Raw genomic sequence first — 72,089 nt, 5'->3', positions numbered from 1 at the left:
CCACAAGCATCAGGCATCAGGCATTAGACATCAAACATCAGGCATCAGATATCAGACATCAGGCATCAGACATCCACAAGCATCAGGCATCAGACACCCACAAGCATCAGACATCAGGAATCAAACATCCACAAGCATCAGACATCCACAAGCATCAGGCAACAGACATCAAACATCGGGCATCAGACATCAGGCATCAGACTTCCACAAGCATCAAGCATAAGACATCAGGCATCAGACACCCACAAACATCAGACATCAGGAATCAAACATCCACAAGCATCAGACATCCACAAGCATCAGACATCATGCATCAGACATCAGGCAACACACATCCACAAGCATCAGGCATCAGACATCAAACATCGGGCATCAGATATCAGGCATCAGACTTCCACAAGCATCATGCATCAGACATCAGGCAACACACATCCACAAGCATCAGGCATCAGACATCAAACATCGGGCATCAGATATCAGGCATCAGACTTCCACAAGCATCAGGCATCAGACATCAGGCATCAGACATCAGGCATCAGACATCATGCATCAGACATCAGGCAACACACATCCACAAGCATCAGGCATCAGACATCCACAAGCATCAGACATCAGGCATCAGACATCCACAAGCATCAGACATCAGGAATCAGATATCAGGAATCAGACATCAGGCATCAGGCATCAGACACCAGACATCCACAAGCATCAGACATCCACGAGCATCAGGCATCAGACATCAGACATCATGCATCAGACATCAGGCATCAGACATTCACAAATATCAGGCATCAGACATCAGACATCCACAAGCATCAGACATCAGGCATCAGACATCCACAAGCATCAGACATCATGCATCAGACATCATGCATCAGACATCATGCATCAGACATCAGGTGTCAGACATCAGGCATCAGACATCAGGCATCAGACATCAGACATCAGGCATCAGACATCAGGCAACACACATCCACAAGCATCAGACATCAGGAATCAGACATCAGGAATCAGACATCAGGCATCAGACATCAGACATCAGGCACCAGACATCCACAAGCATCAGACATCCACAAGCATCAGGCATCAGGCATCAGACATCAGACATCATGCATCAGACATCAGACATTCACAAATATCAGGCATCAGGCATCAGGCATCAGACTTCCACAAGCATCAGACATCATGCATCAGACATCAGGTGTCAGACATCAGGTGTCAGACATCATGCATCAGACATCCACAAGCATCAGACATCAGGCATCAGACAGCCACAAGCATCAGACATCCACAAGCATCAGACATCAGGAATCAAACATCCACAAGCATCAGACATCCATAAGCATCAGATATCATGCCTCAGACATCAGGCAATGCACATCCACAAGCATCAGGCATCAGACATCAAACATCGGGCATCAGACATCCACAAGCATCAAGCATCAGACATCAGGCATCAGACATCCACAAGCATCAGACATCAGGTATCAGACATCATGCATCAGACATCAGGCAACACACATCCACAAGCATCAGGCATCAAACATCCACAAGCATCAGACATCAGGCATCAGACATCCACAAGCATCAGACATCAGGAATCAGACATCAGGAATCAGACTTCAGGCATCAGACATCAGACATCAGGCACCAGACATCCACAAGCATCAGACATCCACGAGCATCAGACATCCACAAGCATCAGGCTTCAGACATCAAACATCGGGCATCAGATATCAGGCATCAGACTTCCACAAGCATCAGACATCATGCATCAGACATCAGGCAACACACATCCACAAGCATCAGGCATCAGACATCCACAAGCATCAAGCATCAGACATCAGGCATCAGTCATCCACAAGCATCAGACATCAGGAATCAGATATCAGGAATCAGACATCAGGCATCAGACATCAGACATCAGGCACCAGACATCCACAAGCATCAGGCATCAGACATCAGCCATCATGCATCAGACATCAGGCATCAGACATTCACAAATATCAGGCATCAGACATCAGACATCCACAAGCATCAGACATCAGGCATCAGACATCCACAAGCATCAGACATCAGACATCATGCATCAGACATCATTTGTCAGACATCAGGTGTCAGACATCATGCATCAGACATCCACAAGCATTATACATCAGGCATCAGACAGCCACAAGCATCAGACATCAGGAATCAAACATCCACAAGCATCAGACATCCACAAGCATCAGACATCATGCATCAGACATCAGGCAACACACATCCACAAGCATCAGGCATCAGACATCAAACATCAGACATCATGCATCAGACATCCACAAGCATCAGACATCAGGCATCAGACAGCTACAAGCATCACACACCCACAAGCATCAGACATCAGGAATCAAACATCCACAAGAATCAGACATCCACAAGCATCAGGCAACAGACATCAAACATCGGGCATCAGACATCAGGCATCAGACTTCCACAAGCATCAAGCATAAGATATCAGGCTCAGACATCCACAAGCATCAGACATCAGGCAACACACATCCACAAGCATCAGGCATCAGACATCAAACATCGGGCATCAGACATCAGGCACCAGACATCCACAAGCATCAAGCATCAGACATCAGGCATCAGACATCTGCAAGCATCAGACATCAGGCATCAGACATCAGGAATCAGACATCAGGCATCAGACATCAGGCATCAGGCACCAGACATCCACAAGCACCAGACATCCACAAGCATCAGACATCAGGCATCAGACATGCATCAGGCATCAGACATCCGGCATCAGACATTCACAAACATCAGGCATCAGACATCAGGCATCAGACATCAGGCATCAGACATCCACAAGCATCAAACATCAGAAATTAGACATCAGGTATCAGGCATAAGATATCAGGCATCAGGCATCAGGCATCAGGCATCAGACATCAGACATCAGGCATAAGACATCATGCATCAGACATCATGCATCAGACATCCACAAGCATCAGGCATCAGACATCCACACGCATCAGACATCCACAAGCATCAGACATCATGCATCAGACATCATGCATCAGACATCAGGCAACATACATCCACACGCATCAGGCATCAGACATCAAACATCAGGCATCAGATATCAGACATCAGGCATCAGACATCCACAAGCATCAGGCATCAGACATCGACAAGCATCAGGCATCAGACATCAGGCATCCACAAGCATCAGACATCCACAAGCTTCAGACATCATGCATCAGACATCAGGCAACACACATCCACAAACATCAGGCATCAGACATCAAATATCGGGCATCAGACATCAGGCATCAGACTCCCACAAGCATCAAGCATCAGACATCCACAAGCATCAGACATCATGCACCAGACATCATGCATCAGACATCAGGTGTCAGACATCAGGCATCAGACATCAGGCATCAGACATCAGGCACCAGACATCAGGCACCAGACATCCACAAGCATCAGACATCCACAAGCATCAGAACTCCACAAGCATCAAACATCAGGCATCAGACATCCACAAGCATCAGACATCAGGTATCAGACATCAGGCATCAGACATCAGGCAACACACATCCACAAGCATCAGACATCAGGAATCAGACATCAGGAATCAGACATCAGGCATCAGACATCAGACATCAGGCCCCAGACACCCACAAGCATCAGACATCCACAAGCATCAGGCATCAGACATCATGCATCAGACATCAGACATTCACAAATATCAGGCATCAGGCATCAGACTTCCACAAGCATCAGACATCATGCATCAGACATCAGGTGTCAGACATCAGGTATCAGACATCAGGTGTCAGACATCCACAAGCATCAGACATCAGGCATCAGACAGCCACAAGCATCAGACATCCACAAGCATCAGACATCAGGAATCAAACATCCACAAGCATCAGACATCCATAAGCATCAGACACCATGCCTCAGACATCAGGCAATGCACATCCACAAGCATCAGGCATCAGACATCAAACATCGGGCATCAGACATCCACAAGCATCAAGCATCAGACATCAGGCATCAGACATCCACAAGCATCAGACATCAGGTATCAGACATCATGCATCAGACATCAGGCAACACACATCCACAAGCATCAGGCATCAAACATCCACAAGCATCAGACATCAGGCATCAGACATCCACAAGCATCAGACATCAGGCATCAGTCATCCACAAGCATCAGACATCAGGCATCAGACATCAGACATCAGGCACCAGACATCCACAAGCATCAGACATCCACAAGCATCAGGCATCAGACATCAGACATCATGCATCAGACATCAGGCATCAGACATTCACAAATATCAGGCATCAGACATCAGACATCCACAAGCATCAGACATCCACAAGCATCAGACATCAGACATCATGCATCAGACATCATTCGTCAGACATCAGGTGTCAGACATCATGCATCAGACATCCACAAGCATTATACATCAGGCATCAAACAGCCACAAGCATCAGACATCCACAAGCATCAGACATCCGGAATCAAACATCCACAAGCATCAGACATCCACAAGCATCAGATATCATGCATCAGACATCAGGCAACACACATCCACAAGCATCAGGCATCAGACATCAAACATCAGACATCATGCATCAGACATCCACAAGCATCAGACATCAGGCATCAGACAGCCACAAGCATCACACACCCACAAGCATCAGACATCAGGAATCAAACATCCACAAGAATCAGACATCCACAAGCATCAGGCAACAGACATCAAACATCGGGCATCAGACATCAGGCATCAGACTTCCACAAGCATCAAGCATAAGATATCAGGCATCAGACATCCACAAGCATCAGACATCAGGCAACACACATCCACAAGCATCAGGCATCAGACATCAAACATCGGGCATCAGACATCAGGCACCAGACATCCACAAGCATCAGACATCCACAAGCACAAGACATCAGGCATCAGACATCATGCATCAGACATCCGGCATCAGATATCCGGCATCAGACATTCACAAACATCAGGTATCAGACATCAGGCATCAGACATCCACAAGCATCAGACATCATGCATCAGACATCATGCATCAGACATCAGGTGTCAGACATCATGCATCAGACATCCACAAGCATCAGACATCAGGCATCAGACAGCCACAAGCATCAAACATCCACAAGCATCAGACATCAGGAATCAAACATCCACAAGCATCAGACATCCACAAGCATCAGGCATCATGCATCAGACATCAGGCAACACACATCCACAAGCATCAGGCATCAGACATCAAACATCGGGCATCAGACATCAGGCATCAGACTTCCACCAGCATCAAGCATCAGACATCAGGTATCAGACATCATGCATCAGACATCAGGCAACACACATCCACAAGCATCAGGCATCAGACATCCACAAGCATCAAGCATCAGACATCAGGCATCAGACATCCACAAGCATCAGACATCAGGCATCAGACATCAGGCACCAGATATCCACAAGCATCAGACATCCACAAGCATCAGACATCCACAAGCATCAGGCATCAGACATCAGGCATCAGACATCCAGCATCAGACATTCACAAACATCAGGCATCAGACATCAGGCATCAGACATCCACAAGCATCAGACATCATGCATCAGACATCATGCATCAGACATCATGCATCAGACATCAGGTGTCAGACATCATGCATCAGACATCCACAAGCATCAGGCATCAGGCATCAGACAGCCGCACGCATCAGACACCCACAAACATCAGACATCAGGAATCAAACATCCACAAGCATCAGACATCCACAAGCATCAGACATCATGCATCAGACATCAGGCAACACACATCCACAAGCATCAGGCATCAGACATCAAAAATCGGGCATCAGACATCAGGCAACACACATCCACAAGCATCAGGCATCAGACATCCACAAGCATCAAGCATCAGACATCAGGCATCAGACATCCACAAGCATCAGACATCAGGAATCAGACATCAGGCATCAGACATCAGGCATCAGGCACCAGACATCCATAAGCATCAGACATCCACAAGCATCAGACATCCACAAGCATCAGACATCAGGAATCAGACATCAGGAATCAGACATCAGGCATCAGACATCAGACATCAGGCACCAGACATCCACAAGCATCAGACATCCACAAGCATCAGACATCATGCATCAGACATTCACAAATAGCAGGCATCAGACATCAGGCATCAGACTTCCACAAGCATCAGACATCATGCATCAGACATCAAGCATCAGACATCAGGTGTCAGACATCATGCATCAGACATCCACAAGCATCAGACATCAGGCATCAGACAGCCACAAGCATCAGACATCCACCAGCATCAGAGATGCATCAGGAATCAAACATCCACAAGCATCAGACATCCACAAGCATCAGACATGCATCAGACATCAGGCAACACACATCCACAAGCATCAGGCATCAGACATCAGGCATCAGACATCCACAAGCATCAGACATCAGGTATCAGACATCATGCATCAGACATCAGGCAACACACATCCACAAGCATCAGGCATCAAACATCCACAAGCATTAGACATCAGGCATCAGACATCCACAAGCATCAGACATCAGGAATCAGACATCAGGAATCAGACATCAGGCATCAGACATCAGACATCAGGCACCAGACATCCGCAAGCATCAGACATCCACATGCATCAGACATCCACATGCATCAGACATCATGCATCAGACATCAGGCATCAGACATCAGGCATCAGACATCCAGCATCAGACATTCACAAACATCAGGCATCAGACAGCAGGCATCAGACATCATGCATCAGACAGCAGGTGTCAGACATTATGCATCAGACATCCACAAACATCAGACATCAGGCATCAGACAACCACAAGCATCAGACACCCACAAACATCAGACATCAGGAATCAAACATCCACAAGCATCAGACATCCACAAGCATCAGACATCAGGCAACACACATCCACAAGCATCAGGCATCAGACATCAAATATCGGGCATCAGATATCAGGCATCAGACTTCCACAAGCATCAAGCATCCGACATCAGGCATCAGACATCCACAAGCATCAGACATCAGGCATCAGACATCCACAAGCATCAGACATCATGCATCAGACATCATGCATCAGACATCAGGCAACATACATCCACACGCATCAGGCATCAGACATCAAACATCAGGAATCAGATATCAGACATCAGGCTTCAGACATCCACAAGCATCAGGCATCAGACATCCACAAGCATCAGGCATCAGGCATCCACAAGCATCAGGCATCAGGCATTAGACATCAAACATCAGGCATCAGATATCAGACATCAGGCATCAGACATCCACAAGCATCAGGCATCAGACACCCACAAGCATCAGACATCAGGAATCAAACATCCACAAGCATCAGACATCCACAAGCATCAGGCAACAGACATCAAACATCGGGCATCAGACATCAGGCATCAGACTTCCACAAGCATCAAGCATAAGACATCAGGCATCAGACACCCACAAACATCAGACATCAGGAATCAAACATCCACAAGCATCAGACATCTACAAGCATCAGACATCATGCATCAGACATCAGGCAACACACATCCACAAGCATCAGGCATCAGACATCAAACATCGGGCATCAGATATCAGGCATCAGACTTCCACAAGCATCATGCATCAGACATCAGGCAACACACATCCACAAGCATCAGGCATCAGACATCAAACATCGGGCATCAGATATCAGGCATCAGACTTCCACAAGCATCAGGCATCAGACATCAGGCATCAGACATCAGGTATCAGACATCGTGCATCAGACATCAGGCAACACACATCCACAAGCATCAGGCATCAGACATCCACAAGCATCAAGCATCAGACATCAGGCATCAGACATCCACAAGCATCAGACATCAGGAATCAGATATCAGGAATCAGACATCAGGCATCAGGCATCAGACACCAGACATCCACAAGCATCAGACATCCACGAGCATCAGGCATCAGACATCAGACATCATGCATCAGACATCAGGCATCAGACATTCACAAATATCAGGCATCAGACATCAGACATCCACAAGCATCAGACATCAGGCATCAGACATCCACAAGCATCAGACATCATGCATCAGACATCATGCATCAGACATCATGCATCAGACATCAGGTGTCAGACATCAGGCATCAGACATCAGGCATCAGACATCAGACATCAGGCACCAGACATCAGGCACCAGACATCCACAAGCATCAAACATCCACAAGCATCAGAACTCCACAAGCATCAAACATCAGGCATCAGACATCCACAAGCATCAGACATCAGGTATCAGACATCAGGCATCAGACATCAGGCAACACACATCCACAAGCATCAGACATCAGGAATCAGACATCAGGAATCAGACATCAGGCATCAGACATCAGACATCAGGCACCAGACATCCACAAGCATCAGACATCCACAAGCATCAGGCATCAGGCATCAGACATCAGACATCATGCATCAGACATCAGACATTCACAAATATCAGGCATCAGGCATCAGACTTCCACAAGCATCAGACATCATGCATCAGACATCAGGTGTCAGACATCAGGTGTCAGACATCATGCATCAGACATCCACAAGCATCAGACATCAGGCATCAGACAGCCACAAGCATCAGACATCCACAAGCATCAGACATCAGGAATCAAACATCCACAAGCATCAGACATCCATAAGCATCAGATATCATGCCTCAGACATCAGGCAACGCACATCCACAAGCATCAGGCATCAGACATCAAACATCGGGCATCAGACATCCACAAGCATCAAGCATCAGACATCAGGCATCAGACATCCACAAGCATCAGACATCAGGTATCAGACATCATGCATCAGACATCAGGCAACACACATCCACAAGCATCAGGCATCAAACATCCACAAGCATCAGACATCAGGCATCAGACATCCACAAGCATCAGACATCAGGAATCAGACATCAGGAATCAGACATCAGGCATCAGACATCAGACATCAGGCACCAGACATCCACAAGCATCAGACATCCACGAGCATCAGACATCCACAAGCATCAGGCATCAGACATCAAACATCGGGCATCAGATATCAGGCATCAGACTTCCACAAGCATCAGACATCATGCATCAGACATCAGGCAACACACATCCACAAGCATCAGGCATCAGACATCCACAAGCATCAAGCATCAGACATCAGGCATCAGTCATCCACAAGCATCAGACATCAGGAATCAGATATCAGGAATCAGACATCAGGCATCAGACATCAGACATCAGGCACCAGACATCCACAAGCATCAGACATCCACAAGCATCAGGCATCAGACATCAGACATCATGCATCAGACATCAGGCATCAGACATTCACAAATATCAGGCATCAGACATCAGACATCCACAAGCATCAGACATCAGGCATCAGACATCCACAAGCATCAGACATCAGACATCATGCATCAGACATCATTCGTCAGACATCAGGTGTCAGACATCATGCATCAGACATCCACAAGCATTATACATCAGGCATCAGACAGCCACAAGCATCAGACATCCACAAGCATCAGACATCAGGAATCAAACATCCACAAGCATCAGACATCCACAAGCATCAGACATCATGCATCAGACATCAGGCAACACACATCCACAAGCATCAGGCATCAGACATCAAACATCAGACATCATGCATCAGACATCCACAAGCATCAGACATCAGGCATCAGACAGCCACAAGCATCACACACCCACAAGCATCAGACATCAGGAATCAAACATCCACAAGAATCAGACATCCACAAGCATCAGGCAACAGACATCAAACATCGGGCATCAGACATCAGGCATCAGACTTCCACAAGCATCAAGCATAAGATATCAGGCATCAGACATCCACAAGCATCAGACATCAGGCAACACACATCCACAAGCATCAGGCATCAGACATCAAACATCGGGCATCAGACATCAGGCACCAGACATCCACAAGCATCAGACATCAGGCATCAGACATCCGCAAGCATCAGACATCAGGCATCAGACATCAGGAATCAGACATCAGGCATCAGACATCAGGCATCAGGCACCAGACATCCACAAGCATCAGACATCCACAAGCATCAGACATCAGGCATCAGACATGCATCAGGCATCAGACATCAGGCATCAGACATTCACAAACATCAGGCATCAGACATCAGGCATCAGACATCAGGCATCAGACATCCACAAGCATCAAACATCAGGAATCAGACATCAGGTATCAGGCATAAGATATCAGGCATCAGGCATCAGACATCAGGCATCAGACATCAGCCATCAGGCATAAGACATCATGCATCAGACATCATGCATCAGACATCCACAAGCATCAGGCATCAGACATCCACACGCATCAGACATCCACAAGCATCAGACATCATGCATCAGACATCATGCATCAGACATCAGGCAACATACATCCACACGCATCAGGCATCAGACATCAAACATCAGGCATCAGATATCAGACATCAGGCATCAGACATCAGACATCAGGCACCAGACATCCACAAGCATCAGACATCCACAAGCATCAGGCATCAGACATCAGACATCATGCATCAGACATCAGGCATCAGACATTCACAAATATCAGGCATCAGACATCAGACATCCACAAGCATCAGACATCAGGCATCAGACATCCACAAGCATCAGACATCAGACATCATGCATCAGACATCATTCGTCAGACATCAGGTGTCAGACATCATGCATCAGACATCCACAAGCATTATACATCAGGCATCAAATTGCCACAAGCATCAGACATCCACAAGCATCAGACATCCGGAATCAAACATCCACAAGCATCAGACATCCACAAGCATCAGATATCATGCATCAGACATCAGGCAACACACATCCACAAGCATCAGGCATCAGACATCAAACATCAGACATCATGCATCAGACATCCACAAGCATCAGACATCAGGCATCAGACAGCCACAAGCATCACACACCCACAAGCATCAGACATCAGGAATCAAACATCCACAAGAATCAGACATCCACAAGCATCAGGCAACAGACATCAAACATCGGGCATCAGACATCAGGCATCAGACTTCCACAAGCATCAAGCATAAGATATCAGGCATCAGACATCCACAAGCATCAGACATCAGGCAACACACATCCACAAGCATCAGGCATCAGACATCAAACATCGGGCATCAGACATCAGGCACCAGACATCCACAAGCATCAGACATCCACAAGCACAAGACATCAGGCATCAGACATCATGCATCAGACATCCGGCATCAGATATCCGGCATCAGACATTCACAAACATCAGGTATCAGACATCAGGCATCAGACATCCACAAGCATCAGACATCATGCATCAGACATCATGCATCAGACATCAGGTGTCAGACATCATGCATCAGACATCCACAAGCATCAGACATCAGGCATCAGACAGCCACAAGCATCAAACATCCACAAGCATCAGACATCAGGAATCAAACATCCACAAGCATCAGACATCCACAAGCATCAGGCATCATGCATCAGACATCAGGCAACACACATCCACAAGCATCAGGCATCAGACATCAAACATCGGGCATCAGACATCAGGCATCAGACTTCCACCAGCATCAAGCATCAGACATCAGGTATCAGACATCATGCATCAGACATCAGGCAACACACATCCACAAGCATCAGGCATCAGACATCCACAAGCATCAAGCATCAGACATCAGGCATCAGACATCCACAAGCATCAGACATCAGGCATCAGACATCAGGCACCAGATATCCACAAGCATCAGACATCCACAAGCATCAGACATCCACAAGCATCAGACATCAGGCATCAGACATCAGGCATCAGACATCCAGCATCAGACATTCACAAACATCAGGCATCAGACATCAGGCATCAGACATCCACAAGCATCAGACATCATGCATCAGACATCATGCATCAGACATCAGGTGTCAGACATCATGCTTCAGACATCCACAAGCATCAGGCATCAGGCATCAGACAGCCGCACGCATCAGACACCCACAAACATCAGACATCAGGAATCAAACATCCACAAGCATCAGACATCCACAAGCATCAGACATCATGCATCAGACATCAGGCAACACACATCCACAAGCATCAGGCATCAGACATCAAAAATCGGGCATCAGACATCAGGCAACACACATCCACAAGCATCAGGCATCAGACATCCACAAGCATCAAGCATCAGACATCAGGCATCAGACATCCACAAGCATCAGACATCAGGAATCAGACATCAGGAATCAGACATCAGGCATCAGACATCAGGCATCAGGCACCAGACATCCATAAGCATCAGACATCCACAAGCATCAGACATCCACAAGCATCAGACATCAGGAATCAGACATCAGGAATCAGACATCAGGCATCAGACATCAGACATCAGGCACCAGACATCCACAAGCATCAGACATCCACAAGCATCAGACATCATGCATCAGACATTCACAAATATCAGGCATCAGACATCAGGCATCAGACTTCCACAAGCATCAGACATCATGCATCAGACATCAAGCATCAGACATCAGGTGTCAGACATCATGCATCAGACATCTACAAGCATCAGACATCAGGCATCAGACAGCCACAAGCATCAGACATCCACCAGCATCAGAGATGCATCAGGAATCAAACATCCACAAGCATCAGACATCCACAAGCATCAGACATGCATCAGACATCAGGCAACACACATCCACAAGCATCAGGCATCAGACATCAGGCATCAGACATCCACAAGCATCAGACATCAGGTATCAGACATCATGCATCAGACATCAGGCAACACACATCCACAAGCATCAGGCATCAAACATCCACAAGCATTAGACATCAGGCATCAGACATCCACAAGCATCAGACATCAGGAATCAGACATCAGGAATCAGACATCAGGCATCAGACATCAGACATCAGGCACCAGACATCCGCAAGCATCAGACATCCACATGCATCAGACATCCACATGCATCAGACATCATGCATCAGACATCAGGCATCAGACATCAGGCATCAGACATCCAGCATCAGACATTCACAAACATCAGGCATCAGACAGCAGGCATCAGACATCATGCATCAGACAGCAGGTGTCAGACATTATGCATCAGACATCCACAAACATCAGACATCAGGCATCAGACAACCACAAGCATCAGACACCCACAAACATCAGACATCAGGAATCAAACATCCACAAGCATCAGACATCCACAAGCATCAGACATCAGGCAACACACATCCACAAGCATCAGGCATCAGACATCAAATATCGGGCATCAGATATCAGGCATCAGACTTCCACAAGCATCAAGCATCCGACATCAGGCATCAGACATCCACAAGCATCAGACATCAGGCATCAGACATCCACAAGCATCAGACATCATGCATCAGACATCATGCATCAGACATCAGGCAACATACATCCACACGCATCAGGCATCAGACATCAAACATCAGGAATCAGATATCAGACATCAGGCTTCAGACATCCACAAGCATCAGGCATCAGACATCCACAAGCATCAGGCATCAGGCATCCACAAGCATCAGGCATTAGACATCAAACATCAGGCATCAGATATCAGACATCAGGCATCAGACATCCACAAGCATCAGGCATCAGACACCCACAAGCATCAGACATCAGGAATCAAACATCCACAAGCATCAGACATCCACAAGCAGCAGGCAACAGACATCAAACATCGGGCATCAGACATCAGGCATCAGACTTCCACAAGCATCAAGCATCCGACATCAGGCATCAGACATCCACAAGCATCAGACATCAGGCATCAGACATCCACAAGCATCAGACATCATGCATCAGACATCATGCATCAGACATCAGGCAACATACATCCACACACATCAGGCATCAGACATCAAACATCAGGAATCAGATATCAGACATCAGGCTTCAGACATCCACAAGCATCAGGCATCAGACATCCACAAGCATCAGGCATCAGGCATCCACAAGCATCAGGCATCAGACATCAGGCATCAGACATCAGGTATCAGACATCGTGCATCAGACATCAGGCAACACACATCCACAAGCATCAGGCATCAGACATCCACAAGCATCAAGCATCAGACATCAGGCATCAGACATCCACAAGCATCAGACATCAGGAATCAGATATCAGGAATCAGACATCAGGCATCAGGCATCAGACACCAGACATCCACAAGCATCAGACATCCACGAGCATCAGGCATCAGACATCAGACATCATGCATCAGACATCAGGCATCAGACATTCACAAATATCAGGCATCAGACATCAGACATCCACAAGCATCAGACATCAGGCATCAGACATCCACAAGCATCAGACATCATGCATCAGACATCATGCATCAGACATCATGCATCAGACATCAGGTGTCAGACATCAGGCATCAGACATCAGGCATCAGACATCAGACATCAGGCACCAGACATCAGGCACCAGACATCCACAAGCATCAAACATCCACAAGCATCAGAACTCCACAAGCATCAAACATCAGGCATCAGACATCCACAAGCATCAGACATCAGGTATCAGACATCAGGCATCAGACATCAGGCAACACACATCCACAAGCATCAGACATCAGGAATCAGACATCAGGAATCAGACATCAGGCATCAGACATCAGACATCAGGCACCAGACATCCACAAGCATCAGACATCCACAAGCATCAGGCATCAGGCATCAGACATCAGACATCATGCATCAGACATCAGACATTCACAAATATCAGGCATCAGGCATCAGACTTCCACAAGCATCAGACATCATGCATCAGACATCAGGTGTCAGACATCAGGTGTCAGACATCATGCATCAGACATCCACAAGCATCAGACATCAGGCATCAGACAGCCACAAGCATCAGACATCCACAAGCATCAGACATCAGGAATCAAACATCCACAAGCATCAGACATCCATAAGCATCAGATATCATGCCTCAGACATCAGGCAACGCACATCCACAAGCATCAGGCATCAGACATCAAACATCGGGCATCAGACATCCACAAGCATCAAGCATCAGACATCAGGCATCAGACATCCACAAGCATCAGACATCAGGTATCAGACATCATGCATCAGACATCAGGCAACACACATCCACAAGCATCAGGCATCAAACATCCACAAGCATCAGACATCAGGCATCAGACATCCACAAGCATCAGACATCAGGAATCAGACATCAGGAATCAGACATCAGGCATCAGACATCAGACATCAGGCACCAGACATCCACAAGCATCAGACATCCACGAGCATCAGACATCCACAAGCATCAGGCATCAGACATCAAACATCGGGCATCAGATATCAGGCATCAGACTTCCACAAGCATCAGACATCATGCATCAGACATCAGGCAACACACATCCACAAGCATCAGGCATCAGACATCCACAAGCATCAAGCATCAGACATCAGGCATCAGTCATCCACAAGCATCAGACATCAGGAATCAGATATCAGGAATCAGACATCAGGCATCAGACATCAGACATCAGGCACCAGACATCCACAAGCATCAGACATCCACAAGCATCAGGCATCAGACATCAGACATCATGCATCAGACATCAGGCATCAGACATTCACAAATATCAGGCATCAGACATCAGACATCCACAAGCATCAGACATCAGGCATCAGACATCCACAAGCATCAGACATCAGACATCATGCATCAGACATCATTCGTCAGACATCAGGTGTCAGACATCATGCATCAGACATCCACAAGCATTATACATCAGGCATCAGACAGCCACAAGCATCAGACATCCACAAGCATCAGACATCAGGAATCAAACATCCACAAGCATCAGACATCCACAAGCATCAGACATCATGCATCAGACATCAGGCAACACACATCCACAAGCATCAGGCATCAGACATCAAACATCAGACATCATGCATCAGACATCCACAAGCATCAGACATCAGGCATCAGACAGCCACAAGCATCACACACCCACAAGCATCAGACATCAGGAATCAAACATCCACAAGAATCAGACATCCACAAGCATCAGGCAACAGACATCAAACATCGGGCATCAGACATCAGGCATCAGACTTCCACAAGCATCAAGCATAAGATATCAGGCATCAGACATCCACAAGCATCAGACATCAGGCAACACACATCCACAAGCATCAGGCATCAGACATCAAACATCGGGCATCAGACATCAGGCACCAGACATCCACAAGCATCAGACATCCACAAGCACAAGACATCAGGCATCAGACATCATGCATCAGACATCCGGCATCAGACATTCACAAACATCAGGTATCAGACATCAGGCATCAGACATCCACAAGCATCAGACATCATGCATAAGACATCATGCATCAGACATCAGGTGTCAGACATCATGCATCAGACATCCACAAGCATCAGACATCAGGCATCAGACAGCCACAAGCATCAAACATCCACAAGCATCAGACATCAGGAATCAAACATCCACAAGCATCAGACATCCACAAGCATCAGACATCATGCATCAGACATCAGGCAACACACATCCACAAGCATCAGGCATCAGACATCAAAAATTGGGCATCAGACATCAGGCAACACACATCCACAAGCATCAGGCATCAGACATCCACAAGCATCAGACATGAGGCATCAGACATCCACAAGCATCAGACATCAGGAATCAGACATCAGGAATCAGACATCAGGCATCAGACATCAGGCATCAGGCACCAGACATCCATAAGCATCAGACATCCACAAGCATCAGACATCCACAAGCATCAGACATCAGGAATCAGACATCAGGAATCAGACATCAGGCATCAGACATCAGACATCAGGCACCAGACATCCACAAGCATCAGACATCCACAAGCATCAGACATCATGCATCAGACATTCACAAATATCAGGCATCAGACATCAGGCATCAGACTTCCACAAGCATCAGACATCATGCATCAGACATCAAGCATCAGACATCAGGTGTCAGACATCATGCATCAGACATCCACAAGCATCAGACATCAGGCATCAGACAGCCACAAGCATCAGACATCCACAAGCATCAGACATGCATCAGGAATCAAACATCCACAAGCATCAGACATCCACAAGCATCAGACATGCATCAGACATCAGGCAACACACATCCACAAGCATCAGGCATCAGACATCAGGCATCAGACATCCACAAGCATCAGACATCAGGTATCAGACATCATGCATCAGACATCAGGCAACACACATCCACAAGCATCAGGCATCAAACATCCACAAGCATTAGACATCAGGCATCAGACATCCACAAGCATCAGACATCATGCATCAGACATCATGCATCAGACATCATGCATCAGACATCAGGTGTCAGACATCATGCATCAGACATCCACAAGCATCAGGCATCAGGCATCAGACAGCCGCACGCATCAGACACCCACAAACATCAGACATCAGGAATCAAACATCCACAAGCATCAGACATCCACAAGCATCAGACATCATGCATCAGACATCAGGCAACACACATCCACAAGCATCAGGCATCAGACATCAAAAATCGGGCATCAGACATCAGGCAACACACATCCACAAGCATCAGGCATCAGACATCCACAAGCATCAGATATCAGGCATCAGACATCCACAAGCATCAGACATCAGGAATCAGACATCAGGAATCAGACATCAGGCATCAGACATCAGACATCAGGCACCAGACATCCGCAAGCATCAGACATCCACATGCATCAGACATCCACATGCATCAGACATCAGGCATCAGACATCAGGCATCAGACATCCAGCATCAGACATTCACAAACATCAGGCATCAGACAGCAGGTGTCAGACATTATGCATCAGACATCCACAAACATCAGACATCAGGCATCAGACAACCACAAGCATCAGACACCCACAAACATCAGACATCAGGAATCAAACATCCACAAGCATCAGACATCCACAAGCATCAGACATCAGGCAACACACATCCACAAGCATCAGGCATCAGACATCAAATATCGGGCATCAGATATCAGGCATCAGACTTCCACAAGCATCAAGCATCCGACATCAGGCATCAGACATCCACAAGCATCAGACATCAGGCATCAGACATCCACAAGCATCAGACATCATGCATCAGACATCATGCATCAGACATCAGGCAACATACATCCACACGCATCAGGCATCAGACATCAAACATCAGGAATCAGATATCAGACATCAGGCTTCAGACATCCACAAGCATCAGGCATCAGACATCCACAAGCATCAGGCATCAGGCATCCACAAGCATCAGGCATCAGGCATTAGACATCAAACATCAGGCATCAGATATCAGACATCAGGCATCAGACATCCACAAGCATCAGGCATCAGACACCCACAAGCATCAGACATCAGGAATCAAACATCCACAAGCATCAGACATCCACAAGCATCAGGCAACAGACATCAAACATCGGGCATCAGACATCAGGCATCAGACTTCCACAAGCATCAAGCATAAGACATCAGGCATCAGACACCCACAAACATCAGACATCAGGAATCAAACATCCACAAGCATCAGACATCCACAAGCATCAGACATCATGCATCAGACATCAGGCAACACACATCCACAAGCATCAGGCATCAGACATCAAACATCGGGCATCAGATATCAGGCATCAGACTTCCACAAGCATCATGCATCAGACATCAGGCAACACACATCCACAAGCATCAGGCATCAGACATCAAACATCGGGCATCAGATATCAGGCATCAGACTTCCACAAGCATCAGGCATCAGGCATCAGACATCAGGTATCAGACATCATGCATCAGACATCAGGCAACACACATCCACAAGCATCAGGCATCAGACATCCACAAGCATCAAGCATCAGACATCAGGCATCAGACATCCACAAGCATCAGACATCAGGAATCAGATATCAGGAATCAGACATCAGGCATCAGGCATCAGACACCAGACATCCACAAGCATCAGACATCCATGAGCATCAGGCATCAGACATCATGCATCAGACATCAGGCATCAGACATTCACAAATATCAGGCATCAGACATCAGACATCCACAAGCATCAGACATCAGGCATCAGACATCCACAAGCATCAGACATCATGCATCAGACATCATGCATCAGACATCATGCATCAGACATCAGGTGTCAGACATCAGGCATCAGACATCAGGCATCAGACATCAGACATCAGGCACCAGACATCAGGCACCAGACATCCACAAGCATCAAACATCCACAAGCATCAGAACTCCACAAGCATCAAACATCAGGCATCAGACATCCACAAGCATCAGACATCAGGTATCAGACATCAGGCATCAGACATCAGGCAACACACATCCACAAGCATCAGACATCAGGAATCAGACATCAGGAATCAGACATCAGGCATCAAACATCAGACATCAGGCACCAAACATCCACAAGCATCAGACATCCACAAGCATCAGGCATCAGGCATCAGACATCAGACATCATGCATCAGACATCAGACATTCACAAATATCAGGCATCAGGCATCGGGCATCAGACTTCCACAAGCATCAGACATCATGCATCAGACATCAGGTGTCAGACATCAGGTGTCAGACATCATGCATCAGACATCCACAAGCATCAGACATCAGGCATCAGACAGCCACAAGCATCAGACATCCACAAGCATCAGACATCAGGAATCAAACATCCACAAGCATCAGACATCCATAAGCATCAGATATCATGCCTCAGACATCAAGCAACGCACATCCACAAGCATCAGGCATCAGACATCAAACATCGGGCATCAGACATCCACAAGCATCAAGCATCAGACATCAGGCATCAGACATCCACAAGCATCAGACATCAGGTATCAGACATCATGCATCAGACATCAGGCAACACACATCCACAAGCATCAGGCATCAAACATCCACAAGCATCAGACATCAGGCATCAGACATCCACAAGCATCAGACATCAGGAATCAGACATCAGGAATCAGACATCAGGCATCAGACATCAGACATCAGGCACCAGACATCCACAAGCATCAGACATCCACGAGCATCAGACATCCACAAGCATCAGGCATCAGACATCAAACATCGGGCATCAGATATCAGGCATCAGACTTCCACAAGCATCAGACATCATGCATCAGACATCAGGCAACACACATCCACAAGCATCAGGCATCAGACATCCACAAGCATCAAGCATCAGACATCAGGCATCAGTCATCCACAAGCATCAGACATCAGGAATCAGATATCAGGAATCAGACATCAGGCATCAGACATCAGACATCAGGCACCAGACATCCACAAGCATCAGACACCCACAAGCATCAGGCATCAGACATCAGACATCATGCATCAGACATCAGGCATCAGACATTCACAAATATCAGGCATCAGACATCAGACATCCACAAGCATCAGACATCAGGCATCAGACATCCACAAGCATCAGACATCAGACATCATGCATCAGACATCATTTGTCAGACATCAGGTGTCAGACATCATGCATCAGACATCCACAAGCATTATACATCAGGCATCAGACAGCCACAAGCATCAGACATCCACAAGCATCAGACATCAGGAATCAAACATCCACAAGCATCAGACATCCACAAGCATCAGACATCATGCATCAGACATCAGGCAACACACATCCACAAGCATCAGGCATCAGACATCAAACATCAGACATCATGCATCAGACATCCACAAGCATCAGACATCAGGCATCAGACAGCCACAAGCATCACACACCCACAAGCATCAGACATCAGGAATCAAACATCCACAAGAATCAGACATCCACAAGCATCAGGCAACAGACATCAAACATCGGGCATCAGACATCAGGCATCAGACTTCCACAAGCATCAAGCATAAGATATCAGGCTCAGACATCCACAAGCATCAGACATCAGGCAACACACATCCACAAGCATCAGGCATCAGACATCAAACATCGGGCATCAGACATCAGGCACCAGACATCCACAAGCATCAAGCATCAGACATCAGGCATCAGACATCTGCAAGCATCAGACATCAGGCATCAGACATCAGGAATCAGACATCAGGCATCAGACATCAGGCATCAGGCACCAGACATCCACAAGCATCAGACATCCACAAGCATCAGACATCAGGCATCAGACATGCATCAGGCATCAGACATCCGGCATCAGACATTCACAAACATCAGGCATCAGACATCAGGCATCAGACATCAGGCATCAGACATCCACAAGCATCAAACATCAGGAATTAGACATCAGGTATCAGGCATAAGATATCAGGCATCAGGCATCAGACATCAGGCATCAGACATCAGCCATCAGGCATAAGACATCATGCATCAGACATCATGCATCAGACATCCACAAGCATCAGGCATCAGACATCCACACGCATCAGACATCCACAAGCATCAGACATCATGCATCAGACATCATGCATCAGACATCAGGCAACATACATCCACACGCATCAGACATCAAACATCAGGCATCAGATATCAGACATCAGGCATCAGACATCCACAAGCATCAGGCATCAGACATCCACAAGCATCAGGCATCAGACATCAGGCATCCACAAGCATCAGACATCCACAAGCTTCAGACATCATGCATCAGACATCAGGCAACACACATCCACAAACATCAGGCATCAGACATCAAATATCGGGCATCAGACATCAGGCATCAGACTCCCACAAGCATCAAGCATCAGACATCCACAAGCATCAGACATCATGCACCAGACATCATGCATCAGACATCAGGTGTCAGACATCAGGCATCAGACATCAGGCATCAGACATCAGGCACCAGACATCAGGCACCAGACATCCACAAGCATCAGACATCCACAAGCATCAGAACTCCACAAGCATCAAACATCAGGTATCAGACATCCACAAGCATCAGACATCAGGTATCAGACATCAGGCATCAGACATCAGGCAACACACATCCACAAGCATCAGACATCAGGAATCAGACATCAGGAATCAGACATCAGGCATCAGACATCAGACATCAGGCACCAGACACCCACAAGCATCAGACATCCACAAGCATCAGGCATCAGACATCATGCATCAGACATCAGACATTCACAAATATCAGGCATCAGGCATCAGACTTCCACAAGCATCAGACATCATGCATCAGACATCAGGTGTCAGACATCAGGTGTCAGACATCAGGTGTCAGACATCCACAAGCATCAGACATCAGGCATCAGACAGCCACAAGCATCAGACATCCACAAGCATCAGACATCAGGAATCAAACATCCACAAGCATCAGACATCCATAAGCATCAGACATCATGCCTCAGACATCAGGCAACGCACATCCACAAGCATCAGGCATCAGACATCAAACATCGGGCATCAGACATCCACAAGCATCAAGCATCAGACATCAGGCATCAGACATCCACAAGCATCAGACATCAGGTATCAGACATCATGCATCAGACATCAGGCAACACACATCCACAAGCATCAGGCATCAAACATCCACAAGCATCAGACATCAGGCATCAGACATCCACAAGCATCAAGCATCAGACATCAGGCATCAGTCATCCACAAGCATCAGACATCAGGAATCAGATATCAGGAATCAGACATCAGGCATCAGACATCAGACATCAGGCACCAGACATCCACAAGCATCAGACATCCACAAGCATCAGGCATCAGACATCAGACATCATGCATCAGACATCAGGCATCAGACATTCACAAATATCAGGCATCAGACATCAGACATCCACAAGCATCAGACATCAGGCATCAGACATCCACAAGCATCAGACATCAGACATCATGCATCAGACATCATTCGTCAGACATCAGGTGTCAGACATCATGCATCAGACATCCACAAGCATTATACATCAGGCATCAAACAGCCACAAGCATCAGACATCCACAAGCATCAGACATCCGGAATCAAACATCCACAAGCATCAGACATCCACAAGCATCAGATATCATGCATCAGACATCAGGCAACACACATCCACAAGCATCAGGCATCAGACATCAAACATCAGACATCATGCATCAGACATCCACAAGCATCAGACATCAGGCATCAGACAGCCACAAGCATCACACACCCACAAGCATCAGACATCAGGAATCAAACATCCACAAGAATCAGACATCCACAAGCATCAGGCAACAGACATCAAACATCGGGCATCAGACATCAGGCATCAGACTTCCACAAGCATCAAGCATAAGATATCAGGCATCAGACATCCACAAGCATCAGACATCAGGCAACACACATCCACAAGCATCAGACATCAAACATCGGGCATCAGACATCAGGCACCAGACATCCACAAGCATCAGACATCCACAAGCACAAGACATCAGGCATCAGACATCATGCATCAGACATCCGGCATCAGATATCCGGCATCAGACATTCACAAACATCAGGTATCAGACATCAGGCATCAGACATCCACAAGCATCAGACATCATGCATCAGACATCATGCATCAGACATCAGGTGTCAGACATCATGCATCAGACATCCACAAGCATCAGACATCAGGCATCAGACAGCCACAAGCATCAAACATCCACAAGCATCAGACATCAGGAATCAAACATCCACAAGCATCAGACATCCACAAGCATCAGGCATCATGCATCAGACATCAGGCAACACACATCCACAAGCATCAGGCATCAGACATCAAACATCGGGCATCAGACATCAGGCATCAGACTTCCACCAGCATCAAGCATCAGACATCAGGTATCAGACATCATGCATAAGACATCAGGCAACACACATCCACAAGCATCAGGCATCAGACATCCACAAGCATCAAGCATCAGACATCAGGCATCAGACATCCACAAGCATCAGACATCAGGCATCAGACATCAGGCACCAGATATCCACAAGCATCAGACATCCACAAGCATCAGACATCCACAAGCATCAGGCATCAGACATCAGGCATCAGACATCCAGCATCAGACATTCACAAACATCAGGCATCAGACATCAGGCATCAGACATCCACAAGCATCAGACATCATGCATCAGACATCATGCATCAGACATCATGCATCAGACATCAGGTGTCAGACATCATGCATCAGACATCCACAAGCATCAGGCATCAGGCATCAGACAGCCGCACGCATCAGACACCCACAAACATCAGACATCAGGAATCAAACATCCACAAGCATCAGACATCCACAAGCATCAGACATCATGCATCAGACATCAGGCAACACACATCCACAAGCATCAGGCATCAGACATCAAAAATCGGGCATCAGACATCAGGCAACACACATCCACAAGCATCAGGCATCAGACATCCACAAGCATCAAGCATCAGACATCAGGCATCAGACATCCACAAGCATCAGACATCAGGAATCAGACATCAGGAATCAGACATCAGGCATCAGACATCAGGCATCAGGCACCAGACATCCATAAGCATCAGACATCCACAAGCATCAGACATCCACAAGCATCAGACATCAGGAATCAGACATCAGGAATCAGACATCAGGCATCAGACATCAGACATCAGGCACCAGACATCCACAAGCATCAGACATCCACAAGCATCAGACTTCATGCATCAGACATTCACAAATATCAGGCATCAGACATCAGGCATCAGACTTCCACAAGCATCAGACATCATGCATCAGACATCAAGCATCAGACATCAGGTGTCAGACATCATGCATCAGACATCCACAAGCATCAGACATCAGGCATCAGACAGCCACAAGCATCAGACATCCACCAGCATCAGAGATGCATCAGGAATCAAACATCCACAAGCATCAGACATCCACAAGCATCAGACATGCATCAGACATCAGGCAACACACATCCACAAGCATCAGGCATCAGACATCAGGCATCAGACATCCACAAGCATCAGACATCAGGTATCAGACATCATGCATCAGACATCAGGCAACACACATCCACAAGCATCAGGCATCAAACATCCACAAGCATTAGACATCAGGCATCAGACATCCACAAGCATCAGACATCAGGAATCAGACATCAGGAATCAGACATCAGGCATCAGACATCAGACATCAGGCACCAGACATCCGCAAGCATCAGACATCCACATGCATCAGACATCCACATGCATCAGACATCATGCATCAGACATCAGGCATCAGACATCAGGCATCAGACATCCAGCATCAGACATTCACAAACATCAGGCATCAGACAGCAGGCATCAGACATCATGCATCAGACAGCAGGTGTCAGACATTATGCATCAGACATCCACAAACATCAGACATCAGGCATCAGACAACCACAAGCATCAGACACCCACAAACATCAGACATCAGGAATCAAACATCCACAAGCATCAGACATCCACAAGCATCAGACATCAGGCAACACACATCCACAAGCATCAGGCATCAGACATCAAATATCGGGCATCAGATATCAGGCATCAGACTTCCACAAGCATCAAGCATCCGACATCAGGCATCAGACATCCACAAGCATCAGACATCAGGCATCAGACATCCACAAGCATCAGACATCATGCATCAGACATCATGCATCAGACATCAGGCAACATACATCCACACGCATCAGGCATCAGACATCAAACATCAGGAATCAGATATCAGACATCAGGCTTCAGACATCCACAAGCATCAGGCATCAGACATCCACAAGCATCAGGCATCAGGCATCCACAAGCATCAGGCATCAGGCATTAGACATCAAACATCAGGCATCAGATATCAGACATCAGGCATCAGACATCCACAAGCATCAGGCATCAGACAGTCACAAGCATCAGACATCAGGAATCAAACATCCACAAGCATCAGACATCCACAAGCATCAGGCAACAGACATCAAACATCGGGCATCAGACATCAGGCATCAGACTTCCACAAGCATCAAGCATAAGACATCAGGCATCAGACACCCACAAACATCAGACATCAGGAATCAAACATCCACAAGCATCAGACATCTACAAGCATCAGACATCATGCATCAGACATCAGGCAACACACATCCACAAGCATCAGGCATCAGACATCAAACATCGGGCATCAGATATCAGGCATCAGACTTCCACAAGCATCATGCATCAGACATCAGGCAACACACATCCACAAGCATCAGGCATCAGACATCAAACATCGGGCATCAGATATCAGGCATCAGACTTCCACAAGCATCAGGCATCAGACATCAGGCATCAGACATCAGGTATCAGACATCGTGCATCAGACATCAGGCAACACACATCCACAAGCATCAGGCATCAGACATCCACAAGCATCAAGCATCAGACATCAGGCATCAGACATCCACAAGCATCAGACATCAGGAATCAGATATCAGGAATCAGACATCAGGCATCAGGCATCAGACACCAGACATCCACAAGCATCAGACATCCACGAGCATCAGGCATCAGACATCAGACATCATGCATCAGACATCAGGCATCAGACATTCACAAATATCAGGCATCAGACATCAGACATCCACAAGCATCAGACATCAGGCATCAGACATCCACAAGCATCAGACATCATGCATCAGACATCATGCATCAGACATCATGCATCAGACATCAGGCACCAGACATCCACAAGCATCAAACATCCACAAGCATCAGAACTCCACAAGCATCAAACATCAGGCATCAGACATCCACAAGCATCAGACATCAGGTATCAGACATCAGGCATCAGACATCAGGCAACACACATCCACAAGCATCAGACATCAGGAATCAGACATCAGGAATCAGACATCAGGCATCAGACATCAGACATCAGGCACCAGACATCCACAAGCATCAGACATCCACAAGCATCAGGCATCAGGCATCAGACATCAGACATCATGCATCAGACATCAGACATTCACAAATATCAGGCATCAGGCATCAGACTTCCACAAGCATCAGACATCATGCATCAGACATCAGGTGTCAGACATCAGGTGTCAGACATCATGCATCAGACATCCACAAGCATCAGACATCAGGCATCAGACAGCCACAAGCATCAGACATCCACAAGCATCAGACATCAGGAATCAAACATCCACAAGCATCAGACATCCATAAGCATCAGATATCATGCCTCAGACATCAGGCAACGCACATCCACAAGCATCAGGCATCAGACATCAAACATCGGGCATCAGACATCCACAAGCATCAAGCATCAGACATCAGGCATCAGACATCCACAAGCATCAGACATCAGGTATCAGACATCATGCATCAGACATCAGGCAACACACATCCACAAGCATCAGGCATCAAACATCCACAAGCATCAGACATCAGGCATCAGACATCCACAAGCATCAGACATCAGGAATCAGACATCAGGAATCAGACATCAGGCATCAGACATCAGACATCAGGCACCAGACATCCACAAGCATCAGACATCCACGAGCATCAGACATCCACAAGCATCAGGCATCAGACATCAAACATCGGGCATCAGATATCAGGCATCAGACTTCCACAAGCATCAGACATCATGCATCAGACATCAGGCAACACACATCCACAAGCATCAGGCATCAGACATCCACAAGCATCAAGCATCAGACATCAGGCATCAGTCATCCACAAGCATCAGACATCAGGAATCAGATATCAGGAATCAGACATCAGGCATCAGACATCAGACATCAGGCACCAGACATCCACAAGCATCAGACATCCACAAGCATCAGGCATCAGACATCAGACATCATGCATCAGACATCAGGCATCAGACATTCACAAATATCAGGCATCAGACATCAGACATCCACAAGCATCAGACATCAGGCATCAGACATCCACAAGCATCAGACATCAGACATCATGCATCAGACATCATTCGTCAGACATCAGGTGTCAGACATCATGCATCAGACATCCACAAGCATTATACATCAGGCATCAGACAGCCACAAGCATCAGACATCCACAAGCATCAGACATCAGGAATCAAACATCCACAAGCATCAGACATCCACAAGCATCAGACATCATGCATCAGACATCAGGCAACACACATCCACAAGCATCAGGCATCAGACATCAAACATCAGACATCATGCATCAGACATCCACAAGCATCAGACATCAGGCATCAGACAGCCACAAGCATCACACACCCACAAGCATCAGACATCAGGAATCAAACATCCACAAGAATCAGACATCCACAAGCATCAGGCAACAGACATCAAACATCGGGCATCAGACATCAGGCATCAGACTTCCACAAGCATCAAGCATAAGATATCAGGCATCAGACATCCACAAGCATCAGACATCAGGCAACACACATCCACAAGCATCAGGCATCAGACATCAAACATCGGGCATCAGACATCAGGCACCAGACATCCACAAGCATCAGACATCAGGCATCAGACATCCGCAAGCATCAGACATCAGGCATCAGACATCAGGAATCAGACATCAGGCATCAGACATCAGGCATCAGGCACCAGACATCCACAAGCATCAGACATCCACAAGCATCAGACATCAGGCATCAGACATGCATCAGGCATCAGACATCAGGCATCAGACATTCACAAACATCAGGCATCAGACATCAGGCATCAGACATCAGGCATCAGACATCCACAAGCATCAAACATCAGGAATCAGACATCAGGTATCAGGCATAAGATATCAGGCATCAGGCATCAGACATCAGGCATCAGACATCAGCCATCAGGCATAAGACATCATGCATCAGACATCATGCATCAGACATCCACAAGCATCAGGCATCAGACATCCACACGCATCAGACATCCACAAGCATCAGACATCATGCATCAGACATCATGCATCAGACATCAGGCAACATACATCCACACGCATCAGGCATCAGACATCAAACATCAGGCATCAGATATCAGACATCAGGCATCAGACATCAGACATCAGGCACCAGACATCCACAAGCATCAGACATCCACAAGCATCAGGCATCAGACATCAGACATCATGCATCAGACATCAGGCATCAGACATTCACAAATATCAGGCATCAGACATCAGACATCCACAAGCATCAGACATCAGGCATCAGACATCCACAAGCATCAGACATCAGACATCATGCATCAGACATCATTCGTCAGACATCAGGTGTCAGACATCATGCATCAGACATCCACAAGCATTATACATCAGGCATCAAATTGCCACAAGCATCAGACATCCACAAGCATCAGACATCCGGAATCAAACATCCACAAGCATCAGACATCCACAAGCATCAGATATCATGCATCAGACATCAGGCAACACACATCCACAAGCATCAGGCATCAGACATCAAACATCAGACATCATGCATCAGACATCCACAAGCATCAGACATCAGGCATCAGACAGCCACAAGCATCACACACCCACAAGCATCAGACATCAGGAATCAAACATCCACAAGAATCAGACATCCACAAGCATCAGGCAACAGACATCAAACATCGGGCATCAGACATCAGGCATCAGACTTCCACAAGCATCAAGCATAAGATATCAGGCATCAGACATCCACAAGCATCAGACATCAGGCAACACACATCCACAAGCATCAGGCATCAGACATCAAACATCGGGCATCAGACATCAGGCACCAGACATCCACAAGCATCAGACATCCACAAGCACAAGACATCAGGCATCAGACATCATGCATCAGACATCCGGCATCAGATATCCGGCATCAGACATTCACAAACATCAGGTATCAGACATCAGGCATCAGACATCCACAAGCATCAGACATCATGCATCAGACATCATGCATCAGACATCAGGTGTCAGACATCATGCATCAGACATCCACAAGCATCAGACATCAGGCATCAGACAGCCACAAGGATCAAACATCCACAAGCATCAGACATCAGGAATCAAACATCCACAAGCATCAGACATCCACAAGCATCAGGCATCATGCATCAGACATCAGGCAACACACATCCACAAGCATCAGGCATCAGACATCAAACATCGGGCATCAGACATCAGGCATCAGACTTCCACCAGCATCAAGCATCAGACATCAGGTATCAGACATCATGCATCAGACATCAGGCAACACACATCCACAAGCATCAGGCATCAGACATCCACAAGCATCAAGCATCAGACATCAGGCATCAGACATCCACAAGCATCAGACATCAGGCATCAGACATCAGGCACCAGATATCCACAAGCATCAGACATCCACAAGCATCAGACATCCACAAGCATCAGACATCAGGCATCAGACATCAGGCATCAGACATCCAGCATCAGACATTCACAAACATCAGGCATCAGACATCAGGCATCAGACATCCACAAGCATCAGACATCATGCATCAGACATCATGCATCAGACATCATGCATCAGACATCAGGTGTCAGACATCATGCTTCAGACATCCACAAGCATCAGGCATCAGGCATCAGACAGCCGCACGCATCAGACACCCACAAACATCAGACATCAGGAATCAAACATCCACAAGCATCAGACATCCACAAGCATCAGACATCATGCATCAGACATCAGGCAACACACATCCACAAGCATCAGGCATCAGACATCAAAAATCGGGCATCAGACATCAGGCAACACACATCCACAAGCATCAGGCATCAGACATCCACAAGCATCAAGCATCAGACATCAGGCATCAGACATCCACAAGCATCAGACATCAGGAATCAGACATCAGGAATCAGACATCAGGCATCAGACATCAGGCATCAGGCACCAGACATCCATAAGCATCAGACATCCACAAGCATCAGACATCCACAAGCATCAGACATCAGGAATCAGACATCAGGAATCAGACATCAGGCATCAGACATCAGACATCAGGCACCAGACATCCACAAGCATCAGACATCCACAAGCATCAGACATCATGCATCAGACATTCACAAATATCAGGCATCAGACATCAGGCATCAGACTTCCACAAGCATCAGACATCATGCATCAGACATCAAGCATCAGACATCAGGTGTCAGACATCATGCATCAGACATCTACAAGCATCAGACATCAGGCATCAGACAGCCACAAGCATCAGACATCCACCAGCATCAGAGATGCATCAGGAATCAAACATCCACAAGCATCAGACATCCACAAGCATCAGACATGCATCAGACATCAGGCAACACACATCCACAAGCATCAGGCATCAGACATCAGGCATCAGACATCCACAAGCATCAGACATCAGGTATCAGACATCATGCATCAGACATCAGGCAACACACATCCACAAGCATCAGGCATCAAACATCCACAAGCATTAGACATCAGGCATCAGACATCCACAAGCATCAGACATCAGGAATCAGACATCAGGAATCAGACATCAGGCATCAGACATCAGACATCAGGCACCAGACATCCGCAAGCATCAGACATCCACATGCATCAGACATCCACATGCATCAGACATCATGCATCAGACATCAGGCATCAGACATCAGGCATCAGACATCCAGCATCAGACATTCACAAACATCAGGCATCAGACAGCAGGCATCAGACATCATGCATCAGACAGCAGGTGTCAGACATTATGCATCAGACATCCACAAACATCAGACATCAGGCATCAGACAACCACAAGCATCAGACACCCACAAACATCAGACATCAGGAATCAAACATCCACAAGCATCAGACATCCACAAGCATCAGACATCAGGCAACACACATCCACAAGCATCAGGCATCAGACATCAAATATCGGGCATCAGATATCAGGCATCAGACTTCCACAAGCATCAAGCATCCGACATCAGGCATCAGACATCCACAAGCATCAGACATCAGGCATCAGACATCCACAAGCATCAGACATCATGCATCAGACATCATGCATCAGACATCAGGCAACATACATCCACACGCATCAGGCATCAGACATCAAACATCAGGAATCAGATATCAGACATCAGGCTTCAGACATCCACAAGCATCAGGCATCAGACATCCACAAGCATCAGGCATCAGGCATCCACAAGCATCAGGCATCAGGCATTAGACATCAAACATCAAACATCAGGCATCAGATATCAGACATCAGGCATCAGACATCCACAAGCATCAGGCATCAGACACCCACAAGCATCAGACATCAGGAATCAAACATCCACAAGCATCAGACATCCACAAGCAGCAGGCAACAGACATCAAACATCGGGCATCAGACATCAGGCATCAGACTTCCACAAGCATCAAGCATAAGACATCAGGCATCAGACACCCACAAACATCAGACATCAGGAATCAAACATCCACAAGCATCAGACATCTACAAGCATCAGACATCATGCATCAGACATCAGGCAACACACATCCACAAGCATCAGGCATCAGACATCAAACATCGGGCATCAGATATCAGGCATCAGACTTCCACAAGCATCATGCATCAGACATCAGGCAACACACATCCACAAGCATCAGGCATCAGACATCAAACATCGGGCATCAGATATCAGGCATCAGACTTCCACAAGCATCAGGCATCAGACATCAGGCATCAGACATCAGGTATCAGACATCGTGCATCAGACATCAGGCAACACACATCCACAAGCATCAGGCATCAGACATCCACAAGCATCAAGCATCAGACATCAGGCATCAGACATCCACAAGCATCAGACATCAGGAATCAGATATCAGGAATCAGACATCAGGCATCAGGCATCAGACACCAGACATCCACAAGCATCAGACATCCACGAGCATCAGGCATCAGACATCAGACATCATGCATCAGACATCAGGCATCAGACATTCACAAATATCAGGCATCAGACATCAGACATCCACAAGCATCAGACATCAGGCATCAGACATCCACAAGCATCAGACATCATGCATCAGACATCATGCATCAGACATCATGCATCAGACATCAGGTGTCAGACATCAGGCATCAGACATCAGGCATCAGACATCAGACATCAGGCACCAGACATCAGGCACCAGACATCCACAAGCATCAAACATCCACAAGCATCAGAACTCCACAAGCATCAAACATCAGGCATCAGACATCCACAAGCATCAGACATCAGGTATCAGACATCAGGCATCAGACATCAGGCAACACACATCCACAAGCATCAGACATCAGGAATCAGACATCAGGAATCAGACATCAGGCATCAGACATCAGACATCAAGCACCAGACATCCACAAGCATCAGACATCCACAAGCATCAGGCATCAGGCATCAGACATCAGACATCATGCATCAGACATCAGACATTCACAAATATCAGGCATCAGGCATCAGACTTCCACAAGCATCAGACATCATGCATCAGACATCAGGTGTCAGACATCAGGTGTCAGACATCATGCATCAGACATCCACAAGCATCAGACATCAGGCATCAGACAGCCACAAGCATCAGACATCCACAAGCATCAGACATCAGGAATCAAACATCCACAAGCATCAGACATCCATAAGCATCAGATATCATGCCTCAGACATCAGGCAACGCACATCCACAAGCATCAGGCATCAGACATCAAACATCGGGCATCAGACATCCACAAGCATCAAGCATCAGACATCAGGCATCAGACATCCACAAGCATCAGACATCAGGTATCAGACATCATGCATCAGACATCAGGCAACACACATCCACAAGCATCAGGCATCAAACATCCACAAGCATCAGACATCAGGCATCAGACATCCACAAGCATCAGACATCAGGAATCAGACATCAGGAATCAGACATCAGGCATCAGACATCAGACATCAGGCACCAGACATCCACAAGCATCAGACATCCACGAGCATCAGACATCCACAAGCATCAGGCATCAGACATCAAACATCGGGCATCAGATATCAGGCATCAGACTTCCACAAGCATCAGACATCATGCATCAGACATCAGGCAACACACATCCACAAGCATCAGGCATCAGACATCCACAAGCATCAAGCATCAGACATCAGGCATCAGTCATCCACAAGCATCAGACATCAGGAATCAGATATCAGGAATCAGACATCAGGCATCAGACATCAGACATCAGGCACCAGACATCCACAAGCATCAGACATCCACAAGCATCAGGCATCAGGCATCAGACATTCACAAATATCAGACATCAGACATCCACAAGCATCAGACATCAGGCATCAGACATCCACAAGCATCAGACATCAGACATCATGCATCAGACATCATTCGTCAGACATCAGGTGTCAGACATCATGCATCAGACATCCACAAGCATTATACATCAGGCATCAGACAGCCACAAGCATCAGACATCCACAAGCATCAGACATCAGGAATCAAACATCCACAAGCATCAGACATCCACAAGCATCAGACATCATGCATCAGACATCAGGCAACACACATCCACAAGCATCAGGCATCAGACATCAAACATCAGACATCATGCATCAGACATCCACAAGCATCAGACATCAGGCATCAGACAGCCACAAGCATCACACACCCACAAGCATCAGACATCAGGAATCAAACATCCACAAGAATCAGACATCCACAAGCATCAGGCAACAGACATCAAACATCGGGCATCAGACATCAGGCATCAGACTTCCACAAGCATCAAGCATAAGATATCAGGCATCAGACATCCACAAGCATCAGACATCAGGCAACACACATCCACAAGCATCAGGCATCAGACATCAAACATCGGGCATCAGACATCAGGCACCAGACATCCACAAGCATCAAGCATCAGACATCAGGCATCAGACATCCGCAAGCATCAGACATCAGGCATCAGACATCAGGAATCAGACATCAGGCATCAGACATCAGGCATCAGGCACCAGACATCCACAAGCATCAGACATCCACAAGCATCAGACATCAGGCATCAGACATGCATCAGGCATCAGACATCAGGCATCAGACATTCACAAACATCAGGCATCAGACATCAGGCATCAGACATCAGGCATCAGACATCCACAAGCATCAAACATCAGGAATCAGACATCAGGTATCAGGCATAAGATATCAGGCATCAGGCATCAGACATCAGGCATCAGACATCAGCCATCAGGCATAAGACATCATGCATCAGACATCATGCATCAGACATCCACAAGCATCAGGCATCAGACATCCACACGCATCAGACATCCACAAGCATCAGACATCATGCATCAGACATCATGCATCAGACATCAGGCAACATACATCCACACGCATCAGGCATCAGACATCAAACATCAGGCATCAGATATCAGACATCAGGCATCAGACATCCACAAGCATCAGGCATCAGACATCCACAAGCATCAGGCATCAGACATCAGGCATCCACAAGCATCAGACATCCACAAGCTTCAGACATCATGCATCAGACATCAGGCAACACACATCCACAAACATCAGGCATCAGACATCAAATATCGGGCATCAGACATCAGGCATCAGACTTCCACAAGCATCAAGCATCAGGCATCCACAAGCATCAGACATCAGGTATCAGACATCATGCATCAGACATCAGGCAACACACATCCACAAGCATCAGGCATCAGACATCCACAAGCATCAAGCATCAGACATCAGGCATCAGACATCCACAAGCATCAGACATCAGGAATCAGACATCAGGCATCAGACATCAGACATCAGGCACCAGACATCCACAAGCATCAGACATCCACAAGCATCAGGCATCAGGCATCAGACATCATGCATCAGACATCAGACATTCACAAATATCAGGCATCAGACATCAGGTATCAGACTTCCACAAGCATCAGATATCAGGCATCAGACTTCCACAAGCATCAGACATCATGCATCAGACATCATGCATCAGACATCAGGTGTCAGACATCATGCATCAGACATCCACAAGCATCAGACATCAGGCATCAGACAGCCACAAGCATCATACATCCATAATCATCAGACATCAGGAATCAAACATCCACAAGCATCAGACATCCACAAGCATCAGACATCATGCATCAGACATCAGGCAACACACATCCACAAGCATCAGGCCTCAGACATCAAACATCAGGCATCAGACATCATGCATCAGACATCCACAAGCATCAGACATCAGGCATCAGACAGCCACAAGCATCACACACCCACAAGCATCAGACATCAGGAATCAAACATCCACAACCATCAGACATCCACAAGCATCAGGCAACAGACATCAAACATCGGGCATCAGACATAAGGCATCAGACTTCCACAAGCATCAAGCATAAGATATCAGGCATCAGACATCCACAAGCATCAGACATCAGGCAACACACATCCACAAGCATCAGGCATTAGGCATCAGACATCAAACATCGGGCATCAGACATCAGGCACCAGACATCCACAAGCATCAGACATCCACAAGCACAAGACATCAGGCATCAGACATCATGCATCAGACATCCGGCATCAGACATTCACAAACATCAGGTATCAGACATCAGGCATCAGACACCCACAAACATCAGACATACACAAGCATCAGACATCATGCATCAGACATCATGCATCAGACATCAGGTGTCAGACATCATGGATCAGACATCCACAAGCATCAGACATCAGGCATCAGACAGCCACAAGCATCAAACATCCACAAGCATCAGACATCAGGAATCAAACATCCACAAGCATCAGACATCCACAAGCATCAGACATCAGGCAACACACATCCACAAGCATCAGGCATCAGACATCAAACATCGGACATCAGACATCAGGCATCAGACTTCCATCAGCATCAAGCATCAGACATCAGGCATCAGACATCCACAAGCATCAGACATCAGGTATCAGACATCATGCATCAGACATCAGGCAACACACATCCACAAGGATCAGGAATCAGACATCAAACATCAGACATCAGGCACCAGACATCCACAAGCATCAGACATCCACAAGCACCAGACATCAGGCATCAGACATCATGCATCAGGCATCAGACATCCGGCATCAGACATTCACAAACATCAGGTATCAGACATCAGGCATCAGACATCCACAAGCATCAGACATCATGCATCAGACATCATGCATCAGATATCATGCATCAGACATCAGGTGTCAGACATCATGCATCAGACATCTACAAGCATCAGACATCAGGCATCAGACAGCCACAGGCATCAGACAGCCACAAGCATCAGACATCAGGAATCAAACATCCACAAGCATAAGACATCCACAAGCATCAGCCATCATGCATCAGAGATCAGGAAACACACATCCACAAGCATCAGGCATCAGACATCCACAAGCATCAGACATCAGGTATCAGACATCATGCATCAGACATCAGGCAACACACATCCATAAGCATCAGGCATCAGACATCCACAAGCATCAAGCATCAGACATCAGGCATCAGACATCCACAAGCATCAGACATTAGGAATCAGACATCAGTAATCAGATATCAGGCATCAGACATCAGGTATCAGACATCAGGCACCAGACATCCACAAGCATCAGACATCCACAAACATCGGACATCCACAAGCTTCAGACATCAGGCATCAGACATCAGGCATCAGACATCAGGCATCAGACATCCAGCATCAGACATCCACAAGCATCAGACATCAGGCATCAGACATCCACATGCATCAGACATCCACATGCCTCAGACATCATGCATCAGACATCATGCATCAGACATCAGGCAACATACATCCACACGCATCAGGCATCAGACATCAAACATCAGGCATCAGATATCAGACATCAGGCATCAGACATCCACAAGCATCAGACATCAGACATCCACAAGCATCAGGCATCAGACATCAGGCATCCAACAGCATCAGACATCCACAAGCATCAGGCATGAGGCATCCACAAGCATCAGGCATCAGACATTCACAAGCATCAGGCATCAGACATCAGGCATCAGACATCCACAAGCATCAGACATCAGGCATCCACAAGTAGCAGGCATCAAACATCAGGCATCAGACATCCACAAGCATCAGGCAACAGACATCAAACATCGGGCATCAGACATCAGGCATCAGACTTCCACAAGCATCAAGCATAAGACATCAGGCATCAGACTTCCACAAACATCAGACATCAGGCAACACATCCACAAGCATCAGGTATCAGACATCAAACATCGGGCATCAGACATCAGGCACCAGACATCCACAAGCATCGGACATTCACAAGCACCAGACATCAGGCATCAGACATCAGGCATCAGACATCAGGCATCAGACATCCGGCATTAGACATTCACAAACATCAGGTATCAGACATCATGCATCAGACATCCACAAGTATCAGACATCGGACATCAGACAGCCACAAGCATCAAACATCCACAAGCATCAGACATCAGGAATCAAACAATTACAAGCATCAGACATCCACAAGCATCAGACATCATGCATCAGACATCAGGCAACACACATCCACAAGCGTCAGGCATCAGGCATCAGACTTCCACCAGCATCAAGCATCAGACATCAGGCATCAGATATCCACAAGCATCAGACATCAGGAATCAGACATCAGGCATCAGACATCAGACATCAGGTATCAGACATCAGGCACCAGACATCTACAAGCATCAGACATCCACAAGCATCAGACATCCACAAGCATCAGACATCAAGCATCAGACATCAGGCATCAGACATCCAGCATCAGACATTCACAAACATCAGGCATCAGATATCAGGCATCAGACATCCACAAGCATCAGGCATCAGACATCAGACATCATGCATCAGACATCAAGCATCAGACATTCACAAATATCAGGCATCAGACATCAGGCATCAGACATCCACAAGCATCAGACATCAGCCATCAGACATCCACAAGCATCAGACATCAGACATCATGCATCAGACATCATGCATCAGACATCAGGTGTCAGATATCATGCATCAGACATCCAGAAGCATCAGACATCCACAAGCATCAGACATCAAACATCGGGCATCAGACATCAGGCATCAGACTTCCACAAGCATCAAGCATCAGACATCAGGCATCAGACATCCACAAGCATCAGACATCAGGTATCAGATATCATGCATCAGACATCAGGCAACACACATCCACAAGCATCAGGCATCAAACATCCACAAGCATCAGACATCAGGCATCAGACATCCACAAGCATCAGGCATCAGACATCAGGCATCAGACATCCACAAGCATCAGACATCAGGCATCCACAAGTAGCAGGCATCAAACATCAGGCATCAGACATCCACAAGCATCAGGCAACAGACATCAAACATCGGGCATCAGACATCAGGCATCAGACTTCCACAAGCATCAAGCATAAGACATCAGGCATCAGACATCCACAAACATCAGACATCAGGCAACACATCCACAAGCATCAGGCATCAGACATCAAACATCGGGCATCAGACATCAGGCACCAGACATCCACAAGCATCGGACATCCACAAGCACCAGACATCAGGCATCAGACATCATGCATCAGACATCAGGCATCAGACATCCGGCATTAGACATTCACAAACATCAGGTATCAGACATCAGGCATCAGACATCCACAAGCATCAGACATCCACAAGCATCAGACATCATGCATCAGACATCATGCATCAGACATCAGGTGTCAGACATCATGCATCAGACATCCACAAGTATCAGACATCGGGCATCAGACAGCCACAAGCATCAAACATCCACAAGCATCAGACATCAGGAATCAAACATCCACAAGCATCAGACATCCACAAGCATCAGACATCATGCATCAGACATCAGGCAACACACATCCACAAGCATTAAGCATCAGACATCAGGCATCAGACATCCACAAGCATCACACATCAGGAATCAGACATCAGGAATCAGACATCAGGCATCAGACATCAGACATCAGGTATCAGACATCAGGCACCAGACATCTACAAGCATCAGACATCCACAAGCATCAGACATCCACAAGCATCAGACATCAAGCATCAGACATCAGGCATCAGACATCCAGCATCAGACATTCACAAACATCAGGCATCAGATATCAGGCATCAGACATCCACAAGCATCAGGCATCAGACATCAGACATCATGCATCAGACATCAAGCATCAGACATTCACAAATATCAGGCATCAGACATCAGGCATCAGACATCCACAAGCATCAGACATCAGCCATCAGACATCCACAAGCATCAGACATCAGCCATCAGACATCATGCGTCAGACATCAGGTGTCAGATATCATGCATCAGACATCCACAAGCATCAGACATCCACAAGCATCAGACATCAAACATCGGGCATCAGACATCAGGCATCAGACTTCCACAAGCATCAAGCATCAGACATCAGGCATCAGACATCCACAAGCATCAGACATCAGGTATCAGATATCATGCATCAGACATCAGGCAACACACATCCACAAGCATCAGGCATCAAACATCCACAAGCATCAGACATCAGGCATCAGACATCCACAAGCATCAGACATCAGGAATCAGACATCAGGAATCAGACATCAGGCATCAGACATCAGACATCAGGCACCAGACATCCGCAAGCATCAGACATCCACATGCATCAGACATCCACATGCATCAGACATCATGCATCAGACATCAGGCATCAGACATCAGACATCAGACATCCAGCATCAGACATTCACAAACATCAGGCATCAGACAGCAGGCATCAGACATCATGCATCAGACAGCAGGTGTCAGACATTATGCATCAGACATCCACAAACATCAGACATCAGGCATCAGACAACCACAAGCATCAGACACCCACAAACATCAGACATCAGGAATCAAACATCCACAAGCATCAGACATCCACAAGCATCAGACATCAGGCAACACACATCCACAAGCATCAGGCATCAGACATCAAATATCGGGCATCAGATATCAGGCATCAGACTTCCACAAGCATCAAGCATCCGACATCAGGCATCAGACATCCACAAGCATCAGACATCAGGCATCAGACATCCATAAGCATCAGACATCAGGCATCAGACATCCACAAGCATCAGACATCAGGAATCAGACATCAGGAATCAGACATCAGGCATCAGACATCAGACATCAGGCACCAGACATCCACAAGCATCAGACATCCACGAGCATCAGACATCCACAAGCATCAGGCATCAGACATCAAACATCGGGCATCAGATATCAGGCATCAGACTTCCACAAGCATCAGACATCATGTATCAGACATCAGGCAACACACATCCACAAGCATCAGGCATCAGACATCCACAAGCATCAAGCATCAGACATCAGGCATCAGACATCCACAAGCATCAGACATCAGGAATCAGATATCAGGAATCAGACATCAGGCATCAGACATCAGACATCAGGCACCAGACATCCACAAGCATCAGACATCCACAAGCATCAGGCATCAGGCATCAGACATCATGCATCAGACATCAGACATTCACAAATATCAGGCATCAGACATCAGGTATCAGACTTCCACAAGCATCAGATATCAGGCATCAGACTTCCACAAGCATCAGACATCATGCATCAGACATCATGCATCAGACATCAGGTGTCAGACATCATGCATCAGACATCCACAAGCATCAGACATCAGGCATCAGACAGCCACAAGCATCATACATCCATAATCATCAGACATCAGGAATCAAACATCCACAAGCATCAGACATCCACAAGCATCAGACATCATGCATCAGACATCAGGCAACACACATCCACAAGCATCAGGCCTCAGACATCAAACATCAGGCATCAGACATCATGCATCAGACATCCACAAGCATCAGACATCAGGCATCAGACAGCCACAAGCATCACACACCCACAAGCATCAGACATCAGGAATCAAACATCCACAACCATCAGACATCCACAAGCATCAGGCAACAGACATCAAACATCGGGCATCAGACATAAGGCATCAGACTTCCACAAGCATCAAGCATAAGATATCAGGCATCAGACATCCACAAGCATCAGACATCAGGCAACACACATCCACAAGCATCAGGCATTAGGCATCAGACATCAAACATCGGGCATCAGACATCAGGCACCAGACATCCACAAGCATCAGACATCCACAAGCACAAGACATCAGGCATCAGACATCATGCATCAGACATCCGGCATCAGACATTCACAAACATCAGGTATCAGACATCAGGCATCAGACACCCACAAACATCAGACATACACAAGCATCAGACATCATGCATCAGACGTCATGCATCAGACATCAGGTGTCAGACATCATGGATCAGACATCCACAAGCATCAGACATCAGGCATCAGACAGCCACAAGCATCAAACATCCACAAGCATCAGACATCAGGAATCAAACATCCACAAGCATCAGACATCCACAAGCATCAGACATCAGGCAACACACATCCACAAGCATCAGGCATCAGACATCAAACATCGGACATCAGACATCAGGCATCAGACTTCCATCAGCATCAAGCATCAGACATCAGGCATCAGACATCCACAAGCATCAGACATCAGGTATCAGACATCATGCATCAGACATCAGGCAACACACATCCACAAGGATCAGGAATCAGACATCAAACATCAGACATCAGGCACCAGACATCCACAAGCATCAGACATCCACAAGCACCAGACATCAGGCATCAGACATCATGCATCATGCATCAGGCATCAGACATCCGGCATCAGACATTCACAAACATCAGGTATCAGACATCAGGCATCAGACATCCACAAGCATCAGACATCATGCATCAGACATCATGCATCAGATATCATGCATCAGACATCAGGTGTCAGACATCATGCATCAGACATCTACAAGCATCAGACATCAGGCATCAGACAGCCACAGGCATCAGACAGCCACAAGCATCAGACATCAGGAATCAAACATCCACAAGCATAAGACATCCACAAGCATCAGCCATCATGCATCAGAGATCAGGAAACACACATCCACAAGCATCAGGCATCAGACATCCACAAGCATCAGACATCAGGTATCAGACATCATGCATCAGACATCAGGCAACACACATCCATAAGCATCAGGCATCAGACATCCACAAGCATCAAGCATCAGACATCAGGCATCAGACATCCACAAGCATCAGACATTAGGAATCAGACATCAGTAATCAGACATCAGGCATCAGACATCAGGTATCAGACATCAGGCACCAGACATCCACAAGCATCAGACATCCACAAACATCGGACATCCACAAGCTTCAGACATCAGGCATCAGACATCAGGCATCAGACATCAGGCATCAGACATCCAGCATCAGACATCCACAAGCATCAGACATCAGGCATCAGACATCCACATGCATCAGACATCCACATGCCTCAGACATCATGCATCAGACATCATGCATCAGACATCAGGCAACATACATCCACACGCATCAGGCATCAGACATCAAACATCAGGCATCAGATATCAGACATCAGGCATCAGACATCCACAAGTATCAGACATCAGACATCCACAAGCATCAGGCATCAGACATCAGGCATCCAACAGCATCAGACATCCACAAGCATCAGGCATGAGGCATCCACAAGCATCAGGCATCAGACATCAGGCATCAGACATTCACAAGCATCAGGCATCAGACATCAGGCATCAGACATCCACAAGCATCAGACATCAGGCATCCACAAGTAGCAGGCATCAAACATCAGGCATCAGACATCCACAAGCATCAGGCAACAGACATCAAACATCGGGCATCAGACATCAGGCATCAGACTTCCACAAGCATCAAGCATAAGACATCAGGCATCAGACTTCCACAAACATCAGACATCAGGCAACACATCCACAAGCATCAGGTATCAGACATCAAACATCGGGCATCAGACATCAGGCACCAGACATCCACAAGCATCGGACATTCACAAGCACCAGACATCAGGCATCAGACATCAGGCATCAGACATCAGGCATCAGACATCCGGCATTAGACATTCACAAACATCAGGTATCAGACATCAGGCATCAGACATCCACAAGCATCAGACATCCACAAGCATCAGACATCATGCATCAGACATCGTGCATCAGACATCAGGTGTCAGACATCATGCATCAGACATCCACAAGTATCAGACATCGGGCATCAGACAGCCACAAGCATCAAACATCCACAAGCATCAGACATCAGGAATCAAACAATTACAAGCATCAGACATCCACAAGCATCAGACATCATGCATCAGACATCAGGCAACACACATCCACAAGCGTCAGGCATCAGGCATCAGACTTCCACCAGCATCAAGCATCAGACATCAGGCATCAGATATCCACAAGCATCAGACATCAGGAATCAGACATCAGGCATCAGACATCAGACATCAGGTATCAGACATCAGGCACCAGACATCTACAAGCATCAGACATCCACAAGCATCAGACATCCACAAGCATCAGACATCAAGCATCAGACATCAGGCATCAGACATCCAGCATCAGACATTCACAAACATCAGGCATCAGATATCAGGCATCAGACATCCACAAGCATCAGGCATCAGACATCAGACATCATGCATCAGACATCAAGCATCAGACATTCACAAATATCAGGCATCAGACATCAGGCATCAGACATCCACAAGCATCAGACATCAGCCATCAGACATCCACAAGCATCAGACATCAGACATCATGCATCAGACATCATGCATCAGACATCAGGTGTCAGATATCATGCATCAGACATCCACAAGCATCAGACATCCACAAGCATCAGACATCAAACATCGGGCATCAGACATCAGGCATCAGACTTCCACAAGCATCAAGCATCAGACATCAGGCATCAGACATCCACAAGCATCAGACATCAGGTATCAGATATCATGCATCAGACATCAGGCAACACACATCCACAAGCATCAGGCATCAAACATCCACAAGCATCAGACATCAGGCATCAGACATCCACAAGCATCAGGCATCAGACATCAGGCATCAGACATCCACAAGCATCAGACATCAGGCATCCACAAGTAGCAGGCATCAAACATCAGGCATCAGACATCCACAAGCATCAGGCAACAGACATCAAACATCGGGCATCAGACATCAGGCATCAGACTTCCACAAGCATCAAGCATAAGACATCAGGCATCAGACATCCACAAACATCAGACATCAGGCAACACATCCACAAGCATCAGGCATCAGACATCAAACATCGGGCATCAGACATCAGGCACCAGACATCCACAAGCATCGGACATCCACAAGCACCAGACATCAGGCATCAGACATCATGCATCAGACATCAGGCATCAGACATCCGGCATTAGACATTCACAAACATCAGGTATCAGACATCAGGCATCAGACATCCACAAGCATCAGACATCCACAAGCATCAGACATCATGCATCAGACATCATGCATCAGACATCAGGTGTCAGACATCATGCATCAGACATCCACAAGTATCAGACATCGGGCATCAGACAGCCACAAGCATCAAACATCCACAAGCATCAGACATCAGGAATCAAACATCCACAAGCATCAGACATCCACAAGCATCAGACATCATGCATCAGACATCAGGCAACACACATCCACAAGCGTCAGGCATCAGACATCAGGCATCAGACTTCCACCAGCATCAAGCATCAGACATCAGGCATCAGATATCCACAAGCATCAGACATCAGGTATCAGACATCATGCATCAGACATCAGGCAACACACATCCACAAGCATTAGGCATCAGACATCCACAAGCATTAAGCATCAGACATCAGGCATCAGACATCCACAAGCATCACACATCAGGAATCAGACATCAGGAATCAGACATCAGACATCAGACATCAGGTATCAGATATCAGGCACCAGACATCTACAAGCATCAGACATCCACAAGCATCAGACATCCACAAGCATCAGACATCAAGCATCAGACATCAGGCATCAGACATCCAGCATCAGACATTCACAAACATCAGGCATCAGATATCAGGCATCAGACATCCACAAGCATCAGGCATCAGACATCAGACATCATGCATCAGACATCAAGCATCAGACATTCACAAATATCAGGCATCAGACATCAGGCATCAGACATCCACAAGCATCAGACATCAGCCATCAGACATCCACAAGCATCAGACATCATGCATCAGACATCATGCGTCAGACATCAGGTGTCAGATATCATGCATCAGACATCCACAAGCATCAGACATCCACAAGCATCAGACATCAAACATCGGGCATCAGACATCAGGCATCAGACTTCCACAAGCATCAAGCATCAGACATCAGGCATCAGACATCCACAAGCATCAGACATCAGGTATCAGATATCATGCATCAGACATCAGGCAACACACATCCACAAGCATCAGGCATCAAACATCCACAAGCATCAGACATCAGGCATCAGACATCCACAAGCATCAGACATCAGGAATCAGACATCAGGAATCAGACATCAGGCATCAGACATCAGACATCAGGCACCAGACATCCGCAAGCATCAGACATCCACATGCATCAGACATCCACATGCATCAGACATCATGCATCAGACATCAGGCATCAGACATCAGACATCAGACATCCAGCATCAGACATTCACAAACATCAGGCATCAGACAGCAGGCATCAGACATCATGCATCAGACAGCAGGTGTCAGACATTATGCATCAGACATCCACAAACATCAGACATCAGGCATCAGACAACCACAAGCATCAGACACCCACAAACATCAGACATCAGGAATCAAACATCCACAAGCATCAGACATCCACAAGCATCAGACATCAGGCAACACACATCCACAAGCATCAGGCATCAGACATCAAATATCGGGCATCAGATATCAGGCATCAGACTTCCACAAGCATCAAGCATCCGACATCAGGCATCAGACATCCACAAGCATCAGACATCAGGCATCAGACATCCATAAGCATCAGACATCATGCATCAGACATCATGCATCAGACATCAGGCAACATACATCCACACGCATCAGGCATCAGACATCAAACATCAGGAATCAGATATCAGACATCAGGCTTCAGACATCCACAAGCATCAGGCATCAGACATCCACAAGCATCAGGCATCAGGCATCCACAAGCATCAGGCATCAGGCATTAGACATCAAACATCAGGCATCAGATATCAGACATCAGGCATCAGACATCCACAAGCATCAGGCATCAGACACCCACAAGCATCAGACACCCACAAGCATCAGACATCAGGAATCAAACATCCACAAGCATCAGACATCCACAAGCATCAGGCAACAGACATCAAACATCGGGCATCAGACATCAGGCATCAGACTTCCACAAGCATCAAGCATAAGACATCAGGCATCACACACCCACAAACATCAGACATCAGGAATCAAACATCCACAAGCATCAGACATCCACAAGCATCAGACATCATGCATCAGACATCAGGCAACACACATCCACAAGCATCAGGCATCAGACATCAAACATCGGGCATCAGATATCAGGCATCAGACTTCCACAAGCATCATGCATCAGACATCAGGCAACACACATCCACAAGCATCAGGCATCAGACATCAAACATCGGGCATCAGATATCAGGCATCAGACTTCCACAAGCATCAGGCATCAGACATCAGGCATCAGACATCAGGTATCAGACATCATGCATCAGACATCAGGCAACACACATCCACAAGCATCAGGCATCAGACATCCACAAGCATCAAGCATCAGACATCAGGCATCAGACATCCACAAGCATCAGACATCAGGAATCAGACATCAGGAATCAGACATCAGGCATCAGACATCAGACACCAGACATCCACAAGCATCAGACATCCACAAGCATCTGGCATCAGACATCAGACATCATGCATCAGACATCAGGCATCAGACATTAACAAATATCAGGCATCAGACATCAGACATCTACAAGCATCAGACATCAGGCATCAGACATCCACAAGCATCAGACATCATGCATCAGACATCATGCATCAGACATCATGCATCAGACATCAGGTGTCAGACATCAGGCATCAGACATCAGGCATCAGACATCAGACATCAGGCACCAGACATCAGGCACCAGACATCCACAAGCATCAGACATCCACAAGCATCAGAACTCCACAAGCATCAAACATCAGGCATCAGACATCCACAAGCATCAGACATCAGGTATCAGACATCAGGAATCAGACATCAGGCAACACACATCCACAAGCATCAGACATCAGGAATCAGACATCAGGAATCAGACATCAGGCATCAGACATCAGACATCAGACATCAGACATCAGGCACCAGACATCCACAAGCATCAGACATCCACAAGCATCAGGCATCATGCATCAGACATCAGACATCATGCATCAGACATCAGACATTCACAAATATCAGGCATCAGGCATCAGACTTCCACAAGCATCAGACATCATGCATCAGACATCAGGTGTCAGACATCAGGTGTCAGACATCATGCATCAGACATCCACAAGCATCAGACATCAGGCATCAGACAGCCACAAGCATCAGACATCCACAAGCATCAGACATCAGGAATCAAACATCCACAAGCATCAGACATCCATAAGCATCAGACATCATGCCTCAGACATCAGGCAACGCACATCCACAAGCATCAGGCATCAGACATCAAACATCGGGCATCAGACATCCACAAGCATCAAGCATCAGACATCAGGCATCAGACATCCACAAGCATCAGACATCAGGTATCAGACATCATGCATCAGACATCAGGCAACACACATCCACAAGCATCAGACATCAGGCATCAAACATCCACAAGCATCAGACATCAGGCATCAGACATCCACAAGCATCAGACATCAGGAATCAGACATCAGGAATCAGACATCAGGCATCAGACATCAGACATCAGGCACCAGACATTCACAAGCATCAGACATCCACGAGCATCAGACATCCACAAGCATCAGGCATCAGACATCAAACATTGGGCATAAGATATCAGGCATCATACTTCCACAAGCATCAGACATCATGCATCAGACATCATGCAACACACATCCACAAGCATCAGACATCCACAAGCATCAAGCATCAGACATCAGGCATCAGTCATCCACAAGCATCAGACATCAGGAATCAGATATCAGGAATCAGACATCAGGCATCAGACATCAGACATCAGGCACCAGACATCCACAAGCATCAGACATCCACAAGCATCAGGCATCAGACATCAGACATCATGCATCAGACATCAGGCATCAGACATTCACAAATATCAGGCATCAGACATCAGACATCCACAAGCATCAGACATCAGGCATCAGACATCCACAAGCATCAGACATCATACATCAGACATCATTCGTCAGACATCAGGTGTCAGACATCATGCATCAGACATCCACAAGCATTATACATCAGGCATCAGACAGCCACAAGCATCAGACATCCACAAGCATCAGACATCAGGAATCAAACATCCACAAGCATCAGACATCCACAAGCATCAGACATCATGCATCAGACATCAGGCAACACACATCCACAAGCATCAGGCATCAGACATCAAACATCAGACATCATGCATCAGACATCCACAAGCATCAGACATCAGGCATCAGACAGCCACAAGCATCACACACCCACAAGCATCAGACATCAGGAATCAAACATCCACAAGAATCAGACATCCACAAGCATCAGGCAACAGACATCAAACATCGGGCATCAGACATCAGGCATCAGACTTCCACAAGCATCAAGCATAAGATATCAGGCATCAGACATCCACAAGCATCAGACATCAGGCAACACACATCCACAAGCATCAGGCATCAGACATCAAACATCGGGCATCAGACATCAGGCCCCAGACATCCACAAGCATCAGACATCCACAAGCACAAGACATCAGGCATCAGACATCATGCATCAGACATCCGGCTTCAGACATTCACAAACATCAGGTATCAGACATCAGGCATCAGACATCAACAAACATCAGACATCCACAAGCATCAGACATCATGCATCAGACATCATGCATCAGACATCAGGTGTCAGACATCATGCATCAGACATCCACAAGCATCAGACATCAGGCATCAGACAGCCACAAGCATCAAACATCCACAAGCATCAGACATCAGGAATCAAACATCCACAAGCATCAGACATCCACAAGCATCAGACATCAGGCAACACACATCCACAAGCATCAGGCATCAGACATCAAATATCGGACATCAGACATCAGGCATCAGACTTCCACCAGCATCAAGCATCAGACATCAGGCATCAGACATCCACAAACATCAGACATCAGGTATCAGACATCATGCATCAGACATCAGGCAACACACATCCACAAGCATCAGGCATCAGGCATCCACAAGCATCAGGCATCAGACATCAGGCATCAGACATCCACAAGCATCAGGCATCACACATCAGGCATCAGACATCCACAAGCATCAGACATCAGGCATCCACAAGCATCAGACATCAGGCATCAAACATCAGGCATCACACATCCACAAGCATCAGGCAACAGACATCAAACATCGGGCATCAGACATCAGGCATCAGACTTCCACAAGCATCAAGCATAAGACATCAGGTATCAGACATCCACAAGCATCAGACATCAGGCAACACACATCCACAAGCATCAGGCATCAAACATCAAACATCGGGCATCAGACATCCACAAGCATCAGACATCCACAAGCGCAAGACATCAGGCATCAGACATCTGGCATCAGACATTCACAAACATCAGGTATCAGACATCAGGCATCAGACATCCACAAGCATCAGACATCCACAAGCATCAGACATCATGCATCAGACATCATGCATCAGACATCAGGTATCAGACATCATGCATCAGACATCCACAAGCATCAGACATCAGGCATCAGACAGCCACAAGCATCAAACATCCACAAGCATCAGACATCAGGAATCAAACATCCACAAGCATAAGACATCCACAAGCATCAGACATCATGCATCAGACATCAGGCAACACACATCCACAAGCATCAGGCATCAGACATCAAACATCAGGCATCAGACATCAGGCATCAGACTTCCACCAGCATCAAGCATCAGACATCAGGCATCAGACATCCACAAGCATCAGACATCAGGTATCAGACATCATGCATCAGACATCAGGCAACACACATCCACAAGCATCAGGCATCCACAAGCATCAGACATCAGGCATCAGACATCCACAAGCATCAGGCATCAGACATCATGCATCCGACATCCACAAGCATCAGACATCAGGCATCAGACAGCCACAAGCATCAGACATCAGGCATCCACAAGAATCAGACGTCAGGCATCAAACATCAGGCATCAGACATCCACAAACATCAGGCAACAGACATCAAACATCGGGCATCAGACATCAGGCATCAGACTTCCACAAGCATCAAGCATCAGACATCAGGCATCAGACATCCACAAGCATCAGACATCAGGCAACACACATCCACAAGCATCAGACAGCAAACATCGGGCATCAGACATCAGGCACCAGACATCCACAAGCATCAGACAACCACAAGCACCAGACATCAGGCATCAGACATCATGCATCAGACATCAGGCATCAGATATCCGGCATCAGACATTCACAAACATCAGGTATCAGACATCAGGCATCAGACATCCACAAGCATCAGACATCATGCATCAGACATCATGCATCAGACATCAGATGTCAGACATCATGCATCAGACATCCACAAGCATCAGACATCAGGCATCAGACAGCCACAAGCATCAAACATCCACAAGCATCATACATCAGGAATCAAACATCCACAAGCATCAGACATCCACAAGCATCAGGCATCATGCATCAGACATCAGGCAACACACATCCACAAGCATCAGGCATCAGACATCAAACATCGGGCATCAGACATCAGGCATCAGACTTCCACCAGCATCAAGCATCAGACATCAGGTATCAGACATCATGCATCAGACATCAGGCAACACACATCCACAAGCATCAGGCATCAGACATCCACAAGCATCAAGCATCAGACATCAGGCATCAGACATCCACAAGCATCAGACATCAGACATCAGGCATCAGACATCAGGCACCAGACATCCACAAGCATCAGACATCCACAAGCATCAGACATCCACAAGCATCAGACATCAGGCATCAGACATCAGGCATCAGACATCCAGCATCAGACATTCACAAACATCAGGCATCAGACATCAGGCATCAGATATCCAGCTTCAGACATTCACAAACATCAGGTATCAGACATCAGGCATCAGACATCCACAAGCATCAGACATCATGCATCAGACATCATGCATCAGACATCAGGTGTCAGACATCATGCATCAGACATCCACAAGCATCAGACATCAGGCATCAGACAGCCACAAGCATCAAACATCCACAAGCATCAGACATCAGGAATCAAACATCCACAAGCATCAGACATCCACAAGCATCAGGCATCATGCATCAGACATCAGGCAACACACATCCACAAGCATCAGGCATCAGACATCAAACATCGGGCATCAGATATCAGACATCAGGCTTCAGACATCCACAAGCATCAGGCATCAGACATCCACAAGCGTCAGGCATCAGGCATCCACAAGCATCAGGCATCAGGCATTAGACATCAAACATCAGGCATCAGATATCAGGCATCAGGCATCAGACATCCACAAGCATCAGGCATCAGACAGCCACAAGGATCAGACATCCACAAGCATCAGACATCAGGAATCAAACATCCACAAGCATCAGACATCCACAAGCATCAGACATCATGCATCAGACATCAGGCAACACACATCCACAAGCATCAGGCATCAGACATCAAAAATCGGGCATCAGACATCAGGCAACACACATCCACAAGCATCAGGCATCAGACATCCACAAGCATCAAGCATCAGACATCAGGCATCAGACATCCACAAGCATCAGACATCAGGAATCAGGAATCAGACATCAGGCATCAGACATCAGGCATCAGGCACCAGACATCCACAAGCATCAGACATCCACAAGCATCAGACATCAGGAATCAGACATCAGGAATCAGACATCAGACATCAGACATCAGGCACCAGACATCCACAAGCATCAGACATCCACAAGAATCAGACATGATGCATCAGACATCAGACATTCACAAATATCAGGCATCAGACATCAGGCATCAGACATCATGCATCAGACATCAGGCATCAGACATTCACAAGCATCAGGCATCAGACATCAGACATCATGCATCAGACATCAGGCATCAGACATTCACAAGCATCAGGCATCAGACATCAGACATCATGCATCAGACATCAGGCATCAGACATTCACAAATATCAGGCATCAGACATCCACAAGCATCAGACATCAGGCATCAGACATCCACAAGCATCAGACATCAGACATCATGCATCAGACAACATTCGTCAGACATCAGGTGTCAGACATCATGCATCAGACATCCACAAGCATTATACATCAGGCATCAGACAGCCACAAGGATCAGACATCCACAAGCATCAGACATCAGGAATCAAACATCCACAAGCATCAGACATGCACAAGCATCAGACATCATGCATCAGACATCAGGCAACACACATCCACAAGCATCAGGCATCAGACATCAAACATCAGGCATCAGACATCATGCATCAGACATCCACAAGCATCAGACATCAGGCATCAGACAGCCACAAGCATCACACACCCACAAGCATCAGACTTCAGGAATCAAACATCCACAAGCATCAAGCATCAGATATCAGGCATCAGACATCCACAAGCATCAGACATCAGGCAACACACATCCACAAGCATCAGGCATCAGACATCAAACATCGGGCATCAGACATCAGGCACCAGACATCCACAAGCATCAGACATCCACAAGCACAAGACATCAGGCATCAGACATCATGCATCAGACATCCGGCATCTGACATTCACAAACATCAGGTATCAGACATCAGGCATCAGACATCCACAAACATCAGACATCCACAAGCATCAGACATCATGCATCAGACATCATGCATCAGACATCAGGTGTCAGACATCATGGATCAGACATCCACAAGCATCAGACATCAGGCATCAGACAGCCACAAGCATCAAACATCCACAAGCATCAGACATCAGGAATCAAACATCCACAAGCATCAGACATCCACAAGCATCAGACATCAGGCAACACACATCCACAAGCATCAGGCATCAGACATCAAACATCGGACATCAGACATCAGGCATCAGACTTCCACCAGCATCAAGCATCAGACATCAGGCATCAGACATCCACAAGCATCAGACATCAGGCAACACACATCCACAAGCATCAGGCATCAGACATCCACAAGCATCAGGCATCAGACATCAGGCATCAGACATCCACAAGCATCAGGCATCACACATCAGGCATCAGACATCCACAAGCATCAGACATCAGGCATCCACAAGCATCAGACATCAGGCATCAAACATCAGGCATCACACATCCACAAGCATCAGGCAACAGACATCAAACATCGGGCATCAGACATCAGGCATCAGACTTCCACACGCATCAAGCATCAGACATCAGGCATCAGACATCCACAAGCATCAGACATCAGGCAACACACATCCACAAGCATCAGACATCAAACATCAGGCATCAGACATCAGGCACCAGACATCCACAAGCATCAGACATCCACAAGCACCAGACATCAGGCATCAGACATCGATAAGCATCAGACATCATGCATCAGACATCAGGTGTCAGACATCATGCATCCGACATCCACAAGCATCAGACATCAGGCATCAGACAGCCACAAGCATCAGACACCCACAAGCATCAGACATCAGGAATCAAACATCCACAAGCATCAGACATCCACAAGCATCAGGCAACAGACATCAAAAATCGGGCATCAGACATCAGGCACCAGACATCCACAAGCATCAGACATCTTCAAGCACCAGACATCAGGCATCAGACATCGATAAGCATCAGACATCATGCATCAGACATCAGGTGTCAGACATTATGCATCCGACATCCACAAGCATCAGACATCAGGCATCAGACAGCCACAAGCATCAGACACCCACAAGCATCAGACATCAGGAATCAAACATCCACAAGCATCAGACATCCACAAGCATCAGGCAACAGACATCAAACATCGGGCATCAGACATCAGGCATCAGACTTCCACAAGCATCAAGCATAAGACATCAGGTATCAGACATCCACAAGCATCAGACATCAGGCAACACACATCCACAAGCATCAGGCATCAGACATCAAACATCGGGAATCAGACATCAGGCATTTGACATCCACAAGCATCAGACATCCACAAGCACAAGACATCAGGCATCAGACATCCGGCATCAGACATTCACAAACATCAGGTATCAGACATCAGGCATCAGACATCCACAAACATCAGACATCCACAAGCATCAGACATCATGCATCAGACATCATGCATCAGACATCAGGTGTCAGACATCAGACACCAGACATCCACAAGCATCAGACATCCACGAGCATCAGGCATCAGACATCAGACATCAGACATCATGCATCAGACATCAGGCAACAGACATCCACAAGCATCAGGCATCAGGCATCAGACATCCACAAGCATCAGACATCATGCATCAGACATCATGCATCAGACATCATGCATCAGACATCAGGTGTCAGACATCAGGCATCAGACATCAGACATCAGGCACCAGACATCAGATATCAGACATCAGGCACCAGACATCCACAAGCATCAGACATCCACAAGCATCAGAACTCCACAAGCATCAAACATCAGGCATCACACATCCACAAGCATCAGACATCAGGTATCAGACATCATGCATCAGACATCCACAAGCATTATACATCAGGCATCAGACAGCCACAAGCATCAGACATCCACAAGCATCAGACATCAGGAATCAAACATCCACAAGCATCAGACATCCACAAGCATCAAACATCATGCATCAGACATCAGGCAACACACATCCACAAGCATCAGGCATCAGACATCAAACATCAGACATCATGCATCAGACATCCACAAGCATCAGACATCAGGCATCAGACAGCCACAAGCATCACACACCCACAAGCATCAGACATCAGGAATCAAACATCCACAAGAATCAGACATCCACAAGCATCAGGCAACAGACATCAAACATCGGGCATCAGACATCAGGCATCAGACTTCCACAAGCATCAAGCATAAGATATCAGGCATCAGACATCCACAAGCATCAGACATCAGGCAACACACATCCATAAGCATCAGGCATCAGACATCAAACATCAGGCATCAGACATCAGGCACCTGACATCCACAAGCATCAGACATCCACAAGCACAAAACATCAGGCATCAGACATCATGCATCAGACATCTGGCTTCAGACATTCACAAACATCAGGTATCAGACATCAGGCATCAGACATCCACAAACATCAGACATCCACAAGCATCAGACATCATGCATCAGACATCATGCATCAGACATCAGGTGTCAGACATCATGGATCAGACATCCACAAGCATCAGACATCAGGCATCAGACAGCCACAAGCATCAAACATCCACAAGCATCAGACATCAGGAATCAAACATCCACAAGCATCAGACATCCACAAGCATCAGACATCAGGCAACACACATCCACAAGCATCAGGCATCAGACATCAAACATCGGACATCAGACATCAGGCATCAGACTTCCACCAGCATCAAGCATCAGACATCAGGCATCAGACATCCACAAGCATCAGACATCAGGTATCAGACATCATGCATCAGACATCAGGCAACACACATCCACAAGCATCAGGCATCAGTCATCCACAAGCATCAGGCATCAGACATCAGGCATCAGACATCCACAAGCATCAGGCATCACACATCAGGCATCAGACATCCACAAGCATCAGACATCAGGCATCCACAAGCATCAGACATCAGGCATCAAACATCAGGCATCACACATCCACAAGCATCAGGCAACAGACATCAAACATCGGGCATCAGACATCAGGCATCAGACTTCCACAAGCATCAAGCATCAGACATCAGGCATCAGACATCCACAAGCATCAGACATCAGGCAACATACATCCACAAGCATCAGACATCAAACATCGGGCATCAGACATCAGGCACCAGACATCCACAAGCATCAGACATCCACAAGCACCAGACATCAGGCATCAGACATCGATAAGCATCAGACATCATGCATCAGACATCAGGTGTCAGACATCATGCATCCGACATCCACAAGCATCAGACATCAGGCATCAGACAGCCACAAGCATCAGACACCCACAAGCATCAGATATCAGGAAACAAACATCCACAAGCATCAGACATCCACAAGCATCAGGCAACAGACATCAAACATCGGGCATCAGACATCAGGCATCAGACTTCCATAAGCATCAAGCATAAGACATCAGGTATCAGACATCCACAAGCATCAGACATCAGGCAACACACATCCACAAGCATCAGGCATCAGACATCAAACATCGGGCATCAGACATCAGGCACCTGACATCCACAAGCATCAGACATCCACAAGCACAAGACATCAGGCATCAGACATCCGGCATCAGACATTCACAAACATCAGGTATCAGACATCAGGCATCACACATCCACAAGCATCAGACATCCACAAGCATCAGACATCATGCATCAGACATCATGCATCAGACATCAGGTGTCAGACATCAGACACCAGACATCCACAAGCATCAGACATCCATGAGCATCAGGCATCAGACATCAGACATCATGCATCAGACATCAGGCATCAGACATTCACAAATATCAGGCATCAGGCATCAGACATCAGGCATCAGATATCCACAAGCATCAGATATAATGCATCAGACATCATGCATCAGACATCATGCATCAGACATCAGGTGTCAGACATCAGGCATCAGACATCAGACATCAGTCACCAGACATCAGATATCAGACATCAGGCACCAGACATCCACAAGCATCAGACATCCACAAGCATCAGAACTCCACAAGCATCAAACATCAGGCATCAGACATCCACAAGCATCAGACATCAGGTATCAGACATCAGGCATCAGACATCAGGCAACACACATCCACAAGCATCAGACATCAGGAATCAGACATCAGGAATCAGACATCAGGCATCAGACATCAGACATCAGACACCAGACATCCACAAGCATCAGACATCCACAAGCATCAGCCATCAGGCATCAGACTTCCACAAGCATCAGACATCATGCATCAGACATCATGCATCAGACATCAGGTGTCAGACATCATGCATCAGACATCCACAAACATCAGACATCAGGCATCAGACAGCCACAAGCATCAGACATCCACAAGCATCAGACATCAGGAATCAAACATCCACAAGCATCAGACATCCATAAGCATCAGACATCATGCCTCAGGCATCAGGCAATGCACATCCACAAGCATCAGGCATCAGACACCAAACATCGGGCATCAGACTTCCACAAGCATCAAGCATCAGACATCAGGCATCAGGCATCAGACATCCACAGGCATCAGACATCAGGTATCAGACATCAAGCATCAGACATCAGGCAACACACATCCACAAGCATCAGGCATCAAACATCCACAAGCATCAGACATCAGGCATCAGACATCCACAAGCATCAGACATCAGGAATCAGACATCAGGAATCAGACATCAGGCATCAGACATCAGACATCAGGCACCAGACATCCACAAGCATCAGACATCCACGAGCATCAGACATCCACAAGCATCAGGGATCAGACATCAAACATCGGGCATCAGATATCAGGCATCAGACTTCCACAAGCATCAGACATCATGTATCAGACATCAGGCAACACACATCCACAAGCATCAGGCATCAGACATCCACAAGCATCAAGCATCAGACATCAGGCATCAGACATCCACAAGCATCAGACATCAGGAATCAGATATCAGGAATCAGACATCAGGCATCAGACATCAGACATCAGGCACCAGACATCCACAAGCATCAGACATCCACAAGCATCAGGCATCAGACATCAGACATCATGCATCAGACATCAGGCATCAGACATTCACAAATATCAGGCATCAGACATCAGACATCCACAAGCATCAGACATCAGGCATCAGACATCCACAAGCATCAGACATCAGACATCATGCATCAGACAACATTCGTCAGACATCAGGTGTCAGACATCATGTATCAGACATCCACAAGCATTATACATCAGGCATCAGACAGCCACAAGGATCAGACATCCACAAGCATCAGACATCAGGAATCAAACATCCACAAGCATCAGACATCCACAAGCATCAGACATCATGCATCAGACATCAGGCAACACACATCCACAAGCATCAGGCATCAGACATCAAACATCAGGCATCAGACATCATGCATCAGACATCCACAAGCATCAGACATCAGGCATCAGACAGCCACAAGCATCACACACCCACAAGCATCAGACATCAGGAATCAAACATCCACAAGCATCAAGCATCAGATATCAGGCATCAGACATCCACAAGCATCAGACATCAGGCAACACACATCCACAAGCATCAGACATCAAACATCGGGCATCAGACATCAGGCACCAGACATCCACAAGCATCAGACATCCACAAGCACAAGACATCAGGCATCAGACATCCGGCATCAGACATTCACAAACATCAGGTATCAGACATCAGGCATCACACATCCACAAGCATCAGACATCCACAAGCATCAGACATCATGCATCAGACATCATGCATCAGACATCAGGTGTCAGACATCAGACACCAGACATCCACAAGCATCAGACATCCATGAGCATCAGGCATCAGACATCAGACATCATGCATCAGACATCAGGCATCAGACATTCACAAATATCAGGCATCAGACATCAGGCATCAGACATCCACAAGCATCAGACATCAGGCATCAGCTATCCACAAGCATCAGATATCATGCATCAGACATCATGCATCAGACATCATGCATCAGACATCAGGTGTCAGACATCAGGCATCAGACATCAGACATCAGTCACCAGACATCAGATATCAGACATCAGGCACCAGACATCCACAAGCATCAGACATCCACAAGCATCAGAACTCCACAAGCATCAAACATCAGGCATCAGACATCCACAAGCATCAGACATCAGGTATCAGACATCAGGCATCAGACATCAGGCAACACACATCCACAAGCATCAGACATCAGGAATCAGACATCAGGAATCAGACATCAGACATCAGGCACCAGACATCCACAAGCATCAGACATCCACAAGCATCAGGCATCAGGCATCAGACATCAGACATCATGCATCAGACATCAGACATTCACAAATATCAGGCATCAGCCATCAGGCATCAGACTTCCACAAGCATCAGACATCATGCATCAGACAACATTCGTCAGACATCAGGTGTCAGACATCATGCATCAGACATCCACAAACATCAGACATCAGGCATCAGACAGCCACAAGCATCAGACATCCACAAGCATCAGACATCAGGAATCAAACATCCACAAGCATCAGACATCCATAAGCATCAGACATCATGCCTCAGGCATCAGGCAACGCACATCCACAAGCATCAGGCATCAGACACCAAACATCGGGCATCAGACTTCCACAAGCATCAAGCATCAGACATCAGGCATCAGGCATCAGACATCCACAGGCATCAGACATCAGGTATCAGACATCAAGCATCAGACATCAGGCAACACACATCCACAAGCATCAGGCATCAAACATCCACAAGCATCAGACATCAGGCATCAGACATCCACAAGCATCAGACATCAGGAATCAGACATCAGGAATCAGACATCAGGCATCAAACATCAGACATCAAGCACCAGACATCCACAAGCATCAGACATCCACGAGCATCAGACATCCACAAGCATCAGGCATCAGACATCAAACATCGGGCATCAGATATCAGGCATCAGACTTCCACAAGCATCAGACATCATGCATCATACATCAGGCAACACACATCCACAAGCATCAGGCATCAGACATCCACAAGCATCAGACATCAGGCATCAGACATCCACAAGCATCAGACATCAGGAATCAGATATCAGGAATCAGACATCAGGCATCAGACATCAGACATCAGGCACCAGACATCCACAAGCATCAGACATCCACAAGCATCAGGCATCAGACATCAGACATCATGCATCAGACATCAGGCATCAGACATTCACAAATATCAGGCATCAGACATCAGACATCCACAAGCATCAGACATCAGGCATCAGACATCCACAAGCATCAGACATCAGACATCATGCATCAGACAACATTCGTCAGACATCAGGTGTCAGACATCATGCATCAGACATCCACAAGCATTATACATCAGGCATCAGACAGCCACAAGGATCAGACATCCACAAGCATCAGACATCAGGAATCAAACATCCACAAGCATCAGACATCCACAAGCATCAGACATCAGGTATCAGACATCAGGCATCAGACATCAGGCAACACACATCCACAAACATCAGACATCAGGAATCAGACATCAGGAATCAGACATCAGGAATCAGACATCAGGCATCAGACATCAGACATCAGGCACCAGACATCCACAAGCATCAGACATCCACAAGCATCAGGCATCAGGCATCAGACATCAGACATCATGCATCAGACATCAGACATTCACAAATATCAGGCATCAGCCATCAGGCATCAGACTTCCACAAGCATCAGACATCATGCATCAGACATCATGCATCAGACATCCACAAACATCAGATATCAGGCATCAGACAGCCACAAGCATCAGACATCCACAAGCATCAGACATCAGGAATCAAACATCCACAAGCATTAGACATCCATAAGCATCAGACATCATGCCTCAGGCATCAGGCAACGCACATCCACAAGCATCAGGCATCAGACACCAAACATCGGGCATCAGACTTCCACAAGCATCAAGCATCGGACATCAGGCATCAGACATCCACAGGCATCAGACATCAGGTATCAGACATCAAGCATCAGACATCAGGCAACACACATCCACAAGCATCAGACATCAAACATCCACAAGCATCAGACATCAGGCATCAGACATCCACAAGCATCAGACATCAGGAATCAGACATCAGGAATCAGACATCAGGCATCAGACATCAGACATCAGGCACCAGACATCCACAAGCATCAGACATCCACGAGCATCAGACATCCACAAGCATCAGGCATCAGACATCAAACATCAGGCATCAGATATCAGGCATCAGACTTCCACAAGCATCAGACATCATGCATCAGACATCAGGCAACACACATCCACAAGCATCAGGCATCAGACATCCACAAGCATCAAGCATCAGACATCAGGCATCAGACATCCACAAGCATCAGACATCAGGAATCAGATATCAGGAATCAGACATCAGGCATCAGACATCAGACATCAGGCACCAGACATCCACAAGCATCAGACATCCACAAGCATCAGGCATCAGACATCAGACATCATGCATCAGACATCAGGCATCAGACATTCACAAATATCAGGCATCAGACATCAGACATCCACAAGCATCAGACATCAGGCATCAGACATCCACAAGCATCAGACATCAGACATCATGCATCAGACAACGTTCGTCAGACATCAGGTGTCAGACATCATGCATCAGACATCCACAAGCATTATACATCAGGCATCAGACAGCCACAAGGATCAGACATCCACAAGCATCAGACATCAGGAATCAAACATCCACAAGCATCAGACATCCACAAGCATCAGACATCATGCATCAGACATCAGGCAACACACATCCACAAGCATCAGGCATCAGACATCAAACATCAGGCATCAGACATCATGCATCAGACATCCACAAGCATCAGACATCAGGCATCAGACATCATGCATCAGACATCAGGTGTCAGACATCATGGATCAGACATCCACAAGCATCAGACATCAGGCATCAGACAGCCACAAGCATCAAACATCCACAAGCATCAGACATCAGGAATCAAACATCCACAAGCATCAGACATCCACAAGCATCAGACATCAGGCAACACACATCCACAAGCATCAGGCATCAGACATCAAACATCGGACATCAGACATCAGGCATCAGACTTCCACCAGCATCAAGCATCAGACATCAGGCATCAGACATCCACAAGCATCAGACATCAGGCAACACACATCCACAAGCATCAGGCATCAGACATCCACAAGCATCAGGCATCAGACATCAGGCATCAGACATCCACAAGCATCAGGCATCACACATCAGGCATCAGACATCCACAAGCATCAGACATCAGGCATCCACAAGCATCAGACATCAGGCATCAAACATCAGGCATCACACATCCACAAGCATCAGGCAACAGACATCAAACATCGGGCATCAGACATCAGGCATCAGACTTCCACACGCATCAAGCATCAGACATCAGGCATCAGACATCCACAAGCATCAGACATCAGGCAACACACATCCACAAGCATCAGACATCAAACATCAGGCATCAGACATCAGGCACCAGACATCCACAAGCATCAGACATCCACAAGCACCAGACATCAGGCATCAGACATCGATAAGCATCAGACATCATGCATCAGACATCAGGTGTCAGACATCATGCATCCGACATCCACAAGCATCAGACATCAGGCATCAGACAGCCACAAGCATCAGACACCCACAAGCATCAGACATCAGGAATCAAACATCCACAAGCATCAGACATCCACAAGCATCAGGCAACAGACATCAAAAATCGGGCATCAGACATCAGGCACCAGACATCCACAAGCATCAGACATCTTCAAGCACCAGACATCAGGCATCAGACATCGATAAGCATCAGACATCATGCATCAGACATCAGGTGTCAGACATCATGCATCCGACATCCACAAGCATCAGACATCAGGCATCAGACAGCCACAAGCATCAGACACCCACAAGCATCAGACATCAGGAATCAAACATCCACAAGCATCAGACATCCACAAGCATCAGGCAACAGACATCAAACATCGGGCATCAGACATCAGGCATCAGACTTCCACAAGCATCAAGCATAAGACATCAGGTATCAGACATCCACAAGCATCAGACATCAGGCAACACACATCCACAAGCATCAGGCATCAGACATCAAACATCGGGAATCAGACATCAGGCATTTGACATCCACAAGCATCAGACATCCACAAGCACAAGACATCAGGCATCAGACATCCGGCATCAGACATTCACAAACATCAGGTATCAGACATCAGGCATCAGACATCCACAAACATCAGACATCCACAAGCATCAGACATCATGCATCAGACATCATGCATCAGACATCAGGTGTCAGACATCAGACACCAGACATCCACAAGCATCAGACATCCACGAGCATCAGGCATCAGACATCAGACATCAGACATCATGCATCAGACATCAGGCAACAGACATCCACAAGCATCAGGCATCAGGCATCAGACATCCACAAGCATCAGACATCATGCATCAGACATCATGCATCAGACATCATGCATCAGACATCAGGTGTCAGACATCAGGCATCAGACATCAGACATCAGGCACCAGACATCAGATATCAGACATCAGGCACCAGACATCCACAAGCATCAGACATCCACAAGCATCAGAACTCCACAAGCATCAAACATCAGGCATCACACATCCACAAGCATCAGACATCAGGTATCAGACATCATGCATCAGACATCCACAAGCATTATACATCAGGCATCAGACAGCCACAAGCATCAGACATCCACAAGCATCAGACATCAGGAATCAAACATCCACAAGCATCAGACATCCACAAGCATCAAACATCATGCATCAGACATCAGGCAACACACATCCACAAGCATCAGGCATCAGACATCAAACATCAGACATCATGCATCAGACATCCACAAGCATCAGACATCAGGCATCAGACAGCCACAAGCATCACACACCCACAAGCATCAGACATCAGGAATCAAACATCCACAAGAATCAGACATCCACAAGCATCAGGCAACAGACATCAAACATCGGGCATCAGACATCAGGCATCAGACTTCCACAAGCATCAAGCATAAGATATCAGGCATCAGACATCCACAAGCATCAGACATCAGGCAACACACATCCATAAGCATCAGGCATCAGACATCAAACATCAGGCATCAGACATCAGGCACCTGACATCCACAAGCATCAGACATCCACAAGCACAAAACATCAGGCATCAGACATCATGCATCAGACATCTGGCTTCAGACATTCACAAACATCAGGTATCAGACATCAGGCATCAGACATCCACAAACATCAGACATCCACAAGCATCAGACATCATGCATCAGACATCATGCATCAGACATCAGGTGTCAGACATCATGGATCAGACATCCACAAGCATCAGACATCAGGCATCAGACAGCCACAAGCATCAAACATCCACAAGCATCAGACATCAGGAATCAAACATCCACAAGCATCAGACATCCACAAGCATCAGACATCAGGCAACACACATCCACAAGCATCAGGCATCAGACATCAAACATCGGACATCAGACATCAGGCATCAGACTTCCACCAGCATCAAGCATCAGACATCAGGCATCAGACATCCACAAGCATCAGACATCAGGTATCAGACATCATGCATCAGACATCAGGCAACACACATCCACAAGCATCAGGCATCAGTCATCCACAAGCATCAGGCATCAGACATCAGGCATCAGACATCCACAAGCATCAGGCATCACACATCAGGCATCAGACATCCACAAGCATCAGACATCAGGCATCCACAAGCATCAGACATCAGGCATCAAACATCAGGCATCACACATCCACAAGCATCAGGCAACAGACATCAAACATCGGGCATCAGACATCAGGCATCAGACTTCCACAAGCATCAAGCATCAGACATCAGGCATCAGACATCCACAAGCATCAGACATCAGGCAACATACATCCACAAGCATCAGACATCAAACATCGGGCATCAGACATCAGGCACCAGACATCCACAAGCATCAGACATCCACAAGCACCAGACATCAGGCATCAGACATCGATAAGCATCAGACATCATGCATCAGACATCAGGTGTCAGACATCATGCATCCGACATCCACAAGCATCAGACATCAGGCATCAGACAGCCACAAGCATCAGACACCCACAAGCATCAGATATCAGGAAACAAACATCCACAAGCATCAGACATCCACAAGCATCAGGCAACAGACATCAAACATCGGGCATCAGACATCAGGCATCAGACTTCCATAAGCATCAAGCATAAGACATCAGGTATCAGACATCCACAAGCATCAGACATCAGGCAACACACATCCACAAGCATCAGGCATCAGACATCAAACATCGGGCATCAGACATCAGGCACCTGACATCCACAAGCATCAGACATCCACAAGCACAAGACATCAGGCATCAGACATCCGGCATCAGACATTCACAAACATCAGGTATCAGACATCAGGCATCACACATCCACAAGCATCAGACATCCACAAGCATCAGACATCATGCATCAGACATCATGCATCAGACATCAGGTGTCAGACATCAGACACCAGACATCCACAAGCATCAGACATCCATGAGCATCAGGCATCAGACATCAGACATCATGCATCAGACATCAGGCATCAGACATTCACAAATATCAGGCATCAGGCATCAGACATCAGGCATCAGATATCCACAAGCATCAGATATCATGCATCAGACATCATGCATCAGACATCATGCATCAGACATCAGGTGTCAGACATCAGGCATCAGACATCAGACATCAGTCACCAGACATCAGATATCAGACATCAGGCACCAGACATCCACAAGCATCAGACATCCACAAGCATCAGAACTCCACAAGCATCAAACATCAGGCATCAGACATCCACAAGCATCAGACATCAGGTATCAGGCATCAGACATCAGACATCAGGCAACACACATCCACAAGCATCAGACATCAGGAATCAGACATCAGGAATCAGACATCAGGCATCAGACATCAGACATCAGACACCAGACATCCACAAGCATCAGACATCCACAAGCATCAGCCATCAGGCATCAGACTTCCACAAGCATCAGACATCATGCATCAGACATCATGCATCAGACATCAGGTGTCAGACATCATGCATCAGACATCCACAAACATCAGACATCAGGCATCAGACAGCCACAAGCATCAGACATCCACAAGCATCAGACATCAGGAATCAAACATCCACAAGCATCAGACATCCATAAGCATCAGACATCATGCCTCAGGCATCAGGCAATGCACATCCACAAGCATCAGGCATCAGACACCAAACATCGGGCATCAGACTTCCACAAGCATCAAGCATCAGACATCAGGCATCAGGCATCAGACATCCACAGGCATCAGACATCAGGTATCAGACATCAAGCATCAGACATCAGGCAACACACATCCACAAGCATCAGGCATCAAACATCCACAAGCATCAGACATCAGGCACCAGACATCCACAAGCATCAGACATCAGGAATCAGACATCAGGAATCAGACATCAGGCATCAGACATCAGACATCAGGCACCAGACATCCACAAGCATCAGACATCCACGAGCATCAGACATCCACAAGCATCAGGGATCAGACATCAAACATCGGGCATCAGATATCAGGCATCAGACTTCCACAAGCATCAGACATCATGTATCAGACATCAGGCAACACACATCCACAAGCATCAGGCATCAGACATCCACAAGCATCAAGAATCAGACATCAGGCATCAGACATCCACAAGCATCAGACATCAGGAATCAGATATCAGGAATCAGACATCAGGCATCAGACATCAGACATCAGGCACCAGACATCCACAAGCATCAGACATCCACAAGCATCAGGCATCAGACATCAGACATCATGCATCAGACATCAGGCATCAGACATTCACAAATATCAGGCATCAGACATCAGACATCCACAAGCATCAGACATCAGGCATCAGACATCCACAAGCATCAGACATCAGACATCATGCATCAGACAACATTCGTCAGACATCAGGTGTCAGACATCATGTATCAGACATCCACAAGCATTATACATCAGGCATCAGACAGCCACAAGGATCAGACATCCACAAGCATCAGACATCAGGAATCAAACATCCACAAGCATCAGACATCCACAAGCATCAGACATCATGCATCAGACATCAGGCAACACACATCCACAAGCATCAGGCATCAGACATCAAACATCAGGCATCAGACATCATGCATCAGACATCCACAAGCATCAGACATCAGGCATCAGACAGCCACAAGCATCACACACCCACAAGCATCAGACATCAGGAATCAAACATCCACAAGCATCAAGCATCAGATATCAGGCATCAGACATCCACAAGCATCAGACATCAGGCAACACACATCCACAAGCATCAGACATCAAACATCGGGCATCAGACATCAGGCACCAGACATCCACAAGCATCAGACATCCACAAGCACAAGACATCAGGCATCAGACATCCGGCATCAGACATTCACAAACATCAGGTATCAGACATCAGGCATCACACATCCACAAGCATCAGACATCCACAAGCATCAGACATCATGCATCAGACATCATGCATCAGACATCAGGTGTCAGACATCAGACACCAGACATCCACAAGCATCAGACATCCATGAGCATCAGGCATCAGACATCAGACATCATGCATCAGACATCAGGCATCAGACATTCACAAATATCAGGCATCAGACATCAGGCATCAGACATCCACAAGCATCAGACATCAGGCATCAGCTATCCACAAGCATCAGATATCATGCATCAGACATCATGCATCAGACATCATGCATCAGACATCAGGTGTCAGACATCAGGCATCAGACATCAGACATCAGTCACCAGACATCAGATATCAGACATCAGGCACCAGACATCCACAAGCATCAGACATCCACAAGCATCAGAACTCCACAAGCATCAAACATCAGGCATCAGACATCCACAAGCATCAGACATCAGGTATCAGACATCAGGCATCAGACATCAGGCAACACACATCCACAAGCATCAGACATCAGGAATCAGACATCAGGAATCAGACATCAGACATCAGGCACCAGACATCCACAAGCATCAGACATCCACAAGCATCAGGCATCAGGCATCAGACATCAGACATCATGCATCAGACATCAGACATTCACAAATATCAGGCATCAGCCATCAGGCATCAGACTTCCACAAGCATCAGACATCATGCATCAGACAACATTCGTCAGACATCAGGTGTCAGACATCATGCATCAGACATCCACAAACATCAGACATCAGGCATCAGACAGCCACAAGCATCAGACATCCACAAGCATCAGACATCAGGAATCAAACATCCACAAGCATCAGACATCCATAAGCATCAGACATCATGCCTCAGGCATCAGGCAACGCACATCCACAAGCATCAGGCATCAGACACCAAACATCGGGCATCAGACTTCCACAAGCATCAAGCATCAGACATCAGGCATCAGGCATCAGACATCCACAGGCATCAGACATCAGGTATCAGACATCAAGCATCAGACATCAGGCAACACACATCCACAAGCATCAGGCATCAAACATCCACAAGCATCAGACATCAGGCATCAGACATCCACAAGCATCAGACATCAGGAATCAGACATCAGGAATCAGACATCAGGCATCAAACATCAGACATCAAGCACCAGACATCCACAAGCATCAGACATCCACGAGCATCAGACATCCACAAGCATCAGGCATCAGACATCAAACATCGGGCATCAGATATCAGGCATCAGACTTCCACAAGCATCAGACATCATGCATCATACATCAGGCAACACACATCCACAAGCATCAGGCATCAGACATCCACAAGCATCAGACATCAGGCATCAGACATCCACAAGCATCAGACATCAGGAATCAGATATCAGGAATCAGACATCAGGCATCAGACATCAGACATCAGGCACCAGACATCCACAAGCATCAGACATCCACAAGCATCAGGCATCAGACATCAGACATCATGCATCAGACATCAGGCATCAGACATTCACAAATATCAGGCATCAGACATCAGACATCCACAAGCATCAGACATCAGGCATCAGACATCCACAAGCATCAGACATCAGACATCATGCATCAGACAACATTCGTCAGACATCAGGTGTCAGACATCATGCATCAGACATCCACAAGCATTATACATCAGGCATCAGACAGCCACAAGGATCAGACATCCACAAGCATCAGACATCAGGAATCAAACATCCACAAGCATCAGACATCCACAAGCATCAGACATCAGGTATCAGACATCAGGCATCAGACATCAGGCAACACACATCCACAAACATCAGACATCAGGAATCAGACATCAGGAATCAGACATCAGGAATCAGACATCAGGCATCAGACATCAGACATCAGGCACCAGACATCCACAAGCATCAGACATCCACAAGCATCAGGCATCAGGCATCAGACATCAGACATCATGCATCAGACATCAGACATTCACAAATATCAGGCATCAGCCATCAGGCATCAGACTTCCACAAGCATCAGACATCATGCATCAGACATCATGCATCAGACATCCACAAACATCAGATATCAGGCATCAGACAGCCACAAGCATCAGACATCCACAAGCATCAGACATCAGGAATCAAACATCCACAAGCATTAGACATCCATAAGCATCAGACATCATGCCTCAGGCATCAGGCAACGCACATCCACAAGCATCAGGCATCAGACACCAAACATCGGGCATCAGACTTCCACAAGCATCAAGCATCGGACATCAGGCATCAGACATCCACAGGCATCAGACATCAGGTATCAGACATCAAGCATCAGACATCAGGCAACACACATCCACAAGCATCAGACATCAAACATCCACAAGCATCAGACATCAGGCATCAGACATCCACAAGCATCAGACATCAGGAATCAGACATCAGGAATCAGACATCAGGCATCAGACATCAGACATCAGGCACCAGACATCCACAAGCATCAGACATCCACGAGCATCAGACATCCACAAGCATCAGGCATCAGACATCAAACATCAGGCATCAGATATCAGGCATCAGACTTCCACAAGCATCAGACATCATGCATCAGACATCAGGCAACACACATCCACAAGCATCAGGCATCAGACATCCACAAGCATCAAGCATCAGACATCAGGCATCAGACATCCACAAGCATCAGACATCAGGAATCAGATATCAGGAATCAGACATCAGGCATCAGACATCAGACATCAGGCACCAGACATCCACAAGCATCAGACATCCACAAGCATCAGGCATCAGACATCAGACATCATGCATCAGACATCAGGCATCAGACATTCACAAATATCAGGCATCAGACATCAG

Source organism: Triturus cristatus, chromosome 1_1, assembly GCF_964204655.1.
Source record: "Triturus cristatus chromosome 1_1, aTriCri1.1, whole genome shotgun sequence".
Classification (NCBI taxonomy): Eukaryota; Metazoa; Chordata; class Amphibia; order Caudata; family Salamandridae; genus Triturus; species Triturus cristatus.
This window is presented reverse-complemented; position numbering follows the sequence as displayed.